This window comes from Ostrinia nubilalis, chromosome 12 (assembly GCF_963855985.1).
Source record: "Ostrinia nubilalis chromosome 12, ilOstNubi1.1, whole genome shotgun sequence".
Classification (NCBI taxonomy): domain Eukaryota; kingdom Metazoa; phylum Arthropoda; class Insecta; order Lepidoptera; family Crambidae; genus Ostrinia; species Ostrinia nubilalis.
Window position 1 is genome coordinate 15,052,628 of NC_087099.1, and position 72,089 is coordinate 15,124,716.

At 37.9% G+C, this 72,089-nt stretch overlaps 4 protein-coding genes across 4 annotated transcripts in view; 1 reads left to right on the forward strand and 3 right to left on the reverse strand.

Annotated features, from left to right (window-relative positions):
* Positions 1-673: 673 nt before the first annotated feature.
* LOC135077060 (FAST kinase domain-containing protein 4) lies at positions 674-16,608 on the forward strand. The gene is made up of 11 exons (XM_063971657.1): positions 674-776; positions 985-1,162; positions 1,705-1,892; positions 2,219-2,446; positions 6,816-6,988; positions 7,983-8,199; positions 10,868-11,018; positions 11,505-11,735; positions 11,839-11,905; positions 15,466-15,571; positions 16,381-16,608. Exons 2-11 carry the CDS (start codon positions 985-987, stop codon positions 16,495-16,497), a joined length of 1,656 nt encoding a protein of 551 aa, XP_063827727.1. The 5' UTR covers positions 674-776; the 3' UTR covers positions 16,498-16,608.
* A 2,347-nt stretch (positions 16,609-18,955) lies between these two features.
* Positions 18,956-28,339, reverse strand: LOC135076625 (carbonic anhydrase 7-like). The gene is made up of 11 exons (XM_063971049.1): positions 28,265-28,339; positions 27,066-27,113; positions 26,626-26,802; positions 25,304-25,430; positions 25,145-25,243; positions 24,747-24,854; positions 24,370-24,472; positions 23,872-23,984; positions 21,091-21,214; positions 20,387-20,559; positions 18,956-19,873 (listed from the first exon to the last, which is right to left on the reverse strand). Exons 1-11 carry the CDS (start codon positions 28,299-28,301, stop codon positions 19,843-19,845), a joined length of 1,140 nt encoding a protein of 379 aa, XP_063827119.1. The 5' UTR covers positions 28,302-28,339; the 3' UTR covers positions 18,956-19,842.
* A 5,925-nt stretch (positions 28,340-34,264) lies between these two features.
* Positions 34,265-54,425, reverse strand: LOC135077054 (putative carbonic anhydrase 3). Its single transcript, XM_063971650.1, has 8 exons — positions 54,205-54,425; positions 52,315-52,347; positions 44,192-44,359; positions 41,186-41,309; positions 40,261-40,363; positions 39,385-39,491; positions 37,564-37,687; positions 34,265-35,490 (listed from the first exon to the last, which is right to left on the reverse strand). Exons 1-8 carry the CDS (start codon positions 54,239-54,241, stop codon positions 35,227-35,229), a joined length of 960 nt encoding a protein of 319 aa, XP_063827720.1. The 5' UTR covers positions 54,242-54,425; the 3' UTR covers positions 34,265-35,226.
* A 13,985-nt stretch (positions 54,426-68,410) lies between these two features.
* LOC135076599 (synaptic vesicle glycoprotein 2B-like) overlaps positions 68,411-72,089 on the reverse strand; it is a 6,630-nt gene continuing 2,951 nt past the window's right edge. Inside the window, exons 6-11 of the mRNA XM_063971028.1 lie at positions 71,714-71,865; positions 70,750-70,876; positions 70,270-70,407; positions 69,707-69,852; positions 69,030-69,157; positions 68,411-68,675 (exon numbers count right to left, since the gene is read on the reverse strand). Coding sequence (XP_063827098.1) covers positions 68,611-68,675; positions 69,030-69,157; positions 69,707-69,852; positions 70,270-70,407; positions 70,750-70,876; positions 71,714-71,865 — 756 coding nt within the window. The 3' untranslated portion in view covers positions 68,411-68,610. The remainder of the gene's footprint in view (positions 68,676-69,029; positions 69,158-69,706; positions 69,853-70,269; positions 70,408-70,749; positions 70,877-71,713; positions 71,866-72,089) is intronic.

A 72,089-nucleotide genomic window follows, 5' to 3' on the forward strand; every position in this document is an offset into this window, starting at 1 on the left:
AAGATGTGTCGTTATGGGTTTTTGAAATAACTAAACGCGACGGTTTTCGAATCACGAATAACGTTTTCAAAACTAGTTTTTTTTAAACGAAGTTATTTCCACAACTCTCAGGCAAGCGTGATAATTATAACGTTAGGTGTTTGGTTAGCTGCAAGACATTTAGGAACTTATCACCTTCAAAATAAGACTCAAATTCAATTGAATATCTAACGTACGACGAACATTATACCTATTTCATCCACACTTATGTTAACGTCCTATGGCTTTCTCACTCGCACACGCACTCGTTTCGTTGCGATCCTTATTAATTGGACACCATACATTACTCGCTTTACTCCTTTAGGTTACAAAAAATATGTTTAAGAATCGTCAATGTACGACGTTGTCCTCAAATCTGTCATAACGAAGCGGGAAACACGTTATTTTTTATGTCAACCAAATATCTACCTTATGTTGTTTGCTTAAGTGTGAATTCAGTTTAGCTTTAGAGCGTTGTGGAAACAATCGTGTTGAATAACGAAGAGATTCTAACGTTGTATGACGTTAAGAAAAAAACTAGTTTAGGCGTTTCTGCATAACGAGTGATCACTGGTCAGGCTGATCACTCGTTTAATAACCCGTGATAACGAATAACGCCCATCGCTAAATCATACAATTTGTAAAAATGGCAATACCAAAAAAGTTATGTCAGTCGTTGTCAAAAAATTAAATTACATTTCAATGATTCAAAATTTGGATTATTTTCCTAAAACTATCTAAATACTTCCGTTTAAAAGGTAATTTAATCAGTTTTCAATAATTATCTATTACATTGTTATTGTTGCCAAATTGTATTTGATATAAGTTTTCGTGATGTAAGAAGATGTGTTTTGCTAAGTTTTTGAGTGAATTTTGCTGTAAAATATCAATTTTTCAGTGTGTAATTGAAGTTCTAAGTGTAGTTACAAATAAAAATTTATATGGATGTGTACTCTTTTGTTTTAGATGTTGAAATTCAGTGGTGCTATTATTTGGAGGTTAGGAACCAGGGCCACCATACGTAAATACTCCGGCCCTGGAGTGACAGTACTGAAGACTGATAAGGGTGACTCCTCCAGAAGTATCACCGATAAAGTACCTCCAAATATCGTGGATACTAAGGACGACTCAGGTATAAACAAAGGTGGGGTGTGAATTGCCACCATAAGTTACACAGTAGTTTGGAAAACTCCTGGCTAGTTGACTGATGTGTTTGCACAAAGCACCACACTTATCTTGATGAGGGTATTTATCTGTACACTGTGTCACTGAATGTTTTATAATATCATCTCATCTCATGAAGTAAAATTAGAATTTCACTATTGATTCAGATTTTTACCATTTAGTCTCTGTGCATGTTGTAAATCAAAAGGCTTATTAACATAAACATATCAGTTTTGTATCACTTGTTATAGTAATTTCATCTATTTGAACATGATTTTTCATTTAAAATAGATGCCTGGCGTAGGTGGAAATCAAACCTATGATCATGGGTGGGTGCTTTTTGGATGACTGGTCTAAATACTGAGCTACAGAGGTTGATCAGCAAGTCCTAACCTAGCCTAACCTATACCAACTTTATCATTATTATCACAGTCCATAGATGTCCATTCCTACATGCTTTACTCATTGATCTCTGGTAATATTTTTTTTATGTATTCTCAACAACGAATCAAATAATTCCAGGTCTAGTAGCAGCAGCTTTTGCGTCACTTAATTCTCCAGAGTCTGACGACAAGAAGAAGCCAACTCACAAATCATTGAAGCCGAACAAAGGCCAGATGTTGGACAGCCAGATACAGAAAGCGACTGACATTAACAGCCTGCTTGTTGTGGCTGAAAACTCTGTGGTGTCAAGGCGACATGCTCTTAAGGTACGATCTTGATTTATTATTCGAAGATTTTTCAGATTTAGGTTGCTACTTTGGATAAGGTTTGCTATCTATCATTAATTTTACTCTAAATGGAAACATGTACACCACTTAATGTGCTGATATTTGGCATATGCATGTTCTTTTCACATTGCACCATGCATGCATAGTATACAGTGGCTGTTAAAATACTTAAGTCAGAAGAGGCAATCTGACCAAAATATTTTCAAGAGAATAATTTTTGGGTGAAACCTCTGTTCAACATGCAATATTCTTCAAATAACAAAAATACCCATAGATAAGCTTGTTCAACATAATAATAATTCCAGATGGTATCAATCCTATCAGACTGGTCCAACAGCAATAAAGTGAAGCTAGCAGACTTTGAAAAGGATCCCCGCTTCCTAAAACTCTGTCGCATTCTGGCTAGGACACAGACGACCCAGGCGATAAGCTCTCTGACCATGGCTGAAGACCTCAGCACTGTGCTTGGGATCACGGGAGACGATGAGGCTGCAAGGCTTATTGCTAATTTGACGTTACCACAAATGATAAAGGTAGGTAAATAAGTTTGACAGTTATCTAGCTAGATGATAAATATGATAATCAAACCCAAGTAACATTTTACTCCATTTAAGAGTTCAATAGTGGTTCACATGTACTCCACAAGCTGTGTATGTCAGCTGTATACGAGCTGTATAGCTTGCTATAATGCTTTTATAGAACCAGTTTGGGCACAAATTAGACAGCTTTAAGTTCACTATGGCTGTACATTAGCAGTATAATAGCATTATAATAGCAGTTTAAGTAGTAACATCGTACTTAAGGCTGACTTACGGCACTATATGGGACGCAGTGTGAACCATACAACGTACGTGAGGACAATAAAGAGTAACAAGTGGCTAAATGCACAGCTTTCAAAGTTATAAAGTCCGACAAAAGTACTCCAATGCTACCTAAAGTTCACGTGTGTCTTAAATTATTTCCACATTTTAATATTAGTTTGGTATTTGTACGTGAGTGCCAAGAGGGAAACAACTCGGGCGGATAATCATTTATGCAAATAATAACACGGGTTTTAAATACTTAATAATGTTAATGCCATTGGGAATGCAACTTTATCGTGAAATGTATACATATTTACAGCTAAAATATTTACGCGCCTCTGTAAAAACGCGATATTCATTTGAAAATATTTAAAACTGGCTGAGAGGAAATCTACAATTTTCAGTTTTTGATATTGGATTGGCATTATAATTATATTACGGTAATTAATTATAACATGAAACCAAAACTCAATCGCTCTATCTGCGAATTTTGTGATAAATCTGCATTAATTTTGGAGATTTATTTGGTAAATAGGGCAGGTGACCCGGTTTTGGCCATTTTAAGAATTTTTTAGACTTTGAGGCTATATCATTTTACAGTTTTTGTTATCACGGACTTATTTCTTGTAAAAAGTGATTAAATATATTTAGATCTAGCCTAAGGATACATTTTTTTTCATAATGATTCAATGGAAAAATAATCCTGTAGAAAAGAAAAAGAAATGGGAATTTGTGCCATTTTTGGCCAGCTTTACCCCGTTTCTGGCCACAGTCATGTGCCAGTTCTGGCCATCAAAATTCATAAAAAAAAAACAAAAACTACTCGACGGATTTTAACGAAACTTGTTACAATTATTTTTCATACTCCTGGGCAGGTTATAGTATACTTAGGAATTCCCACGGGAACAGGAATTAGCGGGAAAATCCTTTTGTATGAAAAATCTAAACTGCTTAAGTTAAGACGCTTGAAATTTGGCATGTAGGTACCTTAGTAAACTTAAAGCTTAGTTACAACAAGGAATTCCCGAAATTCCCACGGGAACGGGAATTAGCGGGAAAATCCTTTTGTATGAAAAATCTAAACTGCTTAAGTTAGACGCTTGAAATTTGGTATGTAGGTACCTTAGTAAACTTAAAGCTTAGTTACAACAAGGAATTCCCGAAATTCACACGGGAACGGGAATTCCCGAAATTCCCACGGGAACGGGAATTCCCGAAATTCCCACGGGAACGGGAATTCCCGAAATTCCCACGGGAACGGGAATTCCCGAAATTCCCACTGGAACGGGAATTCGCGGGAAAATCCTTTTGTATGAAAAATCTAAACTGCTTAAGTTAGACGCTTGAAATTTGGTATGTAGGTACCTTAGTAAACTTAGAGCTTAGTTACAAAGAATTCCCGAAATTCCCACGGGAACGGGAATTAGCGGGAAAATCCTTTTGTATGAAAAATCTAAACCGCTTAAGTTAGACGCTTGAAATTTTGCATGCAGGTACCTTAGGAAACTTAAAGCTTAGTTACAACAGGATATTGCAAAATTCCCACGGGAACGGAAGTTAGCGGGAAAAAACATTTGTACGAAAAAATCTAAACCGCGTAAGATAGATGAAGGGGGTAAAACGGGATCCACGCGTACGAAGTCGTGGGCGGCCGCTAGTATGAAATATAATATCTCAGCTTGAATTGAAATCAACATTAACCTATAGTATAAGTTTATGCGGTTAGTACTGGAACAATTTTCTTTTCACAAAACCGATTTTTTTAGTATTTGGTTTCGATGGAGGCATTATAATCGTTACTCTGAAAATGAATCGATTACTTATATCAAAATAGCTAAGTAATTAAATTGGAAAATCACGATAAAAACTAAATGGCCAAAAGTGGGGTTCTTCGTGCACCACTTTTGGCCATTCATGTGGCCAAAGATGGGAAAATTCATTAATTCTGGCTCCATTAGTGGCCACCTCTCATAAACCCCTTAATAAACAAATAGCGATAAAATATCATTAGTACCACTTAGACAGTGTATTCTTTATTAAGGATTAACATAAACATTTAAAAAAATAAGAAGGATTTAGAAAATAATGATTGTTTACTCACCCGCTCGCCTTAGCCTTTTTGCTAAGACTTAAAACAATTAACGCTGCTCAAAAAATAATGACTTGTTGGATTGAAGTGAAGCTTGACACATCAAAGCTGTTAACGCTATCAGTGTGGCTAATATTAGATATTTTTATTCCCGTAAACCATAGAGTAATATATTAGTCTTTGCCTTAGTTATAACGATTTGAAGTTCTAAATGGCCACAAAGGGGTCGGTGGCCACAACCGGGTCACTTGCCCTATTTTAGGTTATGTAGAACAAAATGGTGGAAATGAAATACGGCTATGTGAACTGTTATAACTCCAATTTAATGCGGTGAGCGTATATTAGGTTCACATGTGTTCTGTTAGAATGCTCTTATCTATATGAAGTTCCACATTTGTACCACTACAGCGCTAATGTCTATAAATTTATTCTAATGTGAACTTATGTACAGCTTTAAGATGTACCTAGTTCAGGTCAATTGTGTATCTTTAATTCTTTCAAATACTGAAATTTTAGAGATCCGCAATAAAAATTATTAATGTCCGTTAAATCGCCTAGCCCAGGTACTAATAGTCAAGTATGAATACCTAAAGCATCAGACGGTAGTGTTCCCGGTTTAAATTCGTTTATTATGCTTGACAATTTATTCAAAGCGGAATGAGGAATACGATTTTCAATAGCCCATGTTCTTATTTTTTTTTGCGAAAGGTTAAATAATTGTCCAAATCAAAATGGTATTCACTATCACAAGAACTGCAATCATCACACTCTGATATCTGGTATATTTTGAAGGGAAATTTCAGGTTCAGGCATAATATTTTCCTCTGCATCATGTACAGAACCACCATGAACAACTAAAAACAGGCTTGGGGAAATGTGTAATAGAATATCACATTCACATTCGTGTTCAGCTTAAAGCAAATAAGAGTAGTACTTGTGGACAAATAAACTGCTATTGATGTTAATGGACAACACATATAGTCCTTTTAACAGCCTACAGTGTACATGCGAACCATTGAAACACTTTTGTACAGATAGTAAAAAAAGGTTATTTTAATTATCACAAACAAGTCCTACTACAGCTACTAGCTGTATAACAGTCTAAAACAAGTAAACATAACAGCCTTTGGCTTTATAAATGACCACGTGTGTTCTATTAAAATGCTAGCTCTATAACATCGTACAAGTAGGCCGTTAAACAGCGGTTGCCGTATCTCTACCCTCCTATAATGCTCTTAGTCAGATGGCTGACTAAAGGATAGTTGTTAGAGTATTATAACACCAACAATCGTATAAAAGTATAACTCTACACTAGTCTACACTCCTATAAGTCCCTTAGACAGGTATAGGTGTAATTAATTGCAATAATACAGCTTATACATCACGAGTGAACTGTACTAATGCTTTAAGTACCTACACATTGGAACTAAATGTGAACTCTTAAATGGAGTAAAATGTTACTTGGGAAAATTATTATTATTAATACTTATTCAGTATTAGTAATAGAACTGCTTTGTTCTTCAAGTATTGCTATTGCCTGCTTTTGCCTGCTATTCAGATACACGCGATACCCGCGCGCTTTCTGGTGGTTCTCATTAGCGATGCCCTGTGCCACGCGAGCCCGTGCGCCCAGTGTGGACGCACTATTAGAGAACTGCCCAGCAATCGCGCGGTTATCGCTGTCTGAACCAGTAGGCCTAGGATGCGCGCCGCGATAATCGTTTATCACACCATTTTATCGATTTTGCCCATACACATTTTGATGTCGATGTCAACGCGAAATTGTGAACTCCGTCAGTTTGTAATATAACGCGTGAGATTGTAAACTAACAGTGGGTTAGGTTAGGTTAGATTGTAATCTAACCACGTCAGATTATAATCTGACGGAATTCACAATATTACGGTGACATCGATAAAGTGTATCACGACGCGCATCCTAGCCCGGCAGGCCTTAAACAATTTTGTCTTCTTTGTTAGAATAACCCCTGCCACTATTTATCTTATCTCCAGGTAATGAAAGCTCTCCAACACAAAGGCAGAAGGAGCACGCCTCTGCTGCGCGCTCTCTCGCACAACATCACGCGGCAAGCCGAAGTTATTGACCTGAAGAAATCAGCTGATTTGTTATTCTCCATGGCCTCACTCAACTTTCCAGACCCTGTGCTTTTGGACAGGATATGCAAGTAAGTGTTGTATTTCAGTTGTAGTGTGGCTTTCATAACATGACATTAATTATTCACAATATTCACTATTTTTGCGTGCTTAAAATATCCGGTCGCCGAGCACATAGAATTTCGTCCAATAACCCCAAGCTACCTACCCTTATCGCTCGCGTGTAATTATATTGCTGTCGCACTCGCACAATCACTGCGGCCGCCCGTCGCACAGTCGCTCGAACCTCGGTCATTGGACGAAATTCTATCTGCTCGGCGACTGGACTTTAGCTTCCGTCATGTGATGTGATTAACATGCTGCTAGCATATAAAGACGAATGTTCGGTTGCTGATGTATTTTCATGCGATGAGACAGGGCGTTACTGGCGTAGAACCAGGCTATTTAAACAAATATTATGTCGATGGCCCGAACTTTGTTGTATCATTATTTATTACTGATCATTGCTTTGTTAATAAAACAGTCGTAACTCACGTATATGTTAATTCTAGTGACGTGATAGAAACACTGCCTGTTGACTACTGACCATAGTTTTGGTCGTCAGACAATGATATATTATGTTCTTTCCAGTGACGTAATAGAGACCCTGCCTGCCAACAAAGACAAGCCCTCAGTAGTGAACTCCATAGTGGTGTCTCTTGGTCTTCTGAAGTACCGCCACGAGGCAGCGCTAGCTTAGGGCACTTTATGACTCAAAATCTAATGTTAGATCACAGCCGACCATTATCTTGGTCGCAAGTCTGTCATAAGCAATTCACTAACATAGGCATAATGTTCTTTCCAGTGACGTGATAGAGACTCTGCCGGCCAACAAAGACAAGCCCTCAGTGGTGAACTCCATAGTGGTGTCCCTCGGTCTCCTCAAGAACCGCCACGAGGCGGCACTACCGTGGGGCACTTTATGACTCTAAACTCTAATCTAATGTTAGATCACAGCCGACCATTATCTTGGTCGCAAGTCTGTCATAAGCAATTCCCTAACATAGGCATAAATGTTCTTTCCAGTGACGTGATAGAGACCCTGCCGGCCAACAAAGACAAGCCTTCAGTAGTGAACTCCATAGTGGTGTCTCTTGGTCTTCTGAAGTACCGTCACGAGGCAGCATTAGCGGCACTTGGCGCGTGGGTATCGCGGCGCGGACGCGCGGGCGACGCGGCGGCTGCGGTGGTCACGCTCGCGCATCTGCACTTCGAGCCGCCTGGATGTGAGGAGCTGTTCCAGGTCAGTTCCTTACTCCATATAGTGTCTATAGTGTCTCTTGGTCTCCTGAAGTACTGTCACGAGGGGGCGCTAGCGACGCGGCGGCTGCGGTGGTCACGCTCGCGCATCTGCACTTCGAGCCGCCGGGCTGCGAGGAGCTGTTCCAGGTCAGTGGCTTGTAAATTCCATAGTGTCTATAGCAGGGTTTCCCAATTTTTTTTTGCCAAGGAACCCTAATTGATTATACTTTTCCTAGCGGAACCCCCGTACTACTCCGCCCGCACGCCCTGCCCCTCCCTTGTGCGTAAACAAGTCGGTGCGAGCGAACAAAGTCGGTCACAAAACGTGGGATAATATTTTTTACGGAACCCTTGCGGCCTTTCCACGGAACCCCAGGGTTCCGCGGACCACCATTCGGGAACCGCTGGTCTATAGTGTCCCTTGGGCTCCTGAACTACTGTCACGAGGGGGCGCTAGCGACGCGGCGGCTGCGGTGGTCACGCTCGCGCATCTGCACTTCGAGCCGCCTGGCTGCGAGGAGCTGTTCCAGGTCAGTTCCTTACTCCATCTAGTGTCTATGGTGGTCTCCCTGGGTGTCTCAAGTACGTCACGCGGCGGCTGCGGTGGTCACGCTCGCGCATCTGCACTTCGAGCCTCCTGGCTGCGAGGAGCTGTTCCAGGTCAGTTCCTTACTCCATCTAGTGTCTATGGTGGTCTCCCTGGGTGTCTCAAGTACGTCACGCGGCGGCTGCGGTGGTCACGCTCGCGCATCTGCACTTCGAGCCTCCTGGCTGCGAGGAGCTGTTCCAGGTCAGTTCCTTACTCCATCTAGTGTCTATGGTGGTCTCTCTGGGTGTCTCAAGTACCGTCACGCGGCGGCTGCGGTGGTCACGCTCGCGCATTTGCACTTCGAGCCTCCTGGCTGCGAGGAGCTGTTCCAGGTCAGTTCCTTACTCCATATAGTGTCTATGGTGGTCTCCCTGGGTGTCTCAAGTACCGTCACGCGGCGGCTGCGGTGGTCACGCTCGCGCATCTGCACTTCGAGCCTCCTGGATGTGAGGAGCTGTTCCAGGTCTGTACCTTGTTCCGTAGTGTCTATAGTGTCTCTGGGTCTCCTGAAGTACTGTCACGAGGGGGCGCTAGCGACGCGGCGGCTGCGGTGGTCACGCTCGCGCATCTGCACTTCGAGCCTCCTGGCTGCGAGGAGCTGTTCCAGGTCAGTGCCTTGTGATCTCCTTAGTGTCTCTCTGAGTGTCCTCAAGTATCAAGGCAGCGCTTGCGGAGTCAGATGCGTGAGTGGTGATGCTCGCATATTTGCATTTCGAGCGCGGCGGGCTGCGAGGAGCTGTTCCAGGTACTGACATGCCACTACATGGGCTTGGTGACCTTAGTAAGCTACTGGGCTTAGTATATTCCATAGTGGTGTCCCACGGTCTCCTCAAATACCGTCATGAAACAGCACTAATGGCGTCGCGCAAATGCATTTTGAGTTGCTGGACTGCGAAGAGCTGTTCACGGTCAGTGACTTGGTGTACTCCATAGTGTCTTTAGTGGTCTCTCTGGGTCTTCTCAAGTATCATCATAAGCCAGCATTGGAGGTGTCAGGCGCGTGGTTGACGCGGTGGTCACGCACGCGCACTTCGAGGAGCTGTTCCAGGTCAGTATCTTAGTAGACTCTATGGTGGTCTCTTTGTGTCTCCTTAGAACCGTCACGAGGTAGCGCTAGGCGCGTGACACGTGGTGACATACGCTTATTTGACTTCGAGCGCGGCGGGCTGCTAGGAGCTGTTCCAGGTCAGTGGCTTGTTCCATAGTGTCTAAAGTGTCCCTTGGTCTCCTCAAGTATCGTCAAGAAGCGGCGCGGGCGGAGTCAGATGCATGGGTGGCGCAGCCTTACTCCATATAGTGTCTATAGTGTCTTTGGGTGTCTCAAGTACCTCCACGAGGCGGCTGCGGTGGTCACGCTCGCGCATCTGCACTTCGAGCCGCCGGGCTGCGAGGAGCTGTTCCAGGTCAGTTCCTTACTCCATCTAGTGTCTATGGTGGTCTCTCTGGGTGTCTCAAGTACCGTCACGCGGCGGCTGCGGTGGTCACGCTCGCGCATCTGCACTTCGAGCCGCCGGGCTGCGAGGAGCTGTTCCAGGTCAGTTCCTTACTCCATCTAGTGTCTATGGTGGTCTCTCTGGGTGTCTCAAGTACCGTCACGCGGCGGCTGCGGTGGTCACGCTCGCGCATCTGCACTTCGAGCCGCCGGGCTGCGAGGAGCTGTTCCAGGTCAGTTCCTTACTCCATCTAGTGTCTATGGTGGTCTCTCTGGGTGTCTCAAGTACCGTCACGCGGCGGCTGCGGTGGTCACGCTCGCGCATCAAAATGGCGTCATCACCATAATGATCATGTCATATTTTATAGTGTTCACTGCTGATAATTTTGTTAAATGTTAATCTTGATGAGCTGCCCTAGGCGACTGGCCAGATGGGTTAGGGAGGTCTAATTTTCGCATATTTGTTACTTAGTCGTCTCTCACAACATCCACCAGAAAAGTGGGGGTGGATGTTGATTAGTTTCTAGATAAAGAGAGAGAGAGAGAAGAAATATAAAGAGAGAGTAGTAAGTAAGAGAAAGAATTGTCCAAACCCCCCTTGGCTGGACCACGATACAAAACGACTAATCACAACCTGTTTGCTTACAGACGGCAGTATCCCTAAAAGAGGGCGAGCTATCCAAACCCTCCGCGTGGCTAGACCTGGTGTTCTCGCTGCTAACTCTAGAAAAAGCCAACAGACAGCACCTTGAATCCACGCTCCAGCCGGAGTTCATCGACAAACTACTGTCCGCTGGAGGTAGGTGTAAACTATATCACACAAAAACAAATGTAAAAAAAGAGAGCCAAGTTCAATACAAAAATTATGCTTGCCTGTGGGCTTCGCCGTAAAAAAAATGGAGATCTAAATGAGTGCCAAATTCTATATACAAAATCCAATTAAAAATTAATGACGCTCGTATTGCTCGGATCAAACACCAAAAATTGGTGGGGCGCGTCTTCGTGGATGAAACGATCTATAAGAGTAGGCGCACACCGTTGATTTTTCGTCGGCCGATAGTTTAGTCGGGCAGTTGATCAGTATGGGCATGTATGGGAGTGCGCACACTACGCCGATTCGATTTGGCCGATTCTTCATACAATTTAAAATCGGGCACAACTATCGGCCAACTTAAAATCAACGGTGTGCGCCTACTCTAAGTGTGACTATTTATAAACACTCTTTATGCACACCATACAAAGCCACAAACAGTCAACAGTCCATTAATCTACCCTCATTTCCCAGAAATCCCGATACCCGCGCGTCGCAAGCTGATGATGATCGACGCGTATCTCAACCTTAAATACCCCGGGGAAACCCCGCGTTTGCCAGAAGACGTAGCGGTGGGAGTCCCCGTGGTCTACACTAAAGAGAAAAACCTGTATGTACAGAGCATCATGGATACCTTCAAAATTCTGGTGTCGGCTGATGCCTTCTTGAAGAAGGACTGCAATTCCGGCATGGGATTTTTGTACGGTAAGTTTTGAGGGTGGAATGGCGATTCTAGAAGTATGTTTTTGAAGTTATATTTTTCAGAAATATGTATTGGTGATGTTGTAATTTTTTTGGTTTATTTTAGATGCTGAATTCGCGGTAGACGAAAAATGCCATCCAGTTCCATTAGAGAAAGCTGCAAATGACAAAAGGTACGGTAGATTTGCTTTATTGTATTTTAATATTAGCAGATGTAAAGATCAAGACAGAATATGAATGGCACGTGTTTGACACGTGGCCATTAATTCCATATATTTTCAGAATCAGAATCAGAATCAGAATCATCATTTATTTGCTATAAATGTGGTACAGGAGATGGTTACAGTTAATGGTTAGGTCTCACAATTAGTCATTTCTGACATGCAAATATTAAATTAATTAATTATTAAACATTTCAACAAATTCCAATATTATCAATGTAAGATGTCAATATAAATGTCAATAGTAGATACTCAATGTCAAAAATTCAAAAATTGTCGATGTCAAAGATTCACCAAGCATAATTCAATAAAGATTACATACATAATTGCAAATGTCATCTAATAATAATTTATCACATCAATATAATTATTCAAAGACTCTTATTGACTTATCTGTTAAATATTCCTGCACTGTGTAATAACATTTGCTAACCAATAATTTAAATAAGCGTGTCTTAAATGCTCGAATAGGCAGTGTTTTTAATTCATCTGGCAATTTATTAAAAATTCGTACTGCCATTGGGTAGCAGTTGTCACTTTGCAAGGATGTGAGCATTACAGGCAGTGTCAGTTTGTTTGGATAGCGTCCACGATAATTTGTATTTACTTCACTATTGCTTCTGAAAAGGTAGGGGTGCATCTTTACAAAACAGCTCATTTCAAAGATATAGATGCAGGGTAATGTTAAGAGCCTTAATTTTTCAAAATAAGGTTTACAACTTGTCCTAATGGATAGCTTACAAATGGAGCGTATGCATTGCTTTTGAGCAATAAAAGCTCTGTTTGAGTCTACTGAATTGCCCCATAATATAATGCCATATCGAAGCATAGAAGCCACATATCCATGATATGCTAATAGAGCAGTTTTTTCATCTGTAATGTTCACTAGGCGCCACAATGCGTATGCAAACTTATTAATCTTATTACACAGCGTATGTATGTGTGGCTTCCATGTGCACCTACTATCTAGGGTTATCCCCAAGAAGACTACTTCATTACTTTCGTCAATGTTTTGTCCATTATGCTGTATTGATAGTTTACAAGTTTTATCATTTCTCTGATTATGAAACTGAATATATTTGGTTTTTTTAATATTAACTTTCAAATTATTATTCTTCATCCAGTTGATTACGTCGTTAATTGTATTGTTAATGTCGTTATTATATTCTGTCAATGAGTCATATGTATTTGGAATCACCACCGATACATCGTCAGCAAATAATGTACAAAAATGTTGCGTGGATTTTGGGAGGTCATTAATATACAATAGGAATAACAATGGGCCAAGGATACTACCCTGCGGTACGCCAGTGATCTTATTTTGTGTATATGATCTATATGTCCTTTCATTTAAATATTTATCTAGATTTCTAATCTCTACGTATTGTAATCTTTCGCTTAGGTAAGTTTTTAGCCAATTGTAGATTTTACCTCTAAGGCCATATTTTTCACACTTAGCTAAGAGGAGTTCATGCGATACGTAATCGAATGCCTTACTCATGTCGAAAAAAATTGCCGTAACTTCTTTTGATTTGTCTACATGGCTCATGATTTTCTCGATAACTTTAAAGGTAGCCAGAGCTGTTGATTTGCCTTTTTGAAAGCCATTTTGATTTTTATTTAAAATGCTTAGTTTGTTTATAAAGGTTGTCAACCTGGCAAACATGGCCTTTTCTATAACTTTTGATAATATAGGTACTAAAGCAATTGGCCTATAATTATCTAATGTGTCAGTGTTTCCAGATTTGTGTATAGGCTTTATAATGGTTGTTTTTAATTTTTCAGGGAAAATGCCCTGTGTAAAAGACAGGTTAATTAAGTAACTCAATACTGGCGCAATTACAGTTTTAGTAGCCTTGAGAACTTTTGTAGGGATCTCATCATATCCTACAGAGTTTTTGTTTTTGAGATTCGCAATTATTTTAGTTATTTCATCACTGTCAGTGGGAAATAGAAAAATTGTATCATTCACATACTGGACGTGGTTGTGGGTATTATTTAGCACATTTGTCGTGCTATCCCTATCGCCTAATATTGGAAAATAATCATTAAAAAGGTTCGCTATGTCATTTGGTTCGTATATATTTTTGCCGTCATGTGTAATTTTTTTTATATAATTTAATTTCAAATTACTAGAATTTTTTATTAGAGTCCAAGATGCTTTACATTTATTTGTACATGTCCCTATATATTTTTTATTACAGTTTTTTTGCGAGTTATTTATACATTTTTTTAATATGGTTGTATATTTTTTATATTTGATTTTGTCGTTGATATGTCTATTTTTATAATATGTAAATCTTAGTAATCGCTTTGTTTTACATGACATCCGTATACCTTTCGTTATCCACTGACTTTTTTTTCGTTTTAGAGCTATTTTTACTCTTTTTATTGGAACGCATAATTTATAAAATAATGTAAGGATATCATGGAAATTTTTGTATAGTATTACATATCTGTGACGTCACTTGGTCTTCAAACCTAAAGGACATCATCCATTTTGGTCCAAAATCAAAAGTGCCGGCCAAAAAATAAAAGTGCTGTATTCTGATAGAATACGTCCGCCTTAGCATTTATTACTATGGCACCAAAGCTGTAGCACCACTGTGCATCGTAGTATTTGAGTTCTAAAAATATATGAAACGACTGACTTTGATCTCAAATACAACGACGCACAGTGGTGCTACAGCTTTGGTGTCATAGTAACAAATGCTAAGGCGGACGTATTCTGTCAGAATACAGCACTTTTTTGTTATTGGCCGACATTTTTGATTTTGAACAAAAAATGTATGAATCGTCGATGAATTTTAGATCTCAAATACTCGACGCACAGTGGTGCTACAGCTTTGGTGCCATAGTAACAAATGCTAAGGCGGACGTATTCTGTCAGGATACAGCACTTTTTTTTTATTGGCCGACACTTTTGATTTTGAACAAAAAATGTATGAATAGTCGATGACTTTTAGATCTCAAATACTCGACGCACAGTGGAGCTACGGCTTTGGTGCCATAGTAACAAATGCTAAGGCAGACGTATTCTGTCAGAATACAGCACTTTTTTTTGTTGGCCGGCACTTTTGATTTTGGACCAAAAATATATGAAACGTGGATGATGTCCTTTTAGTTATTTGAAAACTGATTCTGTTACAGCTGAATAGAATTTTTGAAAGAAAGAAATATTTTTTCTTATATAGTTCAAAATTCTTAATAAGCAAAATCCGTATTAAGACTAGAACATAGATCTTTTAAAGCCTGGTCCGTGAGCACGTAGAATTTTGTCCAATGACCCCAAGCTAACCCATCTTTATCGCTCGCGTGTAATTATATTGCTGTCGCGACTGTGCGACGGGCGGCCGCAGTGAGTGTGCGAGCGCGACAGCAACATAATTACGCGCGAGCGATAGTTTGGGGTCATTGGACAAAATTCTACGTGCTCACTGACCAGGCTTTAGAGCAGATTAGCTTTAGAATATTGTTTACATTGTCAATGACCCAATATGTCTGTTTCACAGCAAATTCCGGATAGCAGTGCTCGGCCTGGACTACCACGATATGACGCGCCGCGCGCCCGCGCCGCTCGGCCTCTGCCATCTATGCGCACGCCTGCTCGAGCTCAAGGTATGACGTCACTGGCCCACTGTAGCCCACTGCTGGGCAAACGTATGCTCCTTAATCCGCACCAATAGGGATGTTTCCTTGGTCAAAAAGCAAGAGTTTTAATTAGTCCGTCAGTTAACTTATCAAAAAATACTCTACACGTATTTTTCACTTTTTCAAACTAATGAAAATTTAAAGAGATAAAGCGTGCCAAAGTTCATAAGAAGAGGCCCGTGACGTCAATGCTTGCATAAAAGTGCCGCACGTTGTGACGTCGTGTGGAACTTCAACGCACCATAACTATGTAATTATTTATTAGATTGACAAATAAAAATATATGTGTCCTTAATTTTTTGATATTAAACATGACGGACTAAAAAAATTTTTTTAGGAAACTAGTCTATAGTAAGGGCTATATTTCACCGGGACACTATGGCGGCGTAACCAGTCGCCGCTATCAACAAAATGTATACAGCTCTATAGAGAGTTACTAACCTGGTGTCCGTTTGGTTGCGCAAAGCTGTATACATTTCTAGCACGATTCTATAACAATGAAAATATGGTTACATTCTTGCACTTGCACATTGGCAACGAATAGAAAAACAACTCAATAATATGCACTTTTTACTTCATAATTTACAAAAAAAAAGTTTTTATTTCACGTGATTCAATTCCAACGTCCCGCTCAAAATTAACATCTGTCATTTAAGTGACAGCATTGAGTTGTAGGCAATTGGCCATAAACCATAGACTTTGGAAGTAACAGTTCATAATAATTTGCGATTGAGACCTCTGAAGATACATATTTAAAATTTCAATTTCTTTTCCAGGGCTTCAAAGTGCTGCAAATCCCATACACCGAGTTTAACCCGAAAGATAAGCTAGTGTCCCGCGTGCAATACATCAATACGCGACTACAGCAGTTAGTGAGCAACAAGACGGCGTAGTTGTGTATGTATGTGTTGTATTTGTACATATTGTATGTCCACTTTAGTTCGGGGTGTAGTACGTGACGCCGCTTGGTGGCGCTAGCGGGATGACGTATTCAGAAGTAGATTTTTTCAAAAGCTGGCTAAAAAGTCTACGGACTATGGCAGTGAAACCTTTTTCGTATTTTTGCCTGTTTTCTAGTAAATAATTTGACTTTTCAACTCTTCAGGCAAAATATTAAAGGAATGTAAATGACAAATGAAATGTATAATGCTTTTATACGTATTTGTTGCCAGCTTCTTTAAAATATACCATAGATACAATCTAATTTACTAGTAAATATCGTTTGCACGAAGTGCTTAATTTCATCCAGATTCGTTCTTCTCAAACAATAGCCAACTCGTTAGCCTGAAGTATTCATCCATATTCATATTGCATTCTCTATCGATATCATAATCTTGTTTTGTACCTAACTTAGTTTATATATCGATCGTAGAAATAAAAGATTCGATAAGGCGATTATCACACTGCACCGCGCACCGCCGCGGTCCGCGTGATTACATATTATTATAACGAATCCCGCGCGCAGACGCGTTGTCAGTGTATTGTGCCGCGCGTGTTTTCTATACAAACTGAGGTACTTGCATACAATGATTAAATCTGTCGTCCCGCGTACCGCGGCGGAGCGCGGTGCAGTGTGATAATCGCCTATGTGACCTGACAACTCACAAGAAAAACCTTGTATTCAACTAAAGAAATGAATGATTTTAAAATAATAATGTATTGTAACGATACACAAGCATTTTAGCTAATGTATGAAAGGAAATAATTGTGATAATCTTTTCTTTTCAATACCTTTAACACTGTTATTTATTTTATTGAATGTTTAGCACAACAATCACTAATTATGTGGGCTGTATTATAATTTATGTATTAGTTAAATTTTGTATAGTTCATTGTGACTGCGTGGTTAATTTGAATAAAAATCAGAATAACAAAAATCTTAAAAGAGAAATCTTGTACGATAGGTTAATATAAAACAGACACACGAGAAACGGTGAACTGTTTTAAGTTTTTGACAACTTTCCCCTTAGACTCTGTATTTGGTAATATTGGACCTGGTTGCCGCGCTCATTATCTCTAACTAAATTATGAAATTAGAGGAGTACAGCTATATTTGTGAGATTTGGTGAGACATAATATTTTATGTCAAATGAGACGTCTTTTTTCTGTCAAATGTAACTGACGGATTTTGTTTGACAGTTGCGATTTAACACTATAGATGACCCACGCTGAACTGTCCCACCAAACTCAATGACAGGGGGGCGCTACCATCGGTCAACTATATGGTTTCCAACATGGCAAAAATCTGAACCAGCGATCCGGTATTGACAGTGGCGCCCCACTGTCAATGTCATCGACAGGACAGTCCAGTATTTTGGAACTATACATTTGGTACCTTATTTCCTTACAGTAAGTTGTAAAAACAATAAAATAGAACTCGCTATGCCTGATTCAGGGTTAATAGTATTTTATCGTAGAACGATGTTAATTTCTTAATTTTATGTGTACTTGATTTTTGTAATGAGAGATTATTTCCAAGGACTAGACCGACTTACACTGTGAGAGTATTTGTACATTTTCTAGTATCCTTTGCTTTTAGGCCAGTAGAATTAAACACAAAAATTGATTAAATCGGAAATAATTCCTACAAAAGACTTTTTTGCTTTAATGGCTTCATTGGTTGCCCATTAAGACTCTCCTAAGTTTTCGACTTCGACGGAGTTGTGCTTAAGTGGTGGGGGCCCCCGAAAGGGGCGTTTTTTCGGTTTTCCGGTTATACCGCGTAAAGGACTTACCCTATCGAAAAGTGGTCTTCATGACGGTTAAAGGGCACTTAATCCTGCATTGAATAAGACCAAGGAAGAGGGGATACAAGGAAGAGGGGCAGCCACAGTAGGTAACACAGAGTCGTTCAGGTGAGTGCCAGGAAGAGGTGCAGCAACCGCAGTTAAGGAACGGCTGGGACGAACAAGGATAGGCGCATCAAGCTCGTAAGCCTTGATAGGGTTACACTAGTTGAGGTGGCCCTTTTCAAGACTTGGAAGCCTGTGGGTAACAAACCATTGGACGTGGAGAGGGTCATTAATTATACGTATATTTTCTACTTTGCCGAACTATAGCGCGAGAACGGTTTGTCCAAAACATATGAATTTGGTCTTATTCAATGCAGGATTAAGTGCCCTTCAACCGTCATGAGACCACTTTTTGATAGGGTAAGTCCTTTACGCGGTATATTTAACCGGAAAAAAGAAAAAATGCCCCTTTCGGGGGCCCCCACCACTTAAGCACAACTCCGTCGAAGTCGAAAACTTAGGAGAATCTTAATGGGCAACCAATAAAGCCATTAAAAACAATAAAATCTTTTGTAGGAATTATTTCCGATTTAAAAGCTAATTCTACTGGACTATTTCTTTCTTCTTCAAAAACTGTGTGGTCGATAAAACTTATACAAATTGTTATTTTTTGTCACGCGTGATATTGTGTACATTGGGAGAATGTATAGTTGTTAATATTATTTAAATAAACGACAAACTCTTAAAAATAGTTTTTATTTATGAAATAATCATTAATCTAGATTTATATACAACAATTTCGCCTAAGATGCTTGGTTTTTATATTGTCAATGATTACTTATCTTGTCTTTTACAATCATATTCTTTATGTCATAAAATCCATAACCCAAACCAAAAGGCATTGATCATATAAAAACCGAGCCTAAAGGATATTACCGGAGGAAAACTAGCATAATTATTGTTTTGACGCTTGAAACAGCCTTGATCAGTGAAGATACAGAAGTCCCAGAGGATTAGCTTTTAGGAAGTCTACATTAGACAGGATTTGCTTAGCTAAGAATTCGCTCACAGTTTTTAATAATAACATTTTAGTCGATTCATAAAGGGGGACAGTAACATGTTCCGTGACACGTGAATACTTATACACGTGAATATAATGTGTAGCGTGTAATCACACGCAAATTGATTAAGAACTTTATTACACGAGAACAAAGTTCAAAACGCGAACTTAATGCTATCTGCATTGTTATCTACTTGGTAATTTTGAGGGATATTTTGCCCAATTGATCTTCCTGACGCCGTTTATGTTGTTTGGGTTCTATCTTTCACTGTCGCTCCAGTTGGCATCTCACTTTGCGTGAAAAAGATAGAAACTTTCGGAACTTCGGATAACGTTGTTTGGGGTACGGTAAGAGCTAAGCTTCAAGTTAATTTCGATTATGACTGAATTGCTCGTCTTCCTCCTGGTTTTTTCTGACTGGTTCCTTACTTTCTGAAGACCTTATTCTATCGTGACCTCAATCCTTTTGACATGAATCTGAAACAAATAATTAAAATTATGTCTTTATTCTATGGGTCCTCATTTTTCGCTTTCTTTTTGTGCTCTGTTATCGATGCGCAAGTGTAGTGGGTACAGGAAAATAAAACACCTTTACACACCTTCTGCAAGACTCATAATGTCTAGCTACGACCATCACCTAAGTCTGTGCCATAACAAGAATGTTAACAGCATTGTTGTGTTCCGGCAGTTGGAGGTAAGATAGCCAGTTCCTTTTTGTGTTTAAGGATTCCGGGTGAAGCTCGCTTCCACCTTTGACCTGATCGTCACTTTCCAGCACATAAGTCACTTTTCATGCAGGCCAAAATTCAATCGTTGTGAATAAAAATAAAGTTTCTACTCACGAAGTAACATTTCTGAAGAAGTCCGTGACTAGTATGACGACGTCATAAAAGAGTTTGAGTTTGACGATCTGCGGCGGCATTGCAGGTATAGTTTTTGTCACGAAATAACATTCCTAAAGAATAGATAGTAGGTAGAGTTTTTACTCACGAAGTAACGTTCCTAAAGAAGTCCGTGACCAGTTTGACGACGTCATCGAAGAGTTTGACGATTTGCGGCGTGTGCAGCGACGCGGAGACAGGCTTGAAGACTACGTGGTGGTTGAGCTTCTGTAGCGATCTGAAGTTGTGCCGGCCGACCCCTACTTTGCCGAACATGCGGTACTGGGGACAAATGAGTCATTAAGCTATATCAAATAAAATCCGCGGTCAACATAAACTATGCAGTATTGCAGCAACTTCTGTCTGATAAAAGTGCGCTCTTCAGCATACTTTATTTCGAAATTTCCAATCTATTGCCGTAGACTATTTATGTTACGTAAGAAGCACGATTTGCCTTCGCCTTTTGCCGGCTCTTTTGCATTGCGACTTTTTACAGGGAACCGAACCAAAGTGAGTGAACAGGCAGGAGAACCAAAGTGACCGACATAGCTCGCAGAATTGCTAAAACCAGATAGCATGTGTGAACCATGTGTGAACCACATAGCTCGTAGAGACGATGGCCGTTGGGGCAGAAAAGTTCTCGAGTGGCGACCACGGGCTGGAAGACGTAGCGTGGGCAGGCCTCCTACTAGGTGGACCGACGATCTCGCAAAGGTCGCGGGAAGAGCGTCATAAGTAGTACCTACTAAAGATACTACATTGAAAATTCATCCTGGAATCGATCCCAGGACTCTGAAACAGGTTCCAACTCACGTCAGCATCGGACAGAAAGATGGGCGTGTCGAATATGATCCAGATGACGGCCTCGTTGCACTCCGGCGACGTGAGCGAGCCCGCATATGTGTAGTATGACTGCTGGTTCGGGCTTAGCAGCTTTCTGGGAAGAGAAGAAGAATATTAGACGTACAATTTTGCAGCAATAGAAAAAAATTAACTTTGATTCCAAGGATAAAGGATTTCTGTTCGAACTGTCCTAAAACATGTCAAACTTGTTGATCATCATCATAAAGCCTGTATGTAATGTAGGCGCTAACCAGACGAAGGATATACTCGTACATTAAAAACGACAAATTATTATAGAAAACACTCCAAAAGGTACATTAAACACATAGCTCGCAGAACTGATGGCCCTTGGACAGAGAGTTCTCGAGTTGAGCCACTCACTGAAAAATGCATTGTGGCAGTTCATCCATTCGGTAGTGGACCGCCATCTGGTGAAGGCATTTGAACACGGGCGGCTCTGGGCTGGTTGTTGTGGAAATCATTAAAAGAGATTTGTCCAGAGGTGGATATCTCTTGGCTGAAATGATGATGGTAAGAAAACTATTAAAGCATAGAGCACACAGCCGTAAGCGTAGGCGCAGACCACCGATTTTTAGTCGGCCGATAGTTTAGTCGGGTAGATGATCAGTATGGGTATGTATGGATGTGCGCAAATAATGATTTGGTATCGGCCGATTCTTCATACAAATTGGAAGCGGGCTCAACTACTTATCGGCCAACTAAAAATTGGTGGTCTGCGCCTAGGATAAGAGCGTTCAAGACAGTTAATTAATTATTTTTTAGTTTTTGATAACCCTCGAACCTACTCATGTGCTTACCTTTAGCTCCAACCAATTCATTATGATAACTGGTTTGTAATAAGTGCCGACGAATTCCTCCACTTGAGCATCTTCCTAATTAAGTATTCCGTAAACGGTTTCCTTGTTAAAACTGATTAAGACGAAATTGTCAATTAACGGGCGTAGGTATAAAGGAGTAATGTACCTCGCATATTACCTACTGAGGAAATGCCAGAGCGTACGTTTGTAATTTATGTAAGTAGGTAGGTATACATTACTAGGGTCTGTCACCCGCTGCTATATTGGGGTGTAGGGTGACTCACGCCACAGTTGGTTTGCATTTTATGAAAAACTTAAATCAAGTTAAGCTACATATTCTGCGGTGTGAGCTCCGAATGCAACGAGAACGAGCTCAAACTCGATGGGGCTGTGTTGTTTTAGTGCGGGAATTTCTATGGCTACCTTCCAACTCTATCATCAGACCCTGGTTACCTTATAAGATTGAAGTACTCATTATTACAATTCAAACGAGCACATGGGCTTGTGTCGTTTTATTGTGGAGTTTCTTCCTTCCTTTCAGCTAAATTATCATCAGATCAACTCCATGACATCATAATATTATTGTATTATCACTTGATTTACACATCAGTTGAATGGAAAACCGGCAAAAGGGTCTTTAATTTGCAAGATTTCATTACAGACACCTGACAGGTTAAAGTAAAAAAGCTTGTAAAAATGAAAGCCTTTCCCCTTGAGGAGTCATCATCATCATCATTTCAGCCACAGGACGTCCACTGCTGAACATAGTAGCCCAATGATCTCCAAATCGCCGCCACATCTTGAGGATTGAAGTTACTAAATTCGTCTGAGTGAAGGTAGCGTCGTTGGAATTTATAACGTGCAAGAAAACCATTTAATTTCTTTAAAAATAGCCCCTCTTCGCCTTACGGGCAATAAGGAAGCTTAACAAGTGGTAAGAATGCTAATATGGTAAACGCTTCTCCGGAACTTTTATGTGGTTGACATTCAGAAGATAGGTACGACGGAATTGCATGCCATACTGTACCTATGGAAAATTACGATGTTCTTATTATTTTTGGTACCTTATTTGTTTGCTACATGTAAAAGCTCACAAAAGGATAAAATTGAGACTGATGTGTAGAGTAGGTAGGTGCTTACTTTTACTTGTAGTTGATAAACTTGATAATTCATTGATAAAATCCTAATTATAGCATTGACCTTCGAAGGCAAGAATTTCAGGAGCGGCAACTCTAATAGTAGGTAATTTATTGGCAGTTATCAATAAAATCATTACAAGACTTTATCTGCGACATTAATTGGCGTTTTGGATTAAAATGTAAGTAGTCATACCTAATACCAGTCATTCTTATTAGCTTAGTCATGAATGTTTTCATTTTTTGGTCAAACTTGTGACGATGAAACTACTTGGTCATAATATCTCTCTCTAGCTACCTATTATGTATTTTAAAAATTCAGAGGACTATTCTAATAGGAATTATTAAAAGGGATTTAACATGTCTACAACCCAGTCGAGTAAACTGCGCATCTAGCAGCCGTGACGTCACATCGACGCTCTGGTAGAGCACAGACGGGGCGAACGCGGGGAGTTGTGCGGATAAGTGCGAGGGAGTCGCATTCCAGCATGGTACGCCGTTAACTCGATCGGGTAGTAGGCTGAAAATGGCGTTCGTACTCACGTCATGGCAATGGGCAGGGCACATAGCAAGCAGAACTGACGGCCGATGGGGCAGCAAGGTTCTGAAGTGGAGGCCGCGTACCGGAAAACGTAGCATGGGACGTCCATCCACAAGGGGAACCGACGACATGATAAAGGTAGCAGGATGGCGCTAGACGCAGGCCGCTACCAATAGATCAGCATGGAAATCATTGGGGGAGGCCTATGTTCAGCAGTGGACGTCCTATGGCTGAGATGATGATGATGATGACTCACGTCATGTCCATCAGGACCCCGCTGATCCTGTCTCCGGTCTCCAGGAGCTTCGGGATGTACTGCATGATCTCGTCCGACGCCTGCTGCTGTCGGTCGTCCAGCTCTGCCTGGACCTACGATAGATTTATTTGTTAGGTTGAACTCCAGAGTGAGTGAAGTTGGTTGGCTTTACAGGTTCTTCTTTTTGAGCCGTCGCCGTAAGCGTTCGACTTGGCACTAGGATTGATCGCCTTGAATCAATTTTCAAGGCGAAAGTGAATAGATCCTTACAGGGCAAATATACGTACCATCCTAGACTGCATCTCACTTAATATCAGGTGCGATTGTGGTCAAATACCTGCCTCGTTATGCATAAAAAACATATTTTGAGACACACACAAATCCTACCTAGGAACTGAGCTCAGAACCATTAAACTGAGAGAGTTAACTCTCTCAGCTGTGGACTTATAACATAGAGGCGATGAAATACTTAGTGTTTATGTGTGATTTTCTACTCACGTTGCAAAATACAGAAATGATGGCCAGCCCATCCTTGCTAACCAAAGCATCTCCCACGTTGAGATCCGACCGCACGTGGACGAAGTGGATTTCCATGGGAAACCTGGAAAGACGTAGTAAAGTAGTGTAGTTAAAATCTAAGAGTTGGCTTGTGTCTTAGAGGCAGGTAGAGAACCATGGGTGGAAGATGTGTTTATTGCCAGGAACTTGGCTTATAATTTTGTAAGTATAAGTTCCTGGAAATTACACATGTTATACCGCCCGTGGGTGTCGGGTGGATGGACTCATCGCTCTATGAAGCTGATTAGCTGAATGCACTGGGTGCAGAGTATCTGGCCCAGTCGGCTCCTGTCTGGATTATCAAGAGCATGTCTCACTTGATCCCGTTGACGGAGTGCTCGGACAGCCAGTGGAAGTGCAGCTTCCCCAGCGGTCCTCCCGTGAGCGTCGGGTGGATAGCCTCCTCGCCTTCCGAGCTGAATGCACTAGAACATTGGTTCCCAAACTTATTTGAGACTCGCCCTCTTTCGACCATACAAAAAATTCCGCGGCCCCCTTCTAGTCAAGATTATTTATTGGTCGTATCGAGCAGTCAGGAATGCATTCTCTCAGCGGTCGCTGGTTTTTTATACTTGTAAACAAATGGCCCGCGCCCCCCTTTAAAGGTCTTTGCGCCTCCCCTGCGGGACGCGCCCCCCACTTTGGGAACCAATGCACTAGAAGGAGAGCGTCTGGCCCAGTGGCTTCTGTCTGGATTATCAAGAGCATGTCTCACTTGATCCCGTTGACGGAGTGCTCGGACAGCCAGTGGAAGTCCAGCTGCTCCAGCAGTCTGCCCGTGAGCGTCGGGTGGATGGCTTTCGAGCTGAATGTACTGGATGGAGAGTATCTGGCCCAGTCGGCTCCTGTCTGGATAGTAAAAAGCATGTCTCACTTGATCCCGTTGACGGAGTGCTCGGACAGCCAGTGGAAGTGCAGTTGCTCCAGCCGGTAGCGGTGCTCCAGCGGTCCTCCCGTGAGCGTCGGGTGGATGGCCTCCTCGCCTTCCGAGCTGAATTGCACTGGAAAGAAAGACGCCCGTGTTCAAAAATGATGCTTGATTCGTTCGTTCGATCGTTTCAGCCGAAAGACGTCCACTGCTGGACAAAGGCCTCCCCCAAGGATCCTTCCCTTGATTTTAGCGATTCTGCGGGCTATGTCAGTCACTCTGGTTCTCCTACGAATCTCCTCATTTCTGATTCGATCACGCAGGGAAACTCTGAGCACAGCACGCTCCATCGCCCTTTGGGTGACCTTGAGCCTTCTTATGAGGCCCATAGTAAGCGAACCACGTCGCACGATGCTTGATTAAGTCAAGCAAATCGAACGCACAGCGTTGAATAGAGCTCTGTGATTGGTTCATGTGTACTGTGAGACCTCATAGTAATGTTTGTGAATACGGGCGTGACTCTAGCTGGAAAATACATTAGTGGTTTTCTAAGTAGAGCTGCAGATTGAATGTTTGGTAATTACTACGCTGCGGTTTGGACAAAAATAATATAAGTAAGCCTACTGCAGTTGAGTAGCTACTGTATTTGTAAAAAGACCTTCAAAACTACAAAGTCCATTGGGGAGGAGAATGAGCGTCCCTAGTGAATACATTGTGTTAGAAAACATGTAGGGAGTTCCTACTTAAGAGTACTCAATATAGTTAGTGTATAATGATGATGTACTTACCTATATTTTTGCATACCTACTCGCAATGAACCCTATAGTTATGTAGGACATGGTTAGGTAGCGTTTAACAGGTGAATCCCTTTCGATAGCATGCTTATGGCACTTATAAAAAACTAAATTACTTACTCACTGTAAGTGTTGCAGATAAGTATAAGTAGGATTGGATAGATACCTACATTCAATTATCAGAAACTTATGCTTGACATCCTGGATGGCCACTTGAACAGTAAACAAAACAGTAATGACTATTAATTGAGACAAATCCAAACCATTTTCAACCGACTTCAAAAAAGGAGGAGGTTCTCAATTCGACCCGTATGTTTTTTTCATCAAAGTATTTGCATCCCTACAGATTTTGCGGACTGTTATATTTTGAAAAAGTCTTTCTTATTTCCCTTTAAATAACATATATGAAAAGAATAGCTTTCCAAGTCGAAAGGAATTAAGCAAGAGTAGGCTGAGCGTTGATGAGTCAGGATTTTTACCCGACTGCGCCAGAAGGAGGGTATTTTTTTTCTGTAGATTATACGAAACCCTCACCAGTATGTCCATTATTGATCCCCGATACCAGCACGCGGTGGTACCCCGTAAACTTGAGCTGGCCGTGTTTGATGAACTGCTTGGCGTAGTCCTTCACCACGTCTGCTGTCCTGATGTCGATGGGCGACTGCCGCTTGCCGCCCTCTTTGCAATTCACCCCTGGCCAGTTGGTTTCATCTGAAAACGGTCTTGTGAATCGTCATCATCGTCATTACAGTCACAGGACGTCCGCTGCTTTAGGCCTCCCCCAATGATTTCAAGATTGGCCGGTTGGCAGCGGCCTGCATTTAACGCCTTCTTGCTAATCTTACTTGAATATCTCACTAAGTATTATCTGAGCGAGGGTGAATAGGCATTTACTGGGCAAGTAGGTATGTAGATAAATAGGTACTTTTGGTATGCATAGACTTAGAATTAGATGTGATTGCGGTCAAACTTACCGTCATAAGTCCAAAGGGGTTCTTTAAAAGTTGTAGAGACGACGATTTCTGAAAAAAGAGTAACAACCATTCTTTTACTTTAAAATAGTACATAGACTTAGATATTTTAAAAATGCATTAATGTTTTGAGCCACATTAAACTTGCAACTTGGCTCTTACCTCGTGCATCCAATTTCGTTCTCATACGAGTTCCGAAGTAGGTCAACACCAACAGTTGTGAATATGATACGAAATAGGTTGAGCCTGGTGTTTGTATATTCATAGTATGTATCATGTAGGCGTATCTAAGAGTTATTTTTCAGGGGGGCCGAAACTGAATTGAAGCTGCGCGGGGGGTGCGTTTGAAACGCATAAAGTATGTAGATTTACTGTTTTAAGATTTTCCCCTAGCTATTATACGCGCATGTGTATACATAATATATTAGGTTTTGTTGAGTAAGTAAATTATTATCAACAAAAATGTGTCATCAATAACTTCAAGTGTCGACCTGGACATTATCAGCAACACTGAAAATCCTCAAATCCGTTGCATACCAGGTAATTTGGTACTGAATCACTAAATTTTCGGATAATCGGTTTTAACAATGCATCGGTAAATACAGCGCATTGTAGGATTAGTTCAGGGACCAAAGTGATCGATTTTAATACTAAATCCGCATACCAAATGCATTATTATTCAGAGATGACATTAAAGAATGGAATTATCGATAAGAAACGAAAGCACAACAATATTAATAATATTATAAGAGTTTTAACCGGACGTTGTGACTCATTATTACTGGATAATTAGTAAGAGACCTATAAGTATGTAAAATTTTCAGCAGTAGAAAATATGGCTACTGTCACAACAACGTCCGATTTTTCATTATATTTATTTTCTTTATATAGGTGCTATAACTTAAGACCATTGGACGATGGACGTGATCTCTACACAGGCTACTTCAAAGTCCTTATTTTATATGCTTAAACAATAAAAAACTAAAAAAATTGCTGGCCCTTTAGCTTCAGGCTCCATGAGAACTCACGCGAACTTAGCATAGAAAATTTCTACTTACCCCACACTACTATAAACACATAAATTTAACACCAATTACCGACACATCTGATCACGACCGTAGACACTGCATTATCAATCAGGCACTCCTACACTAAAAAGTGTTTTTACCACCTAACCCATAGAAAACAAAAACATAACCCACCAAAACACGTCATAGCAACAAATATGTATCTTGTCATAATTCCGCCAGCACTGGTCCTGATCCCGTTCTGAAGACGAATAAACGAGAACAATGGGCTAAATTCATTTATAATGATGTAAGAAAGTAACAACATGTTTATAAAACATAATTGTTTGTCATAATGTATCACCGATTGAGATGCAACTGCTGACCGCGGAAATGCAATGTGTTGGCTGTAACCTCGTTCCCAGGAGCATGGGATGGGATGAAATTTGAAGAGATAATGGGCATTTAAATGTTAAGCAGAGTGCAGAGAAGGTGCTTTGTCAGTTGCGGGGATCAGTTTTATATTGAGGCAGGTAGTAGCGGTAACGAAAACTAGTTACAAAACACAAACTATGCTTTTATTATGTCTCACACGCCCCTTTGTTGTACTCTAGAAACAGCGAATTATTAATTATCAGAAATAGATTTCTGTGACAAAAGATCTAAAATATAGGTACATGAGTATGACTACGGCAGATTTTTACCCGACTGCGTCAGAAGGAGGGTCATAATTGAAGGTCTTGCATATCGTCATAGAGGTCCAATATTGGATCGGAATGCAGTATATCAGTGCATCCCGTGGACGCGATGCGATTGGCTAAAGTAGATAATAGGCTGGCCCCTCGACTATAGCGGGGAAATCTAGCTCAGACGTCAGCGCCTAGATCACTGCAGGCCCGGACTTAGGTTCAAAACAGAAGCCTCATTTATGTTATACTAGCTTTCCGCCCGCGGCTTCGCCCGCGTGGAATTTTGTCTGTCACAGAAAAACTTTATCGCGCGCGTCCCTGTTTCAAAAACCGGGATAAAAACTATCCTATGTTCTTTCCCGGGACTCAAACTATCTCTATGCCAAATTTCATCAAAATCGGTTGCGAGGTTTAAGCGGGAAAGCGTAACAGACAGACAGACAGACAGAGTTACTTTCATTAGTTGGGATTCTACGGTAGGGGTTCAAACAACAATAACAACCATATTGGCCATCATAATTGTTCTTCAGGCTGTATTTACTCTAGTATAGGATATGTCTCTCCAGACATAGCTCTACCCATGGACCTATAAAAAAAGTCGGACGGATTCTCATCAACAAAATACTGTGACATTAGGATACACCAGCTTGCCTGTACGTACAGGCCGGCACGCACACATTCACACCCTGATACACCACTTCGAGTGCAAACTTCACACAGTTGACACATTTAAGCAGCAAAAAAACAACACGAATACGACATGTCTTGTGTGATGAAATTGTGTAAAAACCGTTCTGTTCGAACAAACAAAAATTAAAGAATCACATTTCACAGGCAAAATAATAATCCAATCACTTATTTCCCGACATTAAAATATTGAAATTAATTGAAATCAAACGTCATTCACTCGAAAAAATAATACGTCAAAGACCAGTGTTCTCAGTTATTTACGTGGGAAAATTACCCGAAATATGGGAAATTAATAATAATTTTAGGACTTTTTAGTTATTTAATACGCATACTATGGAAATAAGATAATTTATCATAATAATTGTGTTTTAATGGGATATATTTTCATAGGCAAATTTGATCCTTCCCAAAAATGTGGAACTGCAAAATTCAAATTTTCTTACATTGATTGCAAGTCAGTGTCAGGTTGTATGTTAAAAAAAATATATCAGAGATAATAATAATATATTGATGATGCAAGATTATGATTATAATGTACACAAGATTCGTAATTTGTAACTGCGTGAATCATTTTTGATCAACATTATGTACATAACTACATACCCTGACACACTGACTTGCAAACAATGTAAGAAAATTTGAACATTGAAAATTTCGCGCCTACCTCAATGCATTCACCTTTCATCCTTTTAAAATGGCACGGAATAATTCTGTCTACATTTCCAAGTGACATCTGCCGATCTATGTTTTTCTTAAAATAAATGGGTAAAATGTTTTGGCTAACATGGCATCCCTAAATTCACTCACACAATAGACAAACGCCAAAATTTTGAGTCACAGTTTTGTGTTAGCGCGAGTTCCGTCCGCCTTTTTTTATAGGTCCATGGCTCTACCGGATGGAACACACTGTTAAATACGAGTTCTACACGCACCTGTTCACACGACTATACGAGCTCTATGATGCCAAGCCAGTTATGGGCTAAGATTCTAATAATCTACAGTAGGTACTCTCTTTTTGCACTAGCTTTACTATGGGTTATCCAGTTTCTCCGTCAGAGTACCTACCTAAGAATACTTACACGACAGTTTATCAGGTCTCTAGTATAAGTTTGTACCTATGTCTTTATTGCGATTCGAATCTGCCACAGTTGCATTCATGACGTTGAAATACTGTACATAGGTCAGGCAATCAAATAATTTCATCAAATTCAAATTGTTTATTACATGAAATACATCATCATAATTTCCAAATGACCGGTTGCTGGTCAAATAATTTAATTAAAACAAAATCTGACTGCCTGAGTGCAACCCTGAGCGTCCGGCAAACTAACAGCTAACAGCCCGCCCGGTCGAAACAATCCACTTAACGGCAGCTCCTGACCAACTTATAAACTACTATTTTATTGGGATATCCTTCGTCTTTAAGGCAGGGCAATTTGCACTTCCTACAAGTAAAGTTATTTTCGCACGACTAAATCGTAGGTGGGAGACTGATGACCACTTAACTGGGCCGAATATTATTGGTATAGTACGGCCATATTTTTTTGTTTTACACAAAGCTGCACTGCACTGAAACCAAACCAAAATCAGCCAAATCGGTCCAGCCGTTCCCGAGTTTTAACGAGTTTTGCAATTCATTTTTGACATTTTGACAAACACGTGTGTTTGCGCTACTTTTAATGAGGGTTTTCGCGATTGAAAAATCCGCCAGATGGCAATACGTAGACGCGAGGTCCAAATGCTGCGTGATTGGTGGATTTTGACATATCTCTCAATGTCATGTCAAAAATAAACAATCATATCAATCAATTGCCATCTGGCGGATTTTTCAATCGCGAGAACCCTCATTACAACTACCACGCGTAATTCAAATTTGGAACACGCCGTAGTTCGAAATTTGAATTATGCGTCAACTCGTAATTCGTGACGTCATGCACAACGTCATGACGTGACGACGTGCGGTCCTACCATAGACTTTTTTTTATTCCGTTGAGATTCAAACTGTGTGTATTTCGTGCCGCATAAAATAAATTGTGATAAATACCCAGAATGTGGTGATTTGTGGCTGTGATCGGATTCCTAGGTTATTGGAAAGTGAAGAATAAGGCGCGTCTGCCAGTGAACGATTTTTTTCTTCTCCACGTGGATCCATGAGAAGACTCCTGGTGCTCCAAGTAAGTGTCCCTATCGCTTGTTTGATTTGATGCGGTAGTGTTCAGGACACGCAATTTGTTACTGCAATTTAATGTTACATTTTACTGAAACCCGTCATTCGCATACTAATTTATTACTATTAAAAAAAAAACTCACATCCTAATAATTGCAATTTTGCAATAAAAAACGATAAACGTTTGATAATGGCGGCTTTCAATTCAAGATATTATCCAGTCTTTAAGTATATTGCTGAATCGATAAAGATAAAAATACTATCGATCTTTGTAGCGCTATACTTTGTTATCAATCTTAACTACTTTAGAAGCTTTAGATAGTAAATTAGAAATTACGATCGGGTATAAACCGGTTCAACTTTTAATTATTGATAGGATGTAGGTACTAGAGGATTGATTGAGGAAATGGACAGGGCGCAAACCACCCTGTAGGCATTGTGGTTTCAATGTAGAGTCAAATTTCGGAGGGTCCTTTGATGAGGTGACATTTGACACGATAGTGACGAAACGAAGTAAAAAATACACTGGACCGCAAAAAGGGTTGGTTAGAAAATCTTCAATATCTTCAAAAGTACCTGACCTAGCTTTATGAAATATAGGTACTCAATTAATTCCACCTTTTTATTTTTAATTCTGATATGAATAAAAAATGCGTAGTTTTCTCCTGTATGTTTTGTTTCATAAAAGAAAAGAAAATACTTTTTGAAGATTTAGAATATTTTTAACAGACCCTTTTTCTTCAGGGTAGGTCCATCTAAAGAAAAAGAGTTTGTTAAAAATCTTGTAATCTTGTGTAGGTCCTATAGGGAAATATTAAGGTTACACATCCGATTTTCGTAATGAGGTAGGTAGTGGGAAATGCAGAGGTAGAAACTCACTAATTACTTTCGTTTTTCGTTTGCTTTGATGCAGTGCCAGGCATGACTGGTTCTCCGAATTAGGTCACAGGTCTACTTTAGCTCGAAACTGGTTTTCATGAATAAAATTCATTTTACCAGAGGGCTGAGTGTGAGTTTACAAAAATGTATGAAAATTTTAGTTTTTGAACGTTTCCCGCTAGGGGCGCTGTATAATCCGTCATACATTTTTTGACGTGCTCACTAGTGAGCGCGTTTGATGAAAACTCACACTAGGCCCTCAGGTTGGTTCTCAATATTTAGGATCTGATAGTCACTTCGCCTCTGCTATGTCATTCTATGTTCATTCAATTCTGGATTATATTTACAATTTATGTTAACAACTCATAGGGTCATAAAATAAAATAACTATAATATCTTTTATACAGCTTAATTTTATTTTTCTTAATATTTTACAGTATCGCAAAATAACTTAATTAATATTATTAGTAACGCATGATAAATTTTGATAAAAATAAATTAGGAACATTGTTTAAGAATCAACCAATATCATCTATACAAATAAAATAAATAATGTACATATTTACTTACTAAGTTTTCGTAATTTTGTGTAATAAATAACAATTAATATTGTTAATGCCATTTTAACATAAATCTACCTAAATGGCAATTTAAACTTAATTAACTTATTGAACATTAATTTACAATACCTACCACTTATTGACTAGTGTCTTGAAATTTAAACATCTTTAATAATTTTCTTGATTATTACTTCATTGTAATTAATTATAAAAATACCTTAACATACCTAATTATCTTTTGTCATTTTTCTCTTATCAGTTTTTCATTCCAATATTGTAATGCATTTCTGAAGATTCAATTCATTTGCACCCTTAACTTTATAGTGAACATTTTTTCATTATTTCTTAATGTGTCTGCCCATTGATCACACATGACCCCAAATCAGTCTGGCCAAGACCAAATAATATTTTACAAAAACATGTGATCAAGCCTTTGGCACTTGGGAGAACTGAACCTTTCCTCCTATAATAAATTCTTATTTGATCGAGTCAAACTTGAATTTAATGTGTTACTTCAAAGTTTAATTGAACTCTACAATCCTCTTAATTTCGAACGTTTTGAATACTTTACACGACTGTTTTGTGATAAGATTAAAGTTTTCAAAATTAATCGTTTTCGTAAAAGACGTGAGCGATTACTTTCACTATTAGATTTCAATTTCAGACCGATAGTCAATTACCTCATATTTAATGTGTTCACGAGCTATCTCTAGATATTGGCTTTAGAGCTCAGATTATCCGGATACAATTTATAAGTTTTATCTTTATTGGCTCATTAAATTTAATACAATCTAAGACGTTTTAATTTATGATAAAAAATAACAAGAGATATTGGTTTGTGAACAAAGATGACAACAATTATTTAAAATGTATGCGTATCTTTATAGGCTGATAAAATAATAAAAGGGGTACGTCACGAGTGGCACGTTTCAAGTAATCCAAGTTGGTATTTTATAAATTTAAATAATAGGCACTGGCTTTTTGAGCAAGTGAAATTGTATTTCAGTTTGTCTGTGTATTCAATACGCACGATGAATTTTACCGAAAGTAGCAGAATGGTGATCGTATCCGTTCAACATACTTTTTATTTTACGGTTCACAAGTAAGAGTAGGTATAATATTTGCGATTAGACTTGAAACCATAAGAACTGGGTCTGAGCATCTACATATACTTAAATGTCTATCTTATCTATACTATTGATAGCATTTTCTATGCTTGAATTAATTGAAACAGGTTTTAACGCGATCGTTTACCGAATTAATTGACCGAAACCTGTTTAAATTAATTCAATTATGCAACGCGAAAGTTTGAAATTAATTATTTTCTATGCTGCCTAGGTGCTTTTAAAATTATACTTTAACTCACTAATTACAGAAAATGGAATGTATTTGACACTGGAAAAACATTTATTCAATTAGATACACCTACAATTATTCTATTCTATTGAGAAATTTCTCCAAATTTAGTTTAACAAGAACAATATCGAATCGTTAATAAAACAAATTTCAGTTAATCGCCAAAGTGTTCACTTTTAAACAGACGCAGGTTCAATAAGTTTTTTACATTTGTTTATGGGCACAAAATAACTTTTACAATTGCATATTTAAAGTGCTGGCATGTCGTGCCAACCAGCCAATGAGATCAAAAAATGGTTCAATATTTTTGGAACCCTAATCTTTCAACTTCGAGTAACTCGATTTAAACAAATCTTGTGATTCATAAGATCTTAATAGCCTCTATACATACTAATGACCTGTATTGCCATTTTCACTGAAGATTTAAACTTTTTAAGCTTAGAATCATTTATTATATCTAAGAAAAACTATTTAGTCCTCTACAAGTCTACGACAGAATTATAAATACACAGTAAAATCGTACCATAAAATGCTTTCTGGTATTTTGCCTACCTTCATCAGCAGTTTGGCAGTAAAGGCTTCCTCCTCATGATAATGATGTATTTAAATGGGTCTATATGCCTTCTTATCCCATCTCTAGGTCTACTGAAACTACTATAAATTCAGGAGAGAGTAGCTTAGCTGTCAACGTGTTAACACTTACATATGAATAGTCCCAGAGGATTGCTCACTCTTGCAACCCGCTTGTTAATTAATCAGAAGCATAAAGGAGCGGTTTGGTATACACTATACCTACTTTGACGTGCTATAACCATTTTAGTGGCAGGTTACTTTATTAACAACATTGCCCAAGAGCCTCCTTTTGGTTTTGACGATGCTGCACATAGCTCCTAGAAGGGTAGTCGACATCTTAGACCTGAAGCAGGCTATGATGGCAGCGGCCAGTCCCAGCAGAGACGGTGAGGCCATGTGCGAGCAAGAGGCTACTTCTTTGGAGCGGTAGACCATGCGAGTGCCCAATGGCTGGACCCGCCGGTCGTTGTTGATGCCTTCCAAGTCAGCTCGGGTCAGGTTTTTGTACTGTTGGAGAAAGCAAGCTAGTTACTCTTCTTTTTTCTTTTAGTGACTTGAATTAACCCTTCAAGTTCCAGCGAATCGATTGTTACCGCGGTCTCATGCGACTACTTGGGGTTTCGCAGTTAAGGCTATAAATTAGTGTAGATAGGTATAGATGTTTGGTGAAATATTGCTAAATTGGACCTCTTATCATTATCAGGAGTTAAGAGTTTGCTATTTAGGCACATTATGTATATTATTTCTATCCCTGCTTTGGGATGAGTAATGTGGGCTAAAAAAAAGAGGGGTAAAGAACTTAATAATAATAAGGAAAAAAGCAAGCCTTTTCTTCGAAGGTTTACAATAATTATGTGCGACTTATTCCTACGAGCTCGGTTTTTTCACGTATGTATTTATTTTTGCCATATTCTTTTACTCAATAATGGTGACTTAAATCCATCAAAAGCTCGGGACTGTAAATAATATCTTGTATAATGTTATCAATATGCTAATCTATACTAATATTATAAAACTGAAGAGTTTGTTTGTTTGTTTACTTGAACGCGCTAATCTCAGGAACCACTGGTGCGATTTGAAAAATTATTTCAGTGTTTGAAAGCCCATTTATTGAGGAAGGCTTAAGTTAAGGCTATATGTATACTATCACGCTACGAGTAATAGGAGCAGAACAACAATGAAAAATGTTGTCTAAACCGATCCTATATTAAAGTAAAAGCTACCACTAATATTTGAGGTAGGAAATTCATATTACGTAAAGTAATTTCTATAGAATGAGTTTAATAACCAGATTTGCTAGGGAATGCTTATGAATATCAAATTTACTAGTCAGTTATGAGCTGGAAAATAATTGAGTTTGTTAAACTTTCCCCGTAACTGCTCTCTCATTAAAAGTTAGTTTGGTTTTGTTTGGTAACTACATAAATATTCCCCGCGATATTGTGCAGTTCGTGACTGAACTCTATTGTAGACTAAATCTGCTTTAGTAAAAGTAAATTCGAAAATGCATTTGTACAAGACCTTGATGCTAAACTTTTTGAGCCACAATAAGCATTTGATATTACATAATCAGACTGACAGCTCATATTAATTTTTTTTTGAACGAGCATACTCTGAAAATCGAATCCTGAACCTCTTGAGTCGAGAGACTCGAGAGAGACCAACTCTAACCACTGGTACAGATTAAAATAATGCTCTTCTATCTAAGTAGACGCCCGTATTCACAAATGATGCTTGCTTAAGTGAAGTAGAAAATCGAAAGCACAACATTGAATAGTTGATTGGTTCGAGTGTCACCCTGTGCGTCACGCGCACTGTGAGACCTCATAGTAATGTTTGTGAATACGGGCGTTAATCTCATAGTCATTAAATACATTGATAAAAGTTCAAGTCTTTTCAAGTGGACGCTATTTTTTAGGATTCATTCAGATTCAGATGCTGTACGTACACATTAACATTGGTATTGAAACCGAATATAAATCAGGTATTTTTTTCACCACTAGAATATTTTTATTCTCTTAGTGAAAGTCGTAAATCGATTTAGATCCTTGTTTTTGTTTGTTCTTAAAATAGCATCTACTTATGTAGACTACTTTCTTTAAAAGTTCGATGTACTGACTTATACTTTCTGAAATGGAGACCCCAATAACTACTTAAGCTATATAAGTTTACGTAGTTATTGGGGTTTGAAAATTAATAGTTATGCTTTGTCTCACCAACCTGTCTGACCAGCGCGGCCTGGGGAGTACCTATATAATAGGCCAAATGTTCCATTTGTCTTATGCCCATTTTCACCATCAATCCCTAATTTTTAAGTGACCCCCATGAAAACAAAATGCCTGTTATGTGTTACCATAGGGGTCACTTAAAAATTAGGGATTGATGATGAAAACGGGCATTATAGTCGTGTTCCTGCAATGGAGACTAAGGCCTAGTTAAAAAAAACAGTGATAATCGCGCGGTTGCTGGGTAGTTCTTGTACATTTGCATCCACCCGGTTACCGTTTCAGTGTCCTTGTCAATGAGAATGTGTGTCTGGACCAGGCCTTAATGACTGTTATTGTACTGAATGTTACTTACGTGGTCGTGGGTGACGGTGGTGGGCTGGTCCATGACCATCCAGGTGACCACCTCAGGGCATAGGGGTGTGGTCAACGAGCCGTGGTAGGTGTAGAACGCTTGAGGGTTGGGGCTGAAGAGCTTCCTAAGAACAATGGAGAATAGACAAAGATCAGTCATGAGACGGAGACCGTGAGCCGCCAGTCTGCTTGTGACCACAAATGCAGCATAGCAGCCGTTACATCAAGCCGTGAGTACATAATGTAAATCATTTATATGATGTCGCGTAATCGCGTTGATACCCGTGTCTCTCTATTTCGAGACAGATCTCTTGTTGTGGGTTTGTATCCCGGGTGGAAAATGTTTGTCTGCTATGTAGTATTTACAAAGCCGCGTGAGCGTTAAAAATAAGACCATATAATTTTATTAACAGCCTAGTTAGTTTCTAGGATACCAGCTCTGCTGATACATTTACGGAAACTTATCTTTCTGTACACGTGTAAACGTGAAAATACCAAACTTCTTTGCGAGTTGTTCCAATGCTAATTTCTTGATTTCTTAACAAAAAATATATTGACATTGCTTTAAAATCTAACAATATTATGTTGTATGTAAGCGGAAGGTATTATGAAAAGGGTATTCTAACCAACCTTTAAGCAAATTAGTTTAGTAATTGTTTAGTAATTAATACCTATTTAGTTGAACACTAATTAGGCTGAAAACTGATTATCTCTGGCACTAATTTTATTCTTCCAATGTAAATAAATGAATCCAAAACGGACTTGTTGGAGTAATATGCTAATATGGAGACGCGTGTAAAAAAAAAACTACATAATAGAGCTGATCTACAAAACGTTTGCGTTTAGATTTTTAAACTCGTTTTTACTTTCAAAGTAATTTAGACAAAATAAATGGAGCCAGATACAAAAAAAAAAATAACCACGTGGAAAATAAAGCGGTGTTACTTAATAGTGTAGAGTTTTTGTTTGAAAGACTGCTTTGCATACACGTGTGTGAAATTAATATTAACTTTATTTCAAGTTAGATAAACATTATCTACCTCGTTGCAGTGGACAGGATTATCGTGATAATAGAAATAGCGGTCTTAGCCTCACGTGCGAGATATTTTTATGTGATGAATCTAATCAAATTGAGTAAAATTGGGGATAAAAGTTTTTTTATCTCTTACTTTTAGCTATTTATATTTATATGGAAACTCGTTATTGAAAAATTCGTGTTTCAGAATAGTTGAGAATTTACGAAAATGTTTTTCATCGCGCGATTTTCTTTCCACGACAGACAGATTGAAGCTAGTTTTACTATTCTATTCTGTGGTTATACATTAAAATATAATGATCAGTATTTCCTTTCATACAAATGTAACAGCCTTATAAATAGCACCACGGTCGGTATCTACGGCATTATCTGTTGCTACTCAAGCATGACCGAAGATCATTGTGGTTGTATTCGGCGCTTCCTCTTCTTTCAGGCCGTCCACAATGATCCGTCTAATTCGATTGGACATACGTTTTAGGACCCTGGCCTTAATAAAGGTACCTTCTAACAAGAGTTTTGACTATCTTTATTGTCACTGGATATGATTTTGTGTGTCAATTATATTGTTTAGCGTCTGTTACTGTGCCTCATTCCAAGACAGGCCTCAATCTGCAGTTACATATCACAAGATGCAAGAAGTTTTCCGATTTTCAATAGTTACCTTTGGCGATCAATAAAATCTATCGGTTTTCGTTGACTTCTTACTTAACGACCTGTTTTACTTACGAGTATTATGCTGAACTAGTCAACAAAAATAATAATGTAGTTTCAATTAATTTTACTTACGTGAGGTCTACGTTGAAAGTGGGCGAGTCTTCGTTGGATGGATTAACTATGTAATCCATTGCTGGTAGCAGTTCTTCCAGCACACTGGTTTCTCCAATGGGACCCACCTAGGGAAACCAAGTCGATTAGGTTCTGAAGAAAAGATTCATGAAACATCTTTGTACAGATATCTAAAGAGTGATAAAAATTGCTTTTCAGGACTCAAAGTTGTCTTTCAAAAAATGTAGAGACAGATTCATTTATATCTACTATTCCAATTGTCACTCTAATTATTCTAATCAAGAACCAAGTAGAGCTTAAAAAGGTGACTTGTTGATTATCGATAAAAATAGAAGGAAAATACTTATAATATTTAACTATTTTCTGAAAATTACTCATCACTTCTAGGAACTATTATATTTACCTAAACAGATCTTGGATAGAGATGTCTGGCAGATAGAATCTAAGTTATTAGTTAGATAGCGTCTGGTAGGTATACTTACTTACTATGATAAAGCCTATCTGAAACTTATTATGATTAGGTACTTATTCACATTCTTAATTGCCTACACCGCATTTTCTTTCCCTTCCATTTTATTTTCTTGATTTTACAAAATATTCGCCTTTAGTCTATTTTCAAAGTCTTCCATCTCTATAACTTATTGAGCAGTTTAAACGCAATGTTTTATTAAAGACATGCGTGGATCCCGTCTTACCCCCTTAGGGGTGGAGTTTCGTAAAATCCGTTCTTAGTGAGCACATACGTTCTAAAAGGAACCCCCGTGCAAAAGACTCCTACGCACTTGTAGTTTCTGAGATTTCGTGATGAGTGAGTCAGTCAATCAGTGACCTTTCGCTTTTATAGATTAAAAGTTCAGCTGTTGTTTTTCTGCATACCTGGACCAGTACTCCGACGACGGCGACTCCATCCCGCTGCTGCAGCGCCTGGTCGAAGTTGAGCCCGGTCTTCAGGTGCACAAAGTGGATCTCCATGGGGTACCTGAAGAAAATAGCTGCTTGTAGTCCTGGAAGTTAGGACTGTCTCCAAAAGACTTAAGAGGAGTACAGCCAGCGAGCAAGAGGTGTGACTATTTAAAATGTGTTCGCTGTGTATTAAGGTTCGGCCAAATCAACGCGTGCAGTCGGCGATGGTGTTAGCGATGTCGTGTATGAATTTGTAGCGATGAGTTCGCATCAACGCGTCCTGTCATTGGTCGCGGCGATCTATGCACGCGCAGTGATCGCCATCGTCGACGCGAGCTGCACGCGTTGGTTTGGCCGAAGCTTTTTACCCTGGCGTTCTTTGATTGAAATAGGTATGCTTGTTGTTACATTGAGTATAACAACTCGTTTTATATTTGAGCAATACTAAGTTCTGAAGTACAATCGACTTCTTTTAATTGCAAAGGGGGAACCAATGGCTAAAAAAGTTATGGCTAGGTCGCGAAGCGGGCGGGCAGTCAATGGTGATTGACCGACTGTGCCTGGCCTGTAGCCCACTCGTTACGGACTGGTAGCTAGTAGTTACGTACTTGAGTCCGTTGATGGCGTGCTCCGACAGCCAGTGGAAGTGCACCTCGGCGAAGGTTTAGTTGTCGCGCAGCGGGCCGCCTGACAGCAGGCGCGGGAGTGCACGGCACTGTGCCTGGACTGTAGCCCACTCGCTATGGACTGGTAACTAGTGGTTACGTACTTGAGTCCGTTGATGGCGTGCTCCGAGAGCCAGTGGAAGTGCACCTCGGCGAAGCAGACGCGGGAGTGCCCGGCACTGTGCCTGGACTGTAACCCACTCGGTACGGACTGGTAACTAGTGGTTACGTACTTGAGCCCGTTGATGGCGTGCTCCGAGAGCCAGTGGAAGTGAACTTCGGCGAAGGTGTAGTTGTCGCGCAGCGGGCCGCCCGACAGCACCGGCGCGGGAGTGCCCGGCTCCACGGCCCAGCGAACTGCACCAAAAACAACAGTTACACCACGAGTCGAGTTCGTTTATGCGCAAATTGTCAAATTCGCAAATTGTCAAGCGGTCGCAATTTGCCAGATTCTCACTTTGTCAAATTCGCAAATTGCCAAATTCGCAAAATGTCAAATGCGCAAATTGTCAAATTCGCAAAATGTCAAGTTTTAAAAATGTCTTTATATTACGGTTTTATGGTTTCATATTTAAAAGAAACCTTAACATTTTAATGATTAAAAGTTCTGCCAATTAATTATGTAGGTACTTGATTTTTATTATTAAAACCTAAACAACTGGTCATTTTTAAAACTTGACATTTTGCGAATTTCACAAAGTGAGAATCTGGCAGATTGCGACCGCTTGACAATTTTCGAATTTGACAATTTGCGCATAAACGGTCGAGTTAACTGCGCACCTGTGCAGCTGTGACATCACATCCACGCTCTGTTACGGACGGGGTGAACAAGGGGAGGTGTGCGGGTGAGTGCGAGGGAGAGTCGCATTCCAACGAGGTGCGCAGTTAGCTCGATCGGGTTGTACAACACACATTCATATTGTTTCATTTATTTGTGGTAGTCTACATCTTTTACTTGTTTCAACCCAAAGACGTCTTCTGGCAAAGGCTTCCCAAGGATTTTCTCAATTCTCGTTTCCAGGTGACGATTTAATTTTAATTAAACGTCTTCAAGAATTTCAAGACTGATTTTTTAAAATGTTAAACCACCATTTTCACCATCATTTCAGCAATGGAATATCTAACAAAGGACAATTTCAGCTAATATTTACTGTTTCGCGATTGCGAGCCTACCTAAACAAGCAAACGCATAAAAGAATATGATAAATGATCTTAATGATGGATGTTATGAAAAAATCTCGCAACAGGAAGCAAAAAGCCTGCAAAACAAACGAGTAAAACCTTTCTCCATTTTCTCATATTTCAAAGGAAATGCAATGCGATCGTATTGTAATTCTAAACCTACATACATAACTGTTATGTAGTAATAAATGTTGTGCATAATGCGGTATCATTATTTGTTATTTTACATACTGGTTTGTTATAAAATATTGTCAGTTTCAATATATTTTTGCTGGATTTAGATTATGGAATAACATATTTACGTAAATTAAATATACAGGTTGTTTTGCAATGTACCCATTTGTACGAATAGGTAACCATCATAGGGGTGATAACTGGGCTAGTTTACTATCTACAAGTTTGATGCAATACTTGTAACTAATTCATTGAAATAAGTTTTTTTTAAGTCAGTGTAAACGAAAGTGCAACTTCTGCCGATAGTTAAATTCCAGACCAAATCATTATACCTCTACAATACTACTGACAAGATATTTTAATACTCAATAAACGCCATGAAGTAGGTGATAGCTCACCATTTGATCTCTGTTTGTCGAACAATGTCGCTTTTTGGATAAAAACGGCAATATTTTTTTAAGCCCAAGTTTGAAAAGTAGGTAATTGGCGCATAATTTTCATTTTAATAACTGTCACCTTTCTTAAATATATGCATACAATAAGCTATTTTTACATGCTTAGAGATTTAGTGCACAGTGCTGGGTAGCTAAGTATTAGAAACACTCTACCATCAAATACTACAGTTCAAAACTGAATTGAAACTTAATTTAGTACGGTAGATGAAAATTCGACCGTCGTACTATCAAATGCTAGAGCTCAAAACTCAATTAAGTACGATAGATAGAGCTTGTGATTGGTTGGATTTTAATTATTGGAAAATTCACGGGCCATGCTTATTAAACCTTTGAGAATTATTTTAGAATGAAATAGATATAGGTTTGTGATTAAAAGCCTTGTCTTCTTTGCACAGAGATACCTTTTTTATTAACTACGTTTAAAAATAATTGTTTTCCCTAAAGATATTCTTCCTCTAGCGATCATTATTGCTGATCATCATTTGCTTGTTAGGGAAATTCAATTTATCATTATTGTGGATTGATAGGCCTAATAATTTAAGCCCAAATTACTTTAATCTAATACTAATAATCTAGTACTTAAAATACTAGATAAAAATGTGAAGTCATACTATGTCATGTCTTTTCCTATCACTTGACTGATATTATTAGTGTCGTCATAGATACCAGTTATTTATTTTTATGATAGGTTTATATCAAATTGCTGAAGAGCTCATATAAGTAAGCCATAATCTTACTTTAATAGTTTTTCTATGAAATATAGGTTTCGGTGAGCTTTCGAATTCAAATTCAATAGTTTATTACGTTACATTGGTGTAATACAGGTAGTTTTACAGGTACATACATAGGCCTTTCTTTGTGCGGGTATCGCAAGACTGTATATGAAAATCCTAGGGGCAGATCTTTGTCCAGCAGTCTTTTGACTGAGAAGGAATGGATCTATTCCCACCTGTCGTTCCCACCACTGCATTCCTGTGTAGCCAGGATCTACAGCTTGACCGCCAATAAGAATCCAACTAGTCAAGTTCGTTCCGCGGAAAGTTACGCCCGTATTCACAAATATTACTATGAGGTCTCACAGTGGGCGTGGACGCACAGGGTGACATACAAACCAATCACAGAGCTCTATTCAACGCTGTGCGTTCAATTTGCTGCTTCACGTAAGCAAGCATCGTTTGTGAATACGGGCGTTAAACTTTCATTGGACCCGCAATGAAATTAATCAGAAGAACATAGTGAAGTAGTTCGAAGTCAAGGTCAAAAGGAAGTTTTAAATCACTTTAAATTAAAGATATACACCGCGGACAGTAAGCATTAATTATGGGGACCTATAGCTGAGAAGGAATGGAAAATAAGTGTTCTTCTAATGGACTTCAACTGTCCTTTGTCCAGCAATCAACCAAGAGAAAATAAGCTCTAACCCCTTACCTTTGTACCCAGTGTTCCTCGCTCTCACTTCAACATCGCCGTAGCCCCGGTAGACCAGCGGGCCCCTGATGTGTGCTTCGTGAGGGTCGGGAAGACTCTCATGGGGTACGATGTTGATGGGGGACTGTTCCTTACCCACCCCGCACTGGCCCGGCCACGCGTCTTCGTCTGCAATAAAGGCAGTGTGTATAGCAGGAGTCACAGAACGGTATAGATAGTATAGAACGAGTACCTGGTCTTCTTCAATGTTCTGCCCAAATTCAGATTTTTTTAAATATCCTTGGACATTTTACACTGCGCACTAGGTTCAAACTAATTTCATTGAAATGTTTTTTATTTAGGCTCTTATCTTGTGTCCAAAGAGTTGATCCGTATTATGAAACGACACCGAAAACTTTCAATATTTTTAATTTAACGTACGGCATAATCTATTCCCGAGTGTGTTTAAGGTAGTAAGTAGGTACACTTGGCTGCATACACCTACAATATGAGCGTGTTGTTTGAGAATATGGGTCAAACAATAGCCTTATATTTGCTATGATAGATTAGTCTTCGGAGGTATAGAAAAGTTCTGTTGATTTGTGAATAAGTTCTAATAATCTGGAAAAGTGCAAAGAAGAAAAACTATTGTTACCACCTACGAGAAAGTTACGAGTTGTTGTAATAACAATAAATAATGTTTTTTTCTTGTTATAATAATGTATAACAAGAAATATGATTAAATTTATAATTGTAAATTAGAAAGTGTTATCGTCAAATATTAAAAAATATTCCATCTAAAGAATAATTGTTACATAATGTCAGTAGGTAGGCCATAGACTATTTGCCCAAGACCCGCGTTATCTCGCGACGCGTCTTTCTGTCGTCATGTCTTTATTACGAGATCCTTATCTATGGTCATTGAGCTTCACTATTTATTTATCTATAGATTTGATTACAAGGTGTTATCGAGAAAGTTCAAAGTCATGGTAGACATTATAAATGGGTAATGTAAACTTCAAACTCTATTTTTTAATTTTTTGCAATAATTTATTATTTCGATAGTGTACTTAATACTATATTTTAGTTTAAAAAGGACAATGACCAAAAATGTATGGAGTTTGGTCCAAATGTCCACCACTAACGAGACCTATGTAGCAAAATAGTCTACAAAATACTGATTCATTATAACCAAACCAAATCAATCAAAAATATGCTGTCAGTAAAAAGTAAAGACAGCTTACTCCGATACAGCACCAAAGATCGCGGGTTTTATCTTCTCAAAAAATATCTTAAGTCAACAAAGAATTTAAGGGATAAATGCGGTCAAACTAAATACAATATTCAAATTAGTGAAAGTGAAAGAAATAACTGAATACTAGAAACAGATAATAAAAAATAAGTAGGGTAAACCGTATAGCTATTGCCCACTTAAAGATTTCAAACACATTGAGATGAAAAATTAAAGAAAGTATTTTAATTATCGACCATTTATGACTTTTTTCTTATAACTCAATAAACTGTTAAACAAAATATTAACACTTTTTACTTAAAACTTACGTAACTTAGAAAATATTGAAATAAATTTAAAATCCTCCAAAAAGTACAGTCATTGCCCATTACTTACACTAATTGCCCACATCAAAGCACAGTAATTGCCCAGTATCTTAAAACAAAATAATCAATTTTAAAATGACAAAATAGGCTTTAAATAAACAAAACAAAACATTAAACTTAAATTCTAGTAGTACAGTCTTCAAAATTTCAAAATAAATTGCGTTTGGCCTTATTAACATATTATCAAATATTTCTTGAGCTGATGTTGATCAGTCAAAATCGGTAGAGACAGAATCATCTACTTCAAAACATAGATGACGCAAAAATTTGAATTTTATATGTAAAGGACATTGTCAGAAACCGCCTAAAAAACCGCCCAAAAACATTAACCCATCATAATTATTTTCTATTTTTTTTAATACATTAAGCACCCTTTCATTCTAATGGACACTTAAGCATTGAAAAATTAAATAAATAAGTCTTTTAACGTTTATTCTATAATACTATTACAACTTCCGGACGTTTTGGTGCGTGGCATGGTCTAAAACCTATCAAGTTCCATAATTTTTGCCGATAAAATCTGTACGAGGCATTACCGTACTTTATTGCTGGGAGTCCATGTATAGTGATGTTCCTGCGGCCATCATAGACAATAAAATATCGATTTTGAAAATAAAATAAATCGATTAAACTGCTTTGAAGACTAGATTTGCGTTAAAAGCTAAAAAGATATTGACAGTTTGACACTATTACAAGAAGATATCTAAAGTGTCCAACTGGTCGAAGGTCGTAAATAAAATAAAAATAATTAGGACCATAAACTGATATTCATGGTATCATAACTGTAAAAGTGTCAGAATCCGATGTTGAATCCAATGCCAGTTGAAGTGTGAGAAACATATATATTTTTTTTTATGTGACAGGAGGCAAATGAGCAGACGGATCACCTGATATCAACCTAGTATAGTTGCCAGTCTCTCATAATCTATGCCAATGAGGGTTTTCGCGATTGAAAAATCCGCCAGATGGCAATACGTAGACGTGAGGTCCAAATGCTGCATGATTGGTTATTTTTGACATGACATTGACAGATATCCACCAATCATGCAGCATTTGGACCTCGCGTCTACGTATTGCCATCTCGCGGATTTTTCAATCGCGAAAACCCTCATTCATAGCACATGTATAATAATAGACCAAATGAACTTTTATAGATTGTGAAAGAGAAGATAAAGATTTTATTATTTTATTAAAATCTTGCCACGAGGTAGTTTTTCAGTAGAAACCAGGATTGGATAATCGCTACAGGCAAGTATCAGAACATTTTATAAATATTTTTAATCGATTATATCCATGTGAATCGTTTTAATAAATTGTCATTTTACTTTTTCAATTAAAACTTTTTCAATCCCTAGTCTTGTCAAACTGTCATAATGTCAACAAATTATAAATGTCACGTCAGTTGACTCAATTTCAGTCTTCTGTGCGTTTATTGTATTTTTATTTCAATGAAATAGTGCTAAAGGGTTAGTACTAAAACTGAAAGCCTTTTTTCAGAAAGAAAACCAATGTGGTGCCCTTATTATTCATGCTGTTTGAAAGTTACAAGTCAGTGATACAGAGTTGCCGACATTATAACTCCGTAGTGATACCATACCAAAGAAGAAGTTTTCCTAAACACTTGTGTTGTTTTTATATGTGATCGAATAAAAAGGATTAATTCTACTGCTCAAATGGAATAACTTATCCCAAGAGACCGAATATAAAAAAAACCTCTCCATAGAAATTATCACCATCACGAGGATGTGAATTTTTTTGAGAATTTGATATTGGTCCTGTAAGAAAAGTAGTTGTATTTCAGTAGTAGAATCAACCCTTCTTGTTTCATCAGCAAGAGTAACTATAAAAACGCCCTGTAGGTAGGTATTATTAAGCTGAAGAGTTTGTTTAGTGTCAAAGACTGTCACACAGTGTAACTTAAATTGGCATATTATGATAATGAACATAAAAACTTAAATAAATATTTATGTTAATATTTTTTCTATTTATTTATTTTCCCAAAGCTTCACAGTGACAGCTGAAACAGCAATACTGTTAACAAAACAGTAAAACTAAACTTGGAACAAACTGTTACAAATATGAGGGGTTTAATATTTTACAAATTAAAATAAAACCGCATGTTGCTTTACTTTCTCGTATAGGTAATAAATGTAATTAATGGCTAGATTATTAATGTTACTTTGTTACCCTCAATAGTGAGGAAATCTTATAAAATGGTAACCCTGATTTTTATTGTCATTCAAGTGCTCTTTCTTCGCATAGGCTTCTGTGATTTGGCCAAGGGCCACACACATTGCGATAACATTATGCGACATTGATTTGACAGCAGCGGAGTGAAGTCTTGCGACTATGCAAAATGATACCCTGTAATCGTAGCGCATACAGACATAGACTGGGCGGGGCACATAGCTCGTAGAGCTGATGGCCGCTGGGGCAGGAAAGTTCTTGAGTGGCGACCACGAGCCGAAAGACGTAGCGTGGGCAGGCCTCCCACTAGGTGGACCGACGATCTGGTGAAGGTCGCGGGAGGTGCCTGTATGCGAGCGGTGCAGGATCGGTCTTCGTGGAAATCCTTGGGGGAGGCCTTTGTCCAGCAGTGGACGTCTTTTCGGCTGAAACGAACGAACGAACGATACGTATTACCACTATTTACCAGACATTACTATTTATTGCATACTCGCCGGATTACACGTAGGAGCACGCGCGTAACAGCTTCGGCCTTGCATTATTATAAGATCTTGTTCCGCCCTTTTACGAACTTCCTCTGTGAGGATATCCCCGCCGAATTCTATGATGAACCTATCAAAAGTCATATTCTGCAATGTCAACCCACCACAAGGTGGACCGACGACCTGATAAAGGTAGCGGGAAGGCGCTGGATGCAGGCCGCTACCAACCGTGCGATGTGGAAGTCATTGGGGGAGGCCTATGTTCAGTAGTGGACGTCCTGTGGCTGAAATGATGATGATGATGAAGAAATGAATGAAAATGACAAATCTTCGCACGTGTATAATACCGTGCCAAAGTAATCATATAATTTTGGCACCTTAATAACTATTGCCGTTTTTGTTGTAAAGATCATGCAGCGCTACTTGCGGATATTATTGGAAAGAAAACTATGTGGGCTCTAGATCTGAAGCCGCTTTAACGAACACGAAGTGCTCATACAATGCGGCGTATTTTCTTCCAGTCTTTAGTCAGGACTTTAGTCGAATTAAAACCCCGGTTGAACGTGATATAGCCGCACTAGAATACGATGCTTTTTTGCATAATCGCAAGACTTCGTTCCGGTGTCGACCGAATGTTATCATGATGTATGTGGCCCAGGGGTTACCGTAGCCGCTAAGGTTTGAAACTTCTTGCTTAAAATATTGTAGTCTTTGGCATAGACTACGATGGTAGTCATGGAGATAGGAGTTTGTTATCTCGTGTCAGATGTAAATGGTGAAAAGAAAACTCATGATTTGTGGTATTTTTATGTAATATGTAGGTATTTTATAAAAGTGGAACCCCGAGTGATCTCCAAAACCCATTCTATTATTATATACGATTCGGCTTCGATATCTATAATACAATAGGAGTTTATTTCATGTGTCAGATGACAAGGGTGGAAACAACCTACGATTCATGTTGTTTATTTACGTGCAATATGTGGGCATATTGTAAAAGTGGAATGCCGAGTTGTATTTCTAAAACTTGTTCTATTATTTTATACTATTTGGCTGCGACTCGGCGTGACGACAATACAAAACATTTTTCGCGAATCGGTGTTCATACATTCACACAATACATTAGACGCCATGTTGTCATAAACGACATATTATAAAATCGCTGTGATTTAATATTCTTAATCATTAATTTTATGGCAAGTGTCCATCAGGAATCATTGTTCTTACACACAGAATCGTATTATTTCGCTTTCGGGTAGTAATATGTCAAAATTGTTGGTTCTTTAGGCGAACAATGTATGGAGAACGAACATTGTCCTTTCATATGTATTTTTTTTTATCTTCTTTGATATCAGTTCAAGTGGTTACTCAGAATGTTCAATTAGCTGTTGGTTATTCTTCCCTAAAGTTGTATCTATTTCCTTACAATTAACATTTTCACTAGTAGATTTAACGTAGGATTTTAATTTTTTGTATTTGCGTTTGAATTTTTATCAATTTTTTTAAGCCAAACCATATTTTTCCAGCAATTCATCTTGTAGATAAATTGTTGGATACATCTTGTACAGCTTCGATTGCTTTTTGCAAATTTTCTATGCTATATTGAACTTTTGGAGTCTTTGGCATACTGAAAATGAAACATTAAAAGCCATTTCAATATTTATGCCTGTAAATTGCAAAACAAGTCTAGCAATCAGCAACTTAAACACTGCTACTGCATGGTGGCAACACTCTAATAATAATTGCCCTGGGCAATAACTATACATTAACATATGGCAATAACTGAAATGATGGTGGGCAATAACTAAAAATATACAGATTTACGTGCAGTGATTACCCACCGTTAAAATGACCGTTAGAAATCAAATTTTATCAGTTATTTTCATTGATAATGGAGAAAACACTTTTAATTTCATCATGACTATACACCATTAGTTGAATATTAAATAACTTGCAAAAAAAATTTTACCTCTAAGCAAGTAATTCCTTAGTAAAATTTTTAAAGTCTTTACCTGTTTGAGTAACATTTTCACCCGTCTTGACAAAATCCGCCATAACTGTTTTTTGTTAGTGTTTCCTATTGTAAATTTTAAATCTACTGTACATTGATCTCGGAGCCATCTACTTAGTAAATTCAAATCTAACTAGAGTGCTTCAAAGTCAGCACCTGACAATATTATTCTTAAAGCGGGCAATCACTACCAGTGGGCAATCACTCTCTGGTTTACCCTACTTAAAACGAGGGCTCGAGAGAAAGTTACAGATTTGTAGTTTTTCTTGACTATTCAGCTGTAAAAATATTTAATAACTTTATGTAAGAAGGGATAAACGATCTTAACGCCCGTATTCACAAACATTACTATGAGTCCTCACAGTACGCGTGGACGCACAGGGTGACACACGAACCAATCACAGAGCTCTATCACGCTCTATTCTACGCTGTTTGTTCGATTTGCTGCTTAACTTAAGCAAGCATCATTTGTGAATACGGGCTTAAGTAATTTCAAGACCTTCAGACTGATTTTATCAGCTTAAACCCCAATTAGTGGATGTAGGAAATTAATGATGCACGAAGATTATTTCTTATTTAATCTCATTATCAAATCGAATGCATTTAGGTATAATCGAGATCTGATAAGAGCTTGCGGTCTGCGATCGATTGGCGCACGTGCTCATAATAACATTACTTTGTTATTTTTAATTTCAGTTTTTCTAGATCATAGAAAACGCATTAGTATTTTAAGTAGGTACAAATACGTTGTCTGCTAGGTATACCCATGTTCTTCTTAGTTTGGAACTGTGTAGATCAGTGTTCTTTATAATTTTTTGTCCACGGATCCCTTAATCCAGCACAATTTTAAGGACCCCGTTATAAAAAAAAGCAGCATTAAATTTCGCTTACGAGACATTTGATGGCTTTTATTTATGATTGTTAAATGGTCCTGAGACTGCGGATCCCCATTAAAGAAACACTGGTCTAGATGGTTTTGCGCCATGTAAATGTTCACGAATGTTTATGTTTACTTAGGTTCTTCACTTAAAACTCGATTCCCACTTAGGCTTCAACACGGAATCTTTTCTCAAGTGAGATGGAGGAGGGTACTTAGGTGTTATTTGTATAAACACTAACACAGTAGTCTGTGTAAAACAAAAAAAAACTTTTACTAGGTTTTCACACAGTTTCAGCATACATGGATACTCTATAAAAAGGGAGAGAAGATCGGAACGTAAGAAAATAATTTAGGGTATTTATTTTGATAATATTATGCAAGTATGTCATGTCATGCCCTGAGTACTCAAGCAACTGCACTCAGGAGGATTTGATGAGTGCTACTGACAACGCCACTCTTGTGGCGGAGTTTTGGGCTGACACTGTGTAGGTTTGTTGTCGACACGAAAAGAAGAAGATGCAAGTATGATAATAATTTATCATTTGTATAGAACGTGCAATGTGCATCCTGTCATTTTCCTTTAAAGTTGATTAATTATTTATTTACAGCTTTAGTAAAAGTCTTGATTGCTCACTATCTTTAGAAATGAAAACCAATATTTATTTTTCTTTTTAAACAATCGGATATCGCGAAACTGATATCTTATTTCTTGTATTGTTTAAGAAACATTTGGTTGAGAGAATGGAAATAGGTATTTTGTTTTGTTACGAAGATCCAAAAATGAAAATGAAGACTTGAACAAAATAAATATCCTCACATTTTAACAATATTATGGCATGCAAATACTAAGTAAAAATACTAACTAGCAAAAAATGGGACACTAGTAAAGAAAATAATTCCAAAATATTAAGGTAGGTTACCTATTTATTTTTGCCTAAGTAATTTTAGTAAATAAGTTTGTACTTACCATAATGAGACCAATCTCTGGCGACGGATAAACCTGCCGAAGAGAAAAGCGCGAATAAGATAAAATAATTTTGCTTTTTTTAATGGTTTTGGATAACACATCTATGTCATATTTTTTTTTGGTAATTATCATTTATCTTTTTTTTAGTAATTAATGCACTGCCTAGGAGTGTTTTATAATACACATTTTACTAAAATTTTAAAATATGATTAATATAGATTATGAGATTGCTTGACGCTTGTTTAATTAAGCGTTCAAACTTCAGGAAAGAAAATGCAGTCGATGTTTTTATCTTGCAAAAATGTTACCGCTAACCGCTTTTGTGGTCTAGTGGTAAGACCACCTGCTTCAGACGCAGAGGTCCCGGGTTCGATTCCCAGTGGGAGCAGATTTTTCTGTTCGGTTTGGTTGGTGGTAAGGCTTGTTATAAGTACGCCTGGCTAGCTGCCACCATCTTACCTCAGTTTGTCGCCATAACAACAATGTTAACAGCATTGTTATGTTCCGACAGTTAGAGGTAAGATAGCCAGTTCCTCCGTGGTTGAGGATTCCGGGTGAAGCTCGCTTCCACCTTCGGCCTGATCATCACTTGCCATTAGGTGAGATACAGGCCAAGAGCTACCTCGTTGTGGATAAAAAAAACATAGTTTATTAAATTTTGGGGCAATTGAAATATTAATAATCACAATTTATCCACTTTAGTAAATTAAAAATTAAATGCAAATCAATTTCCCTTTTTTAACATACCGAAATCATATCATAGAATGTAAGAGAACTTTTCTTGACTTTTTGACGACAAAGTGGATAAGTTTACCAAATTTATCGAATTTGGGTAGTTAATGTAGTTATGGCTAAGCAGACTGCAATTCCCTTTCTTAATCAAAACTAAGTCCAAGCAAACATTTTTATCAATTACTAGCAAAGATCGTGAGATGTTTCCACTGCGATACTTATTTACTTTTCTTTGTAAATTAACTATTTTATCTTTGATTTCAGTTTGTGAGATAAAAATCGCTATCTAAGTACACCTTAATGTTTCTTTAATTGCACTAGTTATTGTTTATTAACAATTTAATTTGTTTTTATTTAACGGGAGTAAGTAAGTAGGTAAGTAGTAAGTTTGTGCAATATTTTTAGAAAGTTTTCAGTTGATCTAATTCTCTTACAGGAAAGTTGAATCTGAATTTTAAGAAGCGTAATACATATCTTATTATTTTAAATCCATCTATTACCATAGTAACCTATATTTATTTACAAAACATGTCGAATTTTAGAACCGAAGTAAATATTTAAGTAAATAAATCTTAAAGTTTTTGTTTATGTAGATTTTTAAGTTTTATATTTTCTTAGGTGATTATTTTTGTTATTTACAAATTATTAAAATAATTACTGATATTTTTACAACTAATGCAAACTTAACTCAAAACAAAGAAAAAAATCTTATTGTTTAGGTACCGTCGCGTGTCCGCGAGGCAAAGAGGCGAGGAAGCTGGCTGCATTTCCTCGCTGGATAGCAATACTAGCCTTTGTGCAAGGAAAGAGCCAGCATTCATTTTTTCCGAAATTTTTATTAATTTAGTGGAAATGGTCCGAAACAGTAATTTATAATTAAATAACTCAACGCGATGTTGTGTTTTTCTTTTCACTGTTATCACTAAGTTTGTAAGTAGTTAAGTATTGCTAGCAGTTTAATTACTTGCTTTAATAGTAATAAAATAATAACTGCAACTTTTAGATTTTAAAGTTATTGCCCGTTAAGTTAATGATTAATTATTTTAATTGACTTGTTCAATTAACTTAGTAGATATTTATGTACTCACGTAGAATTAAGATATTATTTACTAAAGTTGTAATTTTGAACTTGCACAAACACAGTCGTAACTTGCTCACCTGTCAAACTTAACAAAACAATCACAGTCGAAACCATTTTTTATTTTTATTTATTTTCAATTAAACTTTTTAATAAAAACTTTTTAAAGTCGACTTGCACACTCGCACCCTTTCGCGCCAACTGCGCCTTGACCACGCACTGGCAACTTTTTATACATTTTTTGTTTTTAAAAAAGAAAAGTTTTCGCGCCACGCGTCTGTGGCCGCCCGCGCGGGTTGAACATTGAATTATCTGTGGTAGCCCACCTCAGGCGTGCGGTATTGGCGGGAAAATTGGCAAGCGCGAAGGTCTGCTTTTCCGGCCGATGCTTGAGATTGATTAAAAAAATTACTGATTAATCGATACATAACGGAAGGAATAATTGTTTGGTAACTGCTACTGCTTAAAGGTACTTTGTTAACGCTAATGAATTTATTAATGACCACCAGCGATAATCGTGCGATTGCTGGGCAGTTATATCCCTTTACAATGAGACCAGCCAGAAACCGCCCGGTTATCGCGTGTGGATGAACCGGGCCTAATAAGTAGTTGTTAGATTAGGCGAACTCTAGTTAAACTGCCAACTTTTAAATAAAAAGAAAACAAGTAGGTAACTAAGCCATTTGATTTCAAAGTTCCATAAATACATTACGTCTGGTAATTGAAAATGATAAGATTTGCAATGATTATTAGAATGTTATTTTATCTTTAGATATCTTTTATCTTTAGTCTGTAAAGTAAAATTACGTGAGTACTTTATCAATTACGTTTTAATTATTGAACTTTGAATTTTACAAAGAAGATAGCAAATTCTCTTGCAAGTTTCAATCCGATTAGAGAAATTAGTGAGCTTATGCGAACTTTACTGGTAGTCTGTGCCTGTAAGTTATTAAATATTTGGGAATGGAAGCGATGGCTGGGATGAAAAGTGAATAATTTACTTAATTGTAATAATAAAAAAGTCATGTAATTACGCCCACGACGCGTGCGATGACCATGCCAGATAGGGTAATGCGTAAACTTGATTTTGACAGTGAGTGAAGGCCGTTACTTACTCTTCGGGCATCGTATTCTACAGTTTATTTTTATCTTCTTCCAAAATATTTTATTGGATTTTTAACAATATTTTGTCCGCAACTTTAAGAATTTTTTGTTTGCCATTCTGCAGGACTGTGTGTCCCATGAACTTTGTCGAGTTCGCGTTATGCGCAGGTCACTCCTAATTTTCTAATAAAAATCACACTAGGGATGTCGATTTATGTAGAGCTGTTTATTTTTATTAAGGAAGCTGCACTTATTCTATTTAATCCCGTATGAAAACTTAATAAACAGATATAGTCCAGTCAATAAAGCATTATAGATGGAAATCCGTGGAACACAATTTTTGACTTCGGGACTTTATTTAGACTAGTTAGGAGGTGAACATAGCAAAAGTCCCCGCCCTTAGCCCTTGAGCCGGCGGGGAGAGGGGGGTTTACAGATACCAATTTTCGGTTTTTCGCTTAATCCTCGGAAACTATGCGTCCTAGTGACATGACTACTATAAACCAAAAAAGGCTTATTCAATTTGCTACAGGTGAGATAGTCAAGTTTTTCTAAATCTTGAATAGTTTTCGCGGCATCTGCTCTAGAAGGTCTGTAATATTGGAAATTTTATTTTTGTCTTACATGTTTCCATCAGGAGAAAATCGACTAAATCAACATTGAGCTAATATTCTAGACATGCGGGAGCATGTTAAGCCTAGTTCCAGTGAGGGGACTGCACCGTGCGTATATTTAGACGAACCAATTGGAGCCACTTTTGACTCCTCATCACTCAAAAAGTACTGTGCATTAACACTTCAAATTTGGATCATGTGTTGAGACTTGCAAGATAAACATCAGCTTCAAATTTCATAAATATACCTCAAACGGTTCTTTAGGTATTGACGTTTAAAAATCTACATGGCTGACCTATAAGATCAAATTCTAACCACTTCCAGATGACCTTGAAGGTTCAAATTTGGCATCCAGATAGCTAGTTGTGTAAATACAAAGGAACAAATAAAAACCCAGTAAATTTTAACATTTCACAGGTGATAGATAAATTTTAGTGTCCTAAATGTCGATTTTTGAACGTCAATACCTAAATAAGCGCTTGAGGTATATTTATGAAATTTGAAGCTGATGTTTATCTTGCAAGTTTCAACACATGAGCCTAATTTGAAGTGTTAATGCACAGTGCTTTTTGAGTGATGAGGAGTCAAAAGTGGCTCCAATTAATTCGTCTAAATATACGCACAATGCAGTCCCCTCCCTGGAACTAGGCTTAACATGCTCCCGCATGTCTATAATGTTTGCTTAATGTTGATTTAGTCGATTTTCTCCTGATGGGAACATGTAAGACAAAAATAAAATTTCCAATATTACAGACCTTCTAGAGCAGATGCCGCGAAAACTATTCAAGATATAGAAAAACTTGACTGTCTCACCTGTAGCAAATTGAATAAGCTTTTTTTGGTTCATAGTAGCCATGTCACTAGGACGTATAGTTTCCGAGGATTAAGCGAAAAACCGAAAAGTGGCACCTTTAAACCCCCCTCTCCCCGCCAGCTCAAGGGCTAAGGGCGGGGACTTTTACTATGTTCACCTCCTAACTAGTCTAAATAAAGTCCCGAGGTCAGAAATTGTGTTCCAGGGATTTCTCTCTATACCGTCGTTAAAGCATTCATTGACTGGACTAATAACTAGTGTTTTTTTTTGGGTTTCGACCTTATTGTGTTCTTTTTTTTCAGTCGAAAATGGTTGGTGATGTGGTGGATTCTGATGTGTCGCATACCTGCTTCATAATTTCGGATACACAGATTCCAAGGTAAATTACTATTCTGATTAATTTAGTTGTGGGTCATTAGATTAAGTTAACCTTCACTGTTTAGGATTTATATTGGTGTTAATAGGAGGCTTTACAGGATTGCTAAACTAGTGACGGGAATAGTCTCGATTCTAGTTCGATATGGCGCGTGTAATGAATCAAAACTAAGCTCTATGATATTTTGCTAATTTGCTAAAGATAAGTTTTGTTGTCCGAGATTCATATAGTTGGAATTTTCGTCGGTTTGATTTATGTTCTATAAATTCGTTTATCGTGTGTTTAATTTTCTCAACAAATGTCAAGGAGTCTCAAGATAAGTGTGAGGTGCCATGCCCACGAAATACGTGTTATGAATATAGCGCGCACCTACCAGCACAGGCGTTTTGTGTAGTATACAGGTCATTCGGTGGTTCAAATCGGATTTTATAAAATTTATTTTGTATGAAAATTAAAAAAAATAAAATGATGATATCAAATTTCTGATTTCACCATACCATTTCTATGACCATGATAACATGGGCTAGTGTCGGCTCATATACCCATTTACCTAACACCCTGTAGAGGCCATGACTGAAACGTTTTTTCAAAATGGTGCGTGACTTCTAACTTACCACTTTAATCTTTTATACTCATAGCACTATCATGATTTCTGTATAAATGCTCCATTTCATATGAACCTAATGAACTAAGGACCTAAGGAAGATCGTGCATGCTATTTGGCGTTCTTTAGTCCTTCTTCCGCGTGCTATTAAGTCCAGCAGTGGACTGCCATAGCCTGAAATGATGATGATGATGATGACGACTATCGCAAATGCCCACAACGTCACTCTTTCAATGATTAGATACTACAAAACCTAGCTCTGTAACTGGGTTTTCTTCACAATCTAAATTATGCACGATTTCGTTCTTGAAAAGAAAATCTGTTTAATTTACAACTAGAATTTTGTGATAAATTATTAACAATTTTATTGTTTCCTTTTTATTAATATTTTTTATTTTTATACTTTTTATACTCGAATTAATTATATGAGTAGTTTATGGTTTCAGTTGTTTTATATCTTTTCTTACGCCTTTTATCATTATCTTCAATAATAACTGATCTTTATCTTGCTCTACCATCATTCGGCAGAACATACCAGCAGGTTTACTAGGGTAGGTACAATTTATTTTAGACTCTATATTGTCGATATATCCGTTCACGTGTTTCCTGACTGTCATAGACACAAATAGACGTACACTAGGTCCCGGTAAGGTCACTCTATGCTAGACTACAATGCTTATTCACACAATATCGTAGACTACTTGACTGACTTTATTGACCTTTTGAAGGTTCATTCATCATGAACGATAAAGACATTTGCTGTCTCTATAAATACCCACAAAATATTAAAATTATTGAGTAAATATGGTATAATTTTAATTAATTATTGTTTAGCGTAGCATGAAATATGCGATTACATTCCAAGCTGTATCTACATATATTTGCCTTTTTGTGTTTCATAAACTTTTTTCAATATTATAAAAGCTATTGTGAGTGGTTTTGTTCTCCAATTTGTCGTTTTCGGAATGCATGCAAGGCGTCAGAGATTTTATTAGTGCAGCGACCCCTTAACTCTGAAAAAATGACCCCATTTTGTTACATTCCCAAAGGATAAAAGAAGAAGATCTTTGTATAATGATACAAAGCCGAAATCTTAAAAGATGTTGTATGTCTTCCTATCTGTTTCGCAATAGTCCAGAATGTAAGTATACTCTTCCCTTTTGTATTATGTCCCATGCGTTTGTCTCGGCGCCCTTTCCAAGGCAATCGGTTGATTCACCTCTGCGCTTCCATGTCGGTCATAAGTGCGTGTCTGCAATTAGTGTCGAGTGACATTCATTTATAACCCGACTGCAATAAAGAGAGTCATGTTTTTATATCTTCTTGTCGAGTCGTCAAAAAACCTACACATCAGCCCAAAACTCCACCACAAGAGTGGCGTTGTCAGTGGCCTTCATTAAATCTTCCTGCGTGCAGTTGTTTGGGCACGCAGGGCCGTTGTTTGTATATGCGAATCATATAATTCAAGATTACAGCATATTATTTAACAATAAAGCGTTGGAATGTAAGTTTGGTCTAGAACGATCACAGAAATATATTTTTGTTTATGAAAACTTAACTGAAGTGTATCGATTAAGTCAACCATAATTATCATCATCCATTGGAAGAGATGAATTTCCATTGTTTCCTTAAACGCTTGTCGAAGTATAAAACAGTAAAAAATTTGTTTTAGCGTGACAAAACAAAGTATAAATTACTGTAGAGAATTACTTATATGACTTAAGAAAAGGAGATTAATATGTTATATAATTTCATTGATATGATTTATGCTAAACTAGGCTAGGTTTCCGCCCGCGGCTTCGCCCGCGTGGAATTTTGTCTGTCACAGAAAAACAATATCGCGCGCGTATTTGCTCACCGTTTAGACCTACCCTGGACTAAGACAAACATTTTAAAACCAAAATTAGCTCAATCGGCCCAGCCGTTCTCGAGTTTTAATCAGACTAACGAATATATAGATAGATAGATAGAAGATAGATTGGTGCTGGGTCACGTGGCCGATAGTTTTTGCGTTCGCGCATAATGGAGTCGTATGGAGTCCCAGCGACCGCAGTCTCAATCACATATTGATATACTTAACTAACAGTTGTCATTGACTTTAGAAATCATCGACATGATCGTCAGCCGTTAGAAATCCACTGCTGGACATAGGACTCAATACTCTCCCATAGAATGTTACAGCGAGTGTTTCACTGACGAAGTAATCGTTCCTAATTAGTAGACTTATAGTAGGTAAGTAGGCACTTATTGTGCTAAGCCACCTCGCACAGCGTTCAATTCCTGAAAATCTTGCCTCTTCACGTCTAGTAGGTACTTGTAGAGACATTTCAATTGATAAATCGATCATAACAATAATATTGCTCTATTATCGATACTATGATTATTTTTGTAACAAAAGTATCTACATACTTTAAGTACCTTTTTATGTCAACAATAAAGATAAACCGTACTGTGCTAAAAATTATCAATGTTTGAAACATGACTATTACAATTAATTTACTCTAGCAACTTAGTTTCTTACACCTAAGGGATATTTTCTAGTTCTTTTAATTACAGGCGGTGGTTATTAAAGAAAAAACCTATACTTAAATGGCTAATCCATTAATAAGTACTATTTAGAAGTAATCTAAAGCTTTTTTCGCAATTACCGTCGCTTAGTAGGAACTAGGGGGCCACGTGAATCGGTCTTTAACGTCAGCTACATTATCTCGTAATGGGCAAATGCTTTTGGGCATTAATAGAATTTCTCTACAGAAAAAGCAATATTATGCAATTAATCATTGACACATTAGGATAAAATAATACCTATTCGTAATATAAAACAAACTTTTCGCTTTGAACATTTAGTACGTTTCAATAAAAAACAAATCGAGTTTAGGTAATGCGTATAAATGACGTCATTCGCGGATTTTCCTAACCTGATTAACGGGCTGATGAGGAACCGTCCACACGGATTACACAACGACAGGTGTTAATCAAATGTCGCGTCCACGCGGTCAAGTGTGAACTCCCCCTAACTGGATTAAGAGGATCAAACGGGCACGAGTTATGAAGGAGAATGGATGTGGCAAAACGGATGTTGACCGGTTAAAAAAAAATAAATTATTCCAAAAAAAAACAAAGCAGAGTTGGAAAGAAAAAAAAATTGCAAACGTAAAATGTAGTGGCCAGTAGTTGTATTATGTAGAGTCGGTTCCTGTAGTGGAAACTAAATGACTTGTTTTATGATAATTATGAAAGCAAAGACTCTCTGGATTTTTGCATTTCAGTGACAGCGGCCGATCGATGAAAATAAATTAGTTACATAAAATTCAAAAAGAATGATTTATTATGGTAACATACTCGTACATAGTTTTGTTATCAATGATTAATCTTCATTCATACATATTTTTAGAATGGCATTATTTATTTAATCGGTTCTGTTTTAACTGGTATTTATTGATAATAATATTAATTAGTCATACATGAAATCACGAATAACTTTTTCACAGCATCCATATTCTTAACAATATTTCCGGCTTACTGAAATTTAGTCATTTTTAGCTGTGTCAAAATAAACATTGACTTCGTAGATCTATGTGAGAGTTGCATGCGCGCCATAGGGAGATAATTCATAATTTAGCAGGGTTTCCAAAGTTTTAGAATGTCAATTTGCATAACATGGTCATCACTGCATATTTAATTAAAGTCCCTCGCTGCAAGTGTTTGCTTGTGCTTATCTTAAAATTAATATGTGGATTTTAATGGAAAAATGATTATTCAGGAATTTTCTCTAAGTCCGCCTGGCTAGCTACCAGTCTTACTTAAGTCTGTCGCCATATTAACAATGTTCCCGCAGTTAGTGGTATTATGCCAGTTCCTCTGTGGTTCAGGATTTCTGATCACTTTCCATCAGATGAGATGCAGGTCAAAAGCTTTCTTGTTGTGAATAAAACAAATGGAACATTGAGACGTTTCATCTAAGTGTTAGGTATTATCAACGTCTCCTCCAAACTTCCTGAATGCATGTGTCCATGACGTCCTAGATTCCACAATGGCCGCGCCCCTCTAAATACCCACCTGTGCCTGCAGTCTAAATTGTCCCGAGCCATTGTATAGGGGCAATTACGGATGCCACCTCCACGCTTTCTAGGATGCATGTCTGCATGATACGCTGGCTGTTGGCTGTTGGCCTAGTTAGCTGGGGCCGCGCCCTCTGCAGAATAAATTAGGGCAGACTAGATCTAGACCTCTAGACCTCTACGTGTCGCCTGTCGCCTGCAGGTGTACTCATTACGGTCATTATGACGTGAAAGTTTTGACATCACGTCTTTTTTAATAACTACATAGCTCTGCCCGTGACTTCGTACGCGTGGAATTTATTAAACACCAGCGGCTGCCCGCGACTTCGTATGCGTGGATCCCGTTTTACCCCCTTAGGGGTGGAGTTTCGTAAAATCCTTTCTTAGCGGATGCCTACGTCATAAAATCTACCTGCGTGCCAAATTTCAGCCCGATCCGTCCAGTGGGCTGTGCGTTGATAGATCACTATGTCTGTCAGTCAGTCAGTCAGTCACCTTTTAGTTATTATTTTGATTCTTTTGCATAGGCTACAATGTTCGATGGTAAAATTAACTCGTCTAATGCTAAAACGCAAAGTTACGGACGGCTTACCTACATTTTATAAGTATGTATTTACTGAAATAAAAGTACTAACGTAATGGTTCTAAATTATGGACTCCGTGGCATGTTTGTTATCTTCAGTCACGTTTTACACGAGTATTTTGTTAATTTTGATAACTTAGTTGTAGAAAGGTGTCGTTTGTCTTTAGGTAAATCCATTAGAGTTAGTTTGGTGCTTAAGTACAATAACTTTTCATATGGGAACATTATAGATTCTAATTATGTCTTAACCTAAATAGGCTGGTGATGATAAGTAAATATGTGCTAACGGATTATGGGGATATTAATACCTTATTTTTCGGTAAAAAATACTCCAAATTTCTTTTATCCTACTTTGTGATCTATCTTGTGGCCACGATGGAAAGTCGAGAGCACATAGAGCTACTGTACTTTAGCATCTAAAGCAGTTGCAGATATAGCAGTTTTTTGCAAGGTACCTATATGTATAATAGTCAGATGTGTTGTTGACTGTACAGGACCTAAAATGGCAATGGCAGTATGGTAATGAAACGTTTTACGGTAAACTAAATAATTTAAACAACAATTTCGTACAAATGTGAATTCGCATAGTTTACTGATAATACCATTGTTAGCAATAAAGACAAAAATTGGGGCACATAAATTTTAATGTTATATTACTACTGAACTTCAAGGTTACACTTACATATACAGGGTGTTAGGTAAATGGGTATATGAGCCGACACTAGCCCATGTTAACATGGGCATATAAATGGTATGGTGAAGTCAGAAAATTGATATCTTCATATTAATTATTTTTATTTTCATACAAATCGGATTTTATAAAATTTATTTTGTATACCCATTTACCTAACAACCTGTATACCAGAAGCTGAAAACACATAATACGCAAAATATACCGTAGTTATGACATCCATAGTCAAATGACTACGAGACTGCTACGGCGTAGTCAAAGCGACTACAAAAAAGTTATGTAACACAAAATTGAGGAATTTTATTTTATGCATAGAATAGAATAGAGTACCTAAGATCGCTTCATCCACAAAGACGCGCCCCACCAATTTTTGGTCGAGGGAAGCGCGGGGTGCGAGGAGTTTGATCCGAGCAATCCGAGCGTCATTATTGTAGTGTGTGTGTAACACTCAAACATTAACGGACGAATGGTGGGGCGCGTCTTCGTGGATGAAACGATCTATAGCCCGAGTCTCATGAGTCATGACTAGCTTTATATTGTGGCTTCGAATGAGATTGACTGGTTTATTCACATTGTAACTGTGGTTTAAGTTACACGCACGTCACACATTTATTTGTATATCTAGATCTTTTTATTATTTTAGTATGTTTCGATTATCACAGCGATAAATATGTAAATTAATGCCAATCACTTAGATAAAGATAAAAGGTAGAAATGACGTATCATTAATGATTGTTTCTAAAAATAGACTAATGTAATGATAAGATAGTTTCTGAACTTTAGAATTTATCGTAAACATTTCATGACTTCGCATTTTAGGACTTTAATTAAGGTGATTTGCATATTTGTTCCTTCTGATTAAGTTAACGTTTATTCAATACGTTTATTGCTTCCATAATAGTAATATAGGTGTGACAATGTGTTAATACAGATAATTATGGACCCTGTTGGGCGCTGCAATTTAAATATAAAATGTAAGAGAGGAGGCTTAAGCTTACACGAAATATTATTTTAGTTAGATTGATAAACTCATCTTATTTATCATCTAGATATTCTTTTATAGTATAGTAGCATTTTGTACTTAAAAGCTCTTTTTTAATCCTTTTGCGAATTTATTATTATTATTTTCTTTCAATTTGTTATAAATCTTTATGGCCATATTATAGGTACCTACTCGAAGAAGATAAATTTAGGCGGATGGTTGGTAACATTAATTTATTTTTATTTCTTAAATGGTATTGTGGACATGATTATTTAATTTAATTACTCTTTGCCGACATGTTGGGTTCGTTCACATATGGAGGTCAGCTCGTTATGATAGCCACCTCGACCTAAGGGCTGTGACGAATTTGTATTAGAATGAGAGCTTAAAACCTAGCTTTTAATTGAAATTAAATACAAACATTTGTTTTAATTAGAGCGGAGTGGAAGTGCCGTAGAGTTTTACCAGTTTTACATCGTACAAGCATTGTTTATCGCCAACATTATAGGTAAATAATTTAAATTTTATGGGGTAAGTGACTTAGTTTGTTCTTAGATTGAAAAGTGTTGTTGATGATCAGTTTCTTTTATTTAGTAGATAGGTAAAGAAGGCTGATAAATTGCCCTGATACATCTCATGAGACATCATTTTGTTAATGCTTTTATTAAAATTTATGAAGTTTGTATTCAATATTAATTGAACGTCCACTGCTGAACATAGGCCTCCCCTAATGCTTTCCATGTTGCCCGGTTGGTACGAGTAATAGGTACTTAATATTCCATTTTGAAAATTATAAATAACTTGAAAAAATCGAACTGCTTAAGGCGGGAATCGAACCCAAGAGCAAGAGCAGTCGTCCGGCAAGCAGAAGGTCGTGGGTTTATTTCCCGCCTTAGGCAGTTCGATTTTTTCAAGTTATTTATAATTTTCAAATTAGTTTAAGATGCAACTCTTAATGCTAAAAATTAAATAACTATTTATATTCCATCATAGACGCCTAGAGGCAGCCCTAGCAGGCTATCTATCACAAAGCGCTTCCGAGCGGACGGCGGAAGGCGTATTGTGATTTACTGGCTCGTCTCGTCGTGGCCTTTGCGATAGGTGGCGTTGTTGTGGCTATTCTCGTAGGTCGTTTATCAATTGGTTTGATCCGATTTTTATTGATACTGTAGGTCGTAGGATATTAGAAAGAAAGAAAGAAAGAAAATACATTTATTTGGCACACTAGAACAACAAATTACAGAATATTAATACGATAAAAAATTAATTTAAAAATTATGCCAAATAGGCTTCCACTCAGCATAATGCCGCAGTGCGTAGCACCACGACGCTGGTTTTCAGTGGTCGCCTGATTGTAGTGGTGGAGAGGCGCAGGTAAACATTAAAAAACAAGACGCAACTGAGCAACGGTGACACATACACATTTGGCATAAGTTTAAGTAAAGCAGAAACAACAAACATGACAATGATAATGAGAATAACAAGGCACAAGATCAGATACCAACAGTAGATACGTGCAAACAGTCCCCAAAATTGTTACGTGCAAAACTACATCAGTTTTTGAGGCTCAAGAAGATAAGCCTTGAATCTGGTTTTAAAAGCATATCCTGTCAAAGAGTTCCGGATTGGTGGGGGTATTGAGACCTTAAGTTTATAATGCGCTTCAGATACTTTTCATACGAAACCCACAAAGTATTTGGAAAATACTATCTAAATATTACCTATTACTCAAAAGTGACTGACTGACTGACATAGTGATCTATCAACACACAGCCCAAACCACTGGACGGATCGGGCTGAAAGGCATGCAGGTAGATGTTATGACGTTGGCAACCGCTAAGAAAATATTTTACGAAACCACCCAAAGTGGTCGGGATCCACGTGTACGAAGTCGCGGGCGGCCGCTAGTGGAAAATAAATTGCAATATGAACATTGCTGAAGTCTGATGGTTTTTTAGCTTAAAACTCGTATTTAAATTCAGAAAATTTGCTACATAAGCCAGAAAATTACTGTACCTTACTCATTATTCTGAGTTGCCAACTGACTGAAATGCTATAACATTATCAGTAGGAGCAAAGAGAATTGGATAATGTAGAGTAAGTAGATACTGGGTTTGATTTATTAGTGAGATAAACTGGCTTGAACAAACTTGACCATCCCGGTACTATCCAAGGTTTTTGAAAAATTAATTTACTTTCGTTTGAATGAGTATTTGTGTGAAAAAAGGTTTCTCATAGACCAACAATACGGCTTTAGACCGAAATCAAATACGCTATCTGCAGTAACCGACTTAATAACAAATATAAAAACCAAAATAGACGAAAAACAAATTTGTTTAGGGATCTTCATAGATCTAAAAAAAGCCTTCGATACCGTGTGCCATACTAAACTTCTGGAAAAGTTGAGTAATCTGGGTGTCACTGGATCTGCCTACAACCTACTCGCATCCTATCTTTCAAATAGAAGTCAGATTGTTAGGATGGGTGACTATGAAAGTGCGATTTGTAATATAACATGCGGCGTTCCGCAGGGCTCAATACTGGGACCCCTCTTATTTCTAATTTATATCAATAACATAAACCAAATCGGTCTGAAGGGTTATCTAACTTTATACGCTGATGACACTTGCTTATTCTATTTTGGAAAATGTATACATGAAATCATAAATGACGCACAAAATGATCTAAATATCGTAAACGAGTGGTTTCTATATAACCTACTTACTATAAATACATCCAAGACATCGTTTATGATATTTGTTGCTAAAAATAAACAGTTACCTCAATTTACCCCCTTAAAAGTTAACAACAACATCATCAGTCAGTCTAGTAGTGAGAAATACCTAGGATTAATATTAGATGATCAACTTACATGGAGACCCCACATTGACCATGTGCGGTCGAAGCTTATAGCACTTTCTGGCGCCTTGCGTAGAATGGGTAACTGTCTCCCATTAACAATAAAGCATACTGTCTACAACGCGTTAGTGAAACCTCATTTGGAGTATCTTGTGGAAATCTGGGGATCGGCATCAAAAACGCACATTAAGGATCTACAGATATCACAGAATAAAATAATAAAAAGACTTTATAACTTTGACTTTTTAACACCTACAAAACAGCTTTATACAAAAACAAACTTTTTCGATATAACACAACTATACACTTACAACTTGTGTTTATTGATCAAAAAAATTCTGGAAAACACTATTCAAACAAATATAACTCTTACTAAAAAAACATTCACACACAGTTTAAGAAACACAAACAAATTATTTCTTCGTCAACCGAGAACAACAAGGTATGGAAAAAGAATATAATATATGAAGGTGTTCAACTATATAATAAACTTCCGGATTCAATCAAAAATAGTGAAAGTATACAAATCTACAAACGAAAACTCAAAGAACATATACTAACTATTACTTGAATGACAAATTAATTTAAAAACTAAATCTTACACCTACTTATAAAGTGAATAAAACGTAAAACAATAAATTAAAATACATAATCCTCTATTATTTTTTGCAATCTAATTATGAAACTTTCATCTGTAGAAAGACTCATAAAATACATTAAATAAATAAATTAATTAATTAATAAATTAAATATATAAACTTATTTTGAAATATAAACTACAAAAATATAATAACTAAACAACTATTTGTAAATATGAATTTTGGTACACTGTCTCCTACACTACACAACTCCAATGCTCACTGTTAACTTGCCAACTTGGGCGAACCAAACACTATCCCTCCCGCACAGTTTTCTACGAGTACCCGAACAGTAAAAATAAAAAAAAATCTCGTATTCTTTTACAATCTTATTTATTTAGTAGGTGGATACTTACTCACTACACCTAGTCACACCTACCTAGTCCTGACTGAGTAAATGATAGTTAGTTTGAGGGCCATTATTTCTGTGTCAACGGAGTTGCAGATCTGATGTTTACTTATTCGAAATAATGTTAATAATTATTTATGTACCTACATTATTTTTTGTTTGTGGGCTTTGCGCATGCTTCGTCACAAGACAATTGTTGTAAATTATTATAATCTCATGTAAGTGAACTACCCTGTTCTTATGAGAATAAAGATTCTTTAAACCGAAAGTTACACGCTTTAGAAGACACGGCAGCTCTGCTCCCCTAGACAAAACTCCATACAAAAAAAGGCTTTTCGACCACTTTTCGACTGGTTTGCGATTAAAATGTGCACTTTGTCTAGACCCACTTAATGAGGTCTCAATTAATGAGAAATGCAGGCCAAAATTGTTTCGTTGTTACGTCATGATTGAAGAGAAATTGTGAGTGTAAATGATTTTGAGACAATTTTTGTATATTCACCGGTTCAATTGAGTGAAAAATGTCATAGTTTTGAATAAAAAAGACAGCATTAGCATAACATCACAGAATTTATTTAAAATCTACTTTATAATAATTAAACTGTACCTAACCCTCAACCGAACAACACACTTTATCTTACTTCGAGTATTTTAACATTTATCAACATCAATAACATTGATCAAACAACCTTCATTTCATTTCTACCGTGTTTTGTTTTACTTTTAGCATGATATAAAAACAAATATGCTATAAAACTATTTGCTTGTCATGGCACAGGAGCTGGTCTGCCTGGAGAGTTCTGATTCCTTTTCAAGTTTCAGCGCACTTCTTTCGTTGGGGTGGCTCTGGCAGGAGGAATTGGAGACCTGCACCCACTGTGGATAAGATCATTATTAAGAGAATTACTGTTATTGGGAACAAAAGAAATTAAACTCCTAATTAGGTAGAAGCATAAAAAGTCCGTTCAGTTTTGCGTACCTACTGACTGTTTTTTAACTTCCTTATTTTCACTTCTTTCGTTTTTCGAAATTTCTAGCATTTTACATTCGGATTCGGAATAGAGCAGAGCATAACTTTGTAGTTTTAAGACACGTCATGTGAAATTCACGAGAAGTTATTTTGTATTTAAGCCACAAATCAAACGCGACAAACGTTGAAGTTGATGTAAAATTAACAGGACTTCACTTCACTTTGAAAGTCAGGAAAAAGGGGACTGTGTTAAGACTTACATAAAGCAATGCTCGCAAACACGTAGAAGGAAGCCTCGCAGCTGGTGTTGAGCATCTCCTTCAGGATATTGACGCCCAGCACGGCGCTACCTCGACCCACCATCAGGGTTAGGCAGACGGCCATCGCCCTGGAAGAACGAAAGATATGTAGATCAGTTCCATGGCAAGAGTTAAAGAAAAATTCAAGAAAGCATATTTCGTTGATTCAGCCAAGTTTTTCCACTGCTGGAAAAAGACCTCTTTCTAGGATTTCCAAGACTGGTCACATCCAAGTGGTGTCCCGCGACCTCCACTAGGTCGTCGGTCCACCGAATGGGAGCTCTGCCTACACTAGTCTTCCACTTTGGTTTGTTTTATATTCGACTAGCTTTCCGCCCGCGGCTTCGCACGCGTGAAATTTCGTTTGTCACAGATCGTCATAAATTATAGCCTATATGTTATTCTGGATTATGAACAATAATACTGTAAAGTTTCATCAAAATCCGTTCAGTGGTTTTTGAGCCTATTCATTACAAACAAACAAACATATAAAAATAGGTACAAATCTTTCCTCTTTATAATATTAGTATAGATATTAGGTAGATAAACTTTTCTGTTCCAACGGCCATCAGCTAAGCTTTTTCTCGTAATACAAAGTGTATATGGCATAATCTAAGAGCGTAGTATAAAATACTCACTTGACATAAGTAGGGAATATGTCAACACTGAAAGAGGCCAAGCAGTTGAAGTTGATGATGCCTGAGAGGAACATGATGAAGAAGATCGCGTTCAGGAACCACACCGTAGTGCTGTTCACCAGCAGCCCTGACACCCCGCATAGGACCTGAAAAAAAAAACAATTTGAAGGCTGATTGAATTGAATGAATAGATGATGATGGCTGATTCTTGGTTTAAAAGGTGCAGCCGTGGTGCACAATGAAGCAAAGTGGTTCAGAAGATGTATGTTCATTAGTGTGGCTCTAGTAGTATCTTGATGATCTTTTGGTAATACATGCATTTGGGATAATTAGTCTGGGTTCTCACTCCATGGATGTGCAATGTGCGTGTATGTAAATGTCAAAATAAACGTGTAATTTTGACGTTAATCACTTAAGAGTGGTATTTTGAAATGCATTTGACTATTAATTTTGAAGATGAAGAGAAATTAATTTCGGACAGCTTTCTTCCTAGCTCAACAGTTAAGAACATTCAGGAATCAGTATAAACCACTGAATGCAATGATTCTTGTATAAGTACCAACCTGCACGAAGATAAGAACCTTCTTCTTGCTGACGTAGTTGATGAGGATGGAAATGCCCGTGTTGACGACGGCTAACACCAAGAAGATGCCCATTACCAAGGTTATCGCGAACTCGTTCAGTGCGCATTTGTTCTCCATCTGTGAACAGGTATTTATGTGTTTAAAAACTGGGTACCTACTTGTTGTTCTACTCATACTGATAAATGATGTGCCTATGTAGCGGAGTAATAAATTGGAGTAAAAATATGTAGTTGTTGGTAGAGTCGTGTCTATACTCGTCAGTCAGTGGCTGACAAAGTCAAAGTCCAGAATTATGGTCACTTTTCTTTTTTTTTTCACGCTAGTCAGAAGGGTTGGGGAAGCTGATATTCCCAGCGATGGATGAAGGAAGAGCGGGGTAAGGCTTTTAGCTTTCTGAAATAAATGACTATTAATATACTACACGTGATTATGAATCTTGATAATGGCGAAATTGTTTACCTCGTCAGTGGTCATGTTCTGCGTGGCTTGGAGACGCTGGCACAAGGTAAGGCCTTCTTCGCCGCGCTGCACCGAGCGCATGAACCCGTCCACGATGTATGGCAACCACACCACGTAGGGGTGTAAGCTGGATGGGGTCAAACAATATACGTAAGTTAGTTTCTAACTTTTTTAAAAGTATCATTATCATTATCAATTTCAGCCATAGGACGTCCACTGCTGAACATAGGCCTCCCCCAATGATTTCCACAATGGGCGGTTGGTGGCGGCCTGCATCTAGCGCCTTCCCGCTACCTTTATGAGGTCGTAGGTCCACCTTGTAGGTGTTTTTAAAGTATATGTTACAGGATATGTATGAATTCCAGGAATTGTATACTATTCCTAGGAAATGTATACAATTCCGAAGCTATTTAGGAAATGTATAAAATATTGCTTCAGAGATTTTTTAATACGCACATATCCTAGGAAATGTATACTTTTCCTAGGAATTTTATAGAATTCCAATATTGCATTAGGAAATGTATAAAACTAAGCGTCACTAGCGCGGTCGCGTGATCGGGTGCCCATCGGTATCTACGCCTAAAATTTCATTTAGCCAAACCACATTGACCGATAAGTAGGTACTTTTAACTCACAATTATTATTGTTTAGCCTGACAGTTGTTTTCGCACTATTTATATTTTTTATACACCAATATCATCACTTAGCTAGCATATTCTTACCAAAGCTAATTTAGAAAATATCGTTTTCAGAATTTGGAACATAACGAGAAGAAACAAAACTCAGATAAACTTTTCAACTACTAACTCAGGCCTTTATAACGTGAATATCAGTTATTGATTACCTCCTTAGTCCTTACGTGTGTTGCAATAATGAAGGTCTACTAACCTGAGCTGTAATAATCATTACTCCCTGAATGTTAACACTTTTTACTACCCAATTACAAAGAAGGTAGAAGCCATACCAAATATAAGTGATGACGAAGATGATGGACAACAGTATGGTGTTCCTCAAGAGCGGCGCTTTGAACAGCGGCGTGGTCTGCGTGACTATGGACGACCAGAAACCTTTCACAGCTGCTGGTGCGTCGTCTTCGTTTAGTGCCAAAGACATCACCTATCGACCAAAAGAAATGTGGATTTAGTTAGGAACATTCATTTACAGATATTTAGTAGTGTGAAAGCTAGTTGGATCCAAACTAGAGTGCGTGGTGGTAGACAGCCTAGAGCTGTAGCATTTTACCAGGTTTAGGTTAGGTGATTTTCTTGATGTTAGTTGTTCTGCGTTGTTCTATACGTACAAAATAAATAAGAGCCGATTACGAGTAATAAGGTGTCAAA

Excerpts from the sequence above, each read along its gene's own strand:
- LOC135077060 (XM_063971657.1), top strand. The coding sequence starts at position 985 with ATGTTGAAATTCAGTGGTGCTATTATTTGGAGGTTAGGAACCAGGGCC. Across the intron at positions 1,163-1,704 it reads CGACTCAGGTATAAACAAAG|GTCTAGTAGCAGCAGCTTTT; the intron begins GTGGGGTGTGAA and ends AAATAATTCCAG. Across the intron at positions 6,989-7,982 it reads CTTTTGGACAGGATATGCAA|TGACGTGATAGAGACCCTGC; the intron begins GTAAGTGTTGTA and ends TGTTCTTTCCAG.
- LOC135076625 (XM_063971049.1), bottom strand. The coding sequence starts at position 28,301 with ATGACAAGATACATATTTGTTGCTATGACGTGTTTTG. Across the intron at positions 25,431-26,625 it reads GATCAATAATGGACATACTG|TGCAATTCAGCTCGGAAGGC; the intron begins GTGAGGGTTTCG and ends CTTTCTTTCCAG. Across the intron at positions 24,473-24,746 it reads CACTCCGTCAACGGGATCAA|GTTTCCCATGGAAATCCACT; the intron begins GTGAGACATGCT and ends ACGTCTTTCCAG.
- LOC135077054 (XM_063971650.1), bottom strand. The coding sequence starts at position 54,241 with ATGGTTTCGACTGTGATTGTTTTGTTAAGTTTGACAG. Across the intron at positions 40,364-41,185 it reads CACGCCATCAACGGGCTCAA|GTACCCCATGGAGATCCACT; the intron begins GTACGTAACCAC and ends TATTTTCTTCAG. Across the intron at positions 35,491-37,563 it reads CCACCGTCACCCACGACCAC|TACAAAAACCTGACCCGAGC; the intron begins GTAAGTAACATT and ends TTTCTCCAACAG.